We start from the raw sequence: 72,089 nt of genomic DNA, 5'->3' as shown, positions 1-72,089 counted from the left end.
GGGAAAAATGAGGCATGACTGTATTCCAACGACGTAAAAACTAAAGTTTCTACTTAACAAAGCATAGTTCTAGTACACTAAAATCCTGATTTCCAGTATTTTAAGAAAGTTGTTTGTCAAGAAAAGGCAGTTTTCTTCATGCTTTAGAAGAGAAAGAAACATGGATCTTTGATTGCTGATTTTTCCTTAATAATTTTCTGTAACTTAAAAACTGGTAGAAATCTGATCTACTAACTCTGTGTTCAGTGGGTTTTTGTTTGTTTTGGTTTTTTGTTGTTCTTTTTGTTTGGGTTTTTGTTTTGTTTCAAGGAGAAGGTTACATTTAACCACAAGGAGACATAGTACAGCTTCTCTCTCCTTTTCTTCATCCCATAAAGCTTCTAAAAGAAGGGGTTTCAAAGTTCAGCATTAAGAAGTAAAGTTCCCCTTTTCAGTTTAAGTTTTAGAAGTTATACCCAGCTTATGGATTTCTGTTCTAATTTGATGCAAGAAACAGAGAACCAAACTAAAAATGCATGACTAGCTATTTAAGATATTTGAACCTCACTACAAGAGCATTCAAGTACCAGATCTACTGGAGTTCCATTAAACCCACTGAAATATGGAAGTTCTGCTACTCCCTACCTTATGACTGCAGCAGTAGCAAAGAAGGACTAAAGAGAAAAACCCAAAACAATCAAACCAAAAAACCCTCCTACTAACTTGTGTGACTGTATTTTAGAAACTTGTTTCCTATGTTTTCAAATGGTTAACTCTTTTGAAGGTTAATTGTTCAGAATTTTCTGAAAGGTTACTTTCAAGTATCTCAGTAAAACATTCAAAACTTCAGTGTCCATGCTGATCATTTTAGTAAGCAAAGATTCCAGGCCAAAGTCTTCTTGCAGAAAATTTGTTCTGACTGAAAGTAAACCCATTTGCTCCAGTGTTTTTATTATTGTTCATTTATTAGCACATCCCTTTTTAACTGGGAATAATTTCCATACTTTCAAAAAAGTATTTCAATAAAAATTTCACCCTTAATAGTACACATTAGAAGGAGGATACTATTTGAATATCATACTTAGAATTACAATGCTAAGGGATCACTTGAACAAGAATTTGCAAAGCTTACAAGTTTACATGTTTACAACACCCCAATCCTTTATTGGAAGAAGATCTCAGTGACCTTTAACTGTTATTATACACAATTTGTCTTCCCTGTGCATTTTGTTTTCTAAGTATTACCCCACAAATTATTATAAACTAATCCACAAAATCTGCTATGTATTTATAAATGAGTTGAGAGGAATGCATCTATACTATTTAGATGATGGCCTGCTATACAAAATTAAAATATTATAAAGCATGTAAGTTAGTACCTTTCTGCACAGGACAGAACTTTAAAGGTAAACAGTCAAAATACTGAATTTAAAAAGAAATACCCCCAAACAGATCCCAGACATATATTAACTTTTCTGAAAAGAACTTCCATCAGTTCACACTGCATTGCAGAAATTTAACAAAATAATCTAAGCCATTACAGATTCGGTTGTGGTTAATTTTATGTTCTATTTTAAGAGTTTCAGAATTTATACTATGTTTATGTATAAAATTGTCTGAGCACAAGGTATAACAAAAACATTATACTGTCTCATTCCAAGACTTACTGGCTTTTAGGTCACTTTTCCTCATCCTTATTCAAAACCAAAATACTAATGACAACTGTAGCAAACAATGACCTGGAAGATGGCCAGACTTCTGGATCTATTTCTGTAAAGCAGAGGCTTGCTATAGACTGACATGTTCAGTATTAATCCTTGTAACAAACTGCCGCCACTAGAAAGCGAGAGTCCTCCAGTGTCCTCCATTTCAGTTAACATACAATCAAATTAGACAATAGAACTTACTCATTCTTAATTCTCCATGTTGAAAAATTTAAGGGCTTCTGTACAGGAAAACAGCAGACAGGTTCAGTTACATATGCACTGTCTCTTGAATAGAAAAGCATGTAACTGAGAAAGGTTAAGTGGAAAACCTCGGGAACCAACTGCTGGCTCTGGCATAGTTAACACTGTCAAAGTGAAAGAGCCCTGATAACAGACCACAAATGCAAATTCATTAAACAAAGCCTTCACATTTGCAGTAACTGTAAGTGTTTCAGATCTAAATAACAGCTATTTACCAAAAACAATTTTTTTAAAAAAGGTAATTTTGTCAAAGAAAATATTCTTGAGGTTTTTGGTACTGAAAAAGGAACAGACAAAGCAATCTTCTAGTGGACTTCTATTTTGCATCAGACAAGTCTAAACTCCCAATCATCACCATTTTTTAGATAAAAACACACCCACACAAAAATCACAAATAAGCAGGTTAACAGCACCAATGAACATCACCTACATATGAACTGTTACACCAGTGCTTTATAGGATTGAGCAGAAGCAGCTGCCAGCTTTCCAAGCTAATTCTCTCAGGGTGCTTGCAGCCTCCAGAAGAGTTACACTAGTAAACTTTTAGGAAATACTTCCATAACAATTCACACGTGTTCCACAACTTAAGCCGTTATTTAAGCAACCTCAAACACTTCCATAGTAATGTACTTATTTTCATTCCAAATTGCCACAAGCCAAACCCACACAAACCTTTTCCTTCACAACCAAGTGGTCAGAGCTTCCCCTTTGTCTACCCTGGGGCTTTGATCTGGCTCCAGCCCTTACTCTTGCAACTCAGCAGCCCTGGCCACTGCTGCACTCTGCAAGTCGAGTGCAACATTAGCCAAAAAACTAAAGCAAAGCAAATCTTCCCCCTCTGCTCCTGATCAAAACATAATTGGTTCAGGGCTAAGTCAAGGCTGACAAAACATGAAGTCTAATTTCTTAAACTGCATGCAACCTACATCCAGATCCACAAGTTACAGCAGTGACATTGTCCTTTGACTTAGATTTACCAGGAAAGAAAAAGAAAAACAAACAAGAAAAAGAACCAAAACCAAACTCCTACAACTATTTCAAAAAATAATACAGCTTTGCACATCCACAGAAACTTCTGGAATAGTTCTCTCCAAGAAAACTCCAGGCAGCTAGTTTTGTTGTAGCTTCTCATTTGCTCTCACTTTAACAACCATTAAACATTTTTCATTTATGACTGATGTTGATAGTGTGCAACACCAATGAATGCCATCCAGTTGAAGCATTAGGGCCAACTGTCAGTGAAACAGATTTCTTAAATTAAAATCCCTGTAGACAAATGCAATCTCTGTTTAAGTATATTATTTAATATTAAACAATACATCACAATGGATATATTGGGTCCAACACAGCCCATTTCATTCTGTCCAGTACAGCTTGACTTTTCCCCTTCAGAGATTGCTTACATGAGATGTAAAGCACTAACCAACCATCAGGCATATAAAAACCAAAATAATTTAAAAAAATCCCACACTTTAGATACTCAGGTCTTTTAGTGTTCCATTTTACAAGTATTCTCTCCATGGTTCCAGAGATAAAAGCAGTATAGTTTTGAGATATCAGATACAAATAAAACAATTTACAAGAAGTAGTATATTTCCTTTTTTCTTTGCTCTGGATTAACAGATTACAGGCCTGTAATTTCTCCTCTACAAAATGTAAAAAGGGGGGGGACCCAACCCAACAAGAAAATAATTATCTTAAGAATTCAGTTGTATAAGTAAATTTTAAACCAAGTAAATTCATTTGACTTACTTGCACACAGTAAGATTACATAGCAATCAGTAAATATTCAGAGGTTTAAGCTTTTTTTTTTAAATACATATATTTACACATTCTGACAAATTCAACAGGTAGCACCAACATATTTGATATCAAAACAAAAAGTCAATATTATTAAGGTAAGATCTTATGAAAGGGTCACATATCTACTTGCCTTAATTATTTACAGAATGCTCACAGCAGTGTTTTAACAAAAGGACATATCAACTAAGATTTGATGCTTGAAAGATTACTAGAACAAACTTTTATAAAGTACCATTTTAAAACAATAAAATTTTAGTTTGATATTGAAGTCTGATTAAACACTGCCACATTATAAGAACAATGCGATATTATTTTCATGTTATTTCTTTTTAATAATCCCCAAAATTGCAATTAGCTGCTAATTGACTGGGGACTGCTAAAAATATATATATTTTCTGGAAAATAACAGGTTTATTCTGCAGGCAATACCTTATTTCATAAAGTGTACAATGTGCCTCCCCTTTCATCTGCAGAAGAATTCTCAGTGATCACCTGCACTAACAGCAGCTTGCAGCCTTATGGCAAGGCCTCCCTTCTGACAAGGCTGAGCCCCTGCCACACAGACTGAGGGAAATCCGTCTGACATTCCCGTTCAGGGTCTATACACTCTAACTACCACAGGCACAAACAGTAAACACAACTGTTACAGCATTTCCACCATACAGAAACAAGACAGTTGCACAATTTGATTAAGAAGTCACACACTGACCAAGTCAGCATCATAAAACTGTATGAGATTCAAAGCTACTCCTCAGATGTGAGAAGAAAAAAACCAAAAGGAGTGGGGTGGGGTAAGCACTTCCCTATGGGAGGAAACTAATACATCTCAAAAGAATAAAATCTATTAAAGCAGATAGTTCCAGTTGTTCCAAGAAACATACTGCAGCAGGATAACAATGAAAAGCAGATTACCTTCATTCACAGACTGCTAAATCCCAATCTCTTTCCAATTTTTCTTAGTGTTTCTTAGCAATAATAATATTACTTGAAGGTCTCTTAAAGGCTTTAACCTCTACTAAAAAAACCTTACACCTGTGACATGCATAAATTTGTCACATGCTATATTTGTTTTAACAAATCATTTAATTAATTCTGAATTAGTCCCCTGAATTTCACAGAATTTTCTTTGGTTCCTGAATTACAAAAAAAGATGAACAGAGTCAAATTAGAGCAGATCAGAGAACCAAACAGAAACAGGACACTGAAGTGGCAAAGAGCAGTTATCTACAAAATAGTTTCAGGGAGGAAAAAAAAAGAAAAAAAACCAAAACCAAACCACAACAAATGCATTTTCCCCCAGTATGCCTGATTAGTAGCCTAGCACTCAAGAGCTTCCCAAGACAAAAATATTTTACTGTAACTCATAATTTCAAATTCAGTTTTCCTAGTTTTTTCATATGTGTTTACATCTTTTTCACTATCTATCCCTACAGAAAGGGATTTTAAAACTTTCAATATCTTTCCACATTAAAGTTTTACTCTTATCTGAGTCAGTCATTCTCATACCTAAATCTTCCATACACTGACTGTAGCAAGAAGACTCCTAAAGCTACAATTGTATTTCCTATAATGGTACATCACTGCTTTATGAAGACACAAAATTTTCTATATATCCTTATGCAGGCTAATTTGCATCTTCTACAAAATTTAAAACCAAGTTGTCACCAATGACAGGATACCTTTTTCTAGAGGAATACAACTCACTGCATGCTAAGCTATCTTGTAAAAGATGAAATATAAAAAAATCCATTTAATGTACACTACTTTTAATTTGTTAAAAATAAACGTCACAGCCTTTGTGCTATCTATTCACTTAGCTTTATATTAGGTACTTTGATATTGTTCAGTCTCTTCTGGTCCTTACTAACAACGACATCATACTATCGTAAATATTTTTATACATTTCCTGACTAGCACTATTGCCTTGCACGACGCGACTCTCAATCTTTTACCATAACTAAATATTTTAGATTTCTCCTCTTTGGCTAATAGATAGCCAGCAGTCTATAATTTAAAGTACTCACCTCTTTTCATGACTATTCCATTATTTTGGCTTAGCTGAGAACTGCTGCTTTGGATGTCTTGATAAAATAGAGGTAAAATGAACTAATACTCCCTTTCCTCCCCTCAAGTCTTAACCATGAATCCAAGGCCATGCCTGTTTATTGTTGCTGAACCAAGGACTAAAGAGTGCAGAAAAAAAAAAAAAGAACTCTGGTCTGATACACCTTGCAGGTCTACTGAAAGGACTGTAAGTTAAAGAACAAGAGAAAATTCTCTCCTTCTCCTGGATGTGAAACTGCAGAAAATTCTCCTCTGGACAGTCTTTTAGTCTCCAGTGTGCAGGGGCTAACAGAGATAAACAAAAATTATTTTTTATTGATGAAGGTGCTGAACTGAGATTTCCTCCCTCACCCCCTCAGATAGTCTGTTGCCAATAGTAACTTGGCTCCCCTTAATACATGGAAACATGGCAATTAGTATGGTGGGGGAGTTGTCACTGAGGAAAAAATGACACACAGCACTATGCTGCTCAAGCTGCAGGACGGTGCCTGTATAAGAAGCCACCTCAGGCAGAAGTTCTATCTTATAAAAACACTTCAATTTTTTTAATCTGGTCCTGTAGATTAGTCAAGGAAACAATTGGAGAAGAAAGGGCACAGAGCTTATGTTTTGGAAGCCACTTTAGGCAGTAGCGAAATTCAAGGAAAAAAGCAAGGAGGTGATCACAGCAAAGACAAACTTCAAATAATCTGCTGTACACTTGTCTTGCACTACAGTAGGAATGTGCATAGAAATACCTTACTCCCCTGCCCTAAAAACGACCTTGTTTTGTACCTCATGCACCCAAGAATATCTGCATAATGACAAAATCTTGTAGATGTATCCAAACCAAACAAACTAAGAGTACTGTTACACTTTTCCCTACTTACACAGTCACATGCTGTGATCTCCCAAACTTGGAGAAAGGATAGTGTGGGAGCTGTGCTTCAACAGATGAGATATACACATGGAGGGTGGGGTATCATATCAGAATATCCCCAGCAGATTTAGTCTGTCTTACAGGCAGTAAACAGAAACCTTAGATTAAATAAGAATGTCTGCTTGACACCAAGTTCATGGCTTTCATCTTACAGAATGTATCCAGTTATTAAGAAAGCTGAAGAAAAAACGTAAAAATAAATTGCAAGCAACAGAAATATCAAATCTAGAACAGATCAGATCAAAATCGCTCAGAGTCTTTTGTAGACTAAAGCAAAACTAGAAATATTCAATGTACTTTAGCCAGGAAACCTAAATTCAGAGAGGTACTTAGTTTCTTCAGAATGCTTTTTTCTCTTAAATTTCAACTGACAAAGCAGCTAAAATCAACACAGAGCAAGCCATCACTGGCTCAGTACAGCTTGTTAGGAAGAGTGGTACATTTAAGGGAGGCTAGAGGAGATATCTGACTACCCAAGCTCTCAGATAACTAGCTACACAACTATTCTCCATTTCAAGTCTAGATAATTACTATGTTGCAGAAAATAACTCATGCAGCAGCAGATGGTGCAACATGGGAACACCTGTTCCTTCAAACACCAATATAAAAAAAGGGAGCAATAGCCATTTTCCTTTGAAAGGAAAGAATCCAGCTTCAGAGAACAAGGTACATAAATACCACCAAACTGTGGACAGAACCCAAAATAATCCATTCAGCATTCTGCACTAAACACAGAATGCAATGCAGCTGCCCTAGACCCAGCCCTGCACATGTGTTGTTAAACTGTCAGAAGAAACGCAGGGATTTACAGAACTGAAGGGCCCAAAAGACACTACGGAGCAAACTTCTTTTTTCAAGGATAGCTTGATGACAATTACTTAGATTTTTACAAACATATGCAACTAAGAGATATTTTGGACTGGTTAACTTTAGGGGGGGTTTTCCACAAATTTTTTAGGAAATTATTCCATATAATTACAATTTCCAGTTCACTGGCCAGGTTCACTGGCTGTTCCCATGGAACCGCAGAGGCACTTAAGGGTTTGCTTGCCCTCCTTGACCAGCTGTGTTTTGAGACTGCCTGTATGGATGCTCCTCCACATCAATTCGAGTGAGCACTTACTCCTGTAGGTCTTACCTTGAAAACGTACACAAACATAAATTGTTACTGTAAGAACGCAGGGGAAATGGATTAAGGAGTCACAGCACCAGCCACTTCTATTCATGCGCACCAGCAGTTATGTATTCTAGAGAATAATTCACAGTGTAAGCACAGCAGTTTTTCGCCTCCTTCCACAGTCGCCGAAGGAATTTCACCTTCAGACGCGGTGGAAATGTCCGTATCTCGGTGGAAAAGGGGGAGCAGAGCATCCCGGGGCCCCGGTACATTGCTGCGGCCCCGCCGTGCCGGCGTGGGGTCTGCACCCGGCCGCCGGGTGGGGTCTCTGGCCGGAGCGGAGCCCCGGGCCCGCCTCTGGTCCCTGCATGTTCCCGGTCCTCCCTGCGCCGGGACCCGCGGCCCCCGCTGACCCGCTCCCTTCCCCCCCTCCCGGCCGCCTCACCGATGAGGACACGCAAGTGCTTGAGCCGGGTGAGCGGGTCCTTGCGGGTGTCCAGCACCTTCTGCGTGGATTTCCGCACGTCCCCGTGCGGCTTCTTGGAGAACATCCCGCCGGGCCCGAGCCCGAGCCCGGCCCCGGCCCCGCGCTCCAGAGGCAGACAGCGGCCTCCGGATCCGCCCGCTCCAGGGCCCCTACATATCCAGCGGCGGCAGCGCCGCCTCCTCCTTCAGACTCCGGCTGCGGCGCGGCGAGGGCGGAGGGCGCGGCGCGGAGCCAAGTCCCGGGGCCGGGCCGGGCCTGCGCTGCCCCTGCTTCCTCCCCTCGCCCTCCGCCCGCTGCTTCACGACAGCCGTCAGGTGCGACCCCATGCGTCCCCATGGCAACCGCGCCCTGACGTCATGGCGGCGCTGCCCCGCGCACCTCCGAGGCGCGGCGGGCTGGGCCGCGGCTCCCGCCGGCCGGGACGGGGAGCAGGAGCCGGAGCGGGACATCGAGGGGCTCGGTGCAGGGTCCTCTGCGCACCTCGGCAACAGTAACTGGTGTAGGAAAATTTACTTCAGCTGTTTATTAGTAAAATGTGAAGTTATCCCATCACATAGCTGCTCTGGCTGGCAGAGACGCTGCAGTGTAGGGGGGGAATCCTGTGGGCAATAAGGAAATGAAATTCAGGTGGGGACCGTATTCACCACGGCAGCGACTCCAAACCTTTACTCAAGTCTCAGTTGTGCAACCGGCAATTATCTGTCTCATAGTTCCTCTTTCCACACTGGTCCTCGAAGTGCTGCAACTTCTCCCCCTGAGCTCCTGCCCAGAGTTGCTTCTCACTGCCTACGCCTTTGGCTGTAGCACTGGCATCAAGACTGAACCATCAGGAGCAGCTGGGTCCAGCACGACAATCTGCAGCATCCTCATTTCTTCTGCGCTCCGCAGGATGGTCATGCCCACGCTGTTCCTACAGCAAAGCCAGAAATGGGCTCAAGAGACAACATTTGTCCCAGTCCCAATCACAGCCTCACCAGTGAGGTCTGCAACAACAGCCAGGGAAATGTATGAGGTGCCTTATCAACTCTGCTGCTGAGGGCTGAATTATAAACATTCAAAAAGCCCAAAGTTTCTCCTAAAAGTCCAACATTGGTTTGCAATCATGAGGTAGAGAATTCTTGGACTTTCCAATAGACCTGCTTTATTTATTTAAGACTCATGATTTCCAGTATCTCTTTGCTTGGACATTTTTAAACAGTCCCTAGTGCTCAGTTTTGCATTGAGGAAATCCACTTCCATGAGCTAAGAGTCTGATTGCAGCAGCTGGAGTTTTTAATACTGGCAATATTTGACTATTTAAGACTTTTTATAAAATGGTAAGAGTTGTCACCACCTACATACCTGTTACATAAATAACATAACCCAAGTGTTTAAATGCATGACTAGTTAATGTTAGAAGCACAAGGGCAGTGTGATTTAGTCGGCAGGGCATCAGTGAGGGAGTCAGTGTCACCTGCCTGCCTATGTGGTCTGCCCCAAAGCATCTCATATTCCACCATCTCTGTAAATGAGATCTGAAGATTAGCAATGTTAGGTAATAGCTAATATTACATTTATTTACTTTATTATAGCAGAGTACATTTTCGCTCTCTAAAAATCTGACAGTGATACATTTATTTATGTGCTTTGTTTTCTAAGTTTCATTCATTTTAAGCACATTTCTGCATTTTGGCAATCTTTAAAAGATATCTTTTCTTTGGAGAATTTGCTTGCTTTCCTGATAATTTTTAGATCTTTAACTGAAGACAGAGCTTAAAAACAATAAACAGAGTAAGACATCACTAAAATATTAAATGACAGGAGGGAGTGGTGTTAATTAAGATAATAATGGCTTCTGCAGAGAACCTCCTTGTGCAGATCACACCGGGCAGGAAGGGCATGTTCTGTGCACAGGAAAAACCATGATCTTGAAAAGGCTTGACTTTGAAGCATGTGACTTCGGTGCCTTTGAATATGCATGAAGGACAAGGTCAGAAAACAGCAGAATTAGTTAGGGAGAGGTTAGGTTCTGCTGCATTCCAGGCTGCTATTACTGTACCCAATTCTTCACATTTAAAGAAAGAGCTTTCAAAACACTTTTGTCCAGATGTGAGGAGACCATCATAACTAAGTTTAACTGAAGTTTTGCAGTAGTGTAGAGAATTAAGTGCTGCAGAACTTTTCCCCCCCTTCTTGTTACTATCTCTACAAGGCCCATGGGATACTCAAAGTAGTGGGGGTAACTGGATCACATTCATACCATCAATTAACTTCTCATAATTTATTTATGATTTCCAAATATTTCAGCTGTTGCCACATACTTAAAAAAACATATGAGTGTTTTTTTGCTATATCAAAGAGTGCACAAACTCTTCAGTTCTAGCCTGATTCAACAGTTCACATTTCAAATGGATAGATTGTGCTTTGAATTCCTGCCTACACCCACAGATATCCAAGCTTCTGGAACTTTTGCTTTACTAATATTTACACCACATTAAGGTACATGATTAAAAGTGAGTTAAAATTACTTAGAATTTCACTAAGGATTTTGCAGCTTTAGGTAGCTAGCATGAATCTTAAACCTAACCCCTCTGAGGTGCATGTAGTGAAGAGCTATTTGCCCACATGGTCCTTCAAAGGGAAACAAGATATTTAAAAGGATGTTTTAGAAGTGTTTCACTGCTTCTGATCTTTTCATATTTAGCTTCACAGTTTCCTTCCTAAGGGGTTTGTCTTGCTTTTGAGAAAGAAGCCTCTCTAAATTGCACCCTGGCCAATTGGAATGGTCTGCTGTAATCCTCTGGGTATACGGCTTTGCCTGTGCAACAGTATTCCTGTTCATCTTGAGTAACAAATTTTTAGTTAACTTAATTGCAACACTTTAATTTGTGAAAAAGACACTCAAACTTAGATATTTAAGGTTTGAAAAGTCAAACCCATGATTCTGTGCATTTTAGTAGCCTAGTGTAATATATTGATATTAGACATGTTGGCCTCTTTCACCTAAGGAGTCAAATATCAGGATGCTGTAATGTATTTCTAGTATAAGAATAATGGAACACCTAGCTGTTCCTTCAACAAAATCCTGTTCCTGAGAAAAAACCCAACATGATTTCCCATCTCATTTGCACAAGTCCATATCTCACAGATGAAATCTGGAATCTTATGCTTCTGTGTTTAAGGGAAAGAGCTTATACACTGCTTTTTTTGTTAAGCACTGTATCAGCATTAATACCTTTGTGTGAGCATCGTGTAGGAAGTCAGAACACTGCAGTGTTTCCAACCACCAAAGATCCCAAGTTTGAATAAATTTTTCCAAGAGCTACAGGATTCATGAAGCCAGATTTCCTCTGAATTTGTACGCTAGCCACTGCATGCCATGAGTCACCTTCTTTCACAACCATAAGCCTTCCTTTGTTTAGTCCTTCCCTACCTATTTGAGATGGGCAAGAGGCTGGGCTACAGTTAAGTCTTAATTACACGTGTACATGTTGGCAAGCTGCCTGTTGTCCCTTAGAAGGGTAAAAGCAAAGTGAACACATTTCCCCCTCTGGGACATTAATAGTGGTTACTTTTTCCAGATACTCTTTCACAAAACACTCAGAACTTGGTATCTTTAATACTTGTGCTCTCATGTAATATTAGATCTAAATTAGATAATAGCTTTTAAAGTAGCAGGAAGACTGCAGTTGGAAAAATAAAAACCAACAAAAAACCCAGAACCTCCCCCCCAAATAACAACCCAACAATCATTACCTAAATTTTGTTTTCTTAAAACGCTAGGACCATGCTTAAAAGACAGGAGGGGTATATCCTTTCATACAGTTGGAAGTTATTTTCAACTGATGTAATCATCACTAATTCCTGCCCAGCAGCACCAGAGAATTTATACTTTACCTATGCAAAGTCACCTCTAACTCACAATGTTTGAATTCTAATGTAAGCACTAGCACCCACATCTGATATGAAAGAGCTTTTGAAATGTGAATAGACCAATACAATAGCAGTTGCAACAACTTTTTTTTTTTAACCTGAAGTACTCACACACTTTTAATCACTGAGATGCTTTATTTTTCTTCCCCAGCTTATGAAATAGTTTTGCAATATTGACAAACTCACAAAAGAAACTGCACGTCTGCCAGCTTCTATGGGAGGGACAATTTTGTAAAGACTATTTCCTTTCTATCAGAGGAAATATTTTGCTCCGATCTCTTCCGTTATCTCACCTGCAGGAGTGAACAGGATATTTTGGAAATAGGTCATCTCTATTTGTATTTATTTTGGTTGGTAGTTTCAAGCTTACTTTACACCATTTTCAGCATATATCAGACTATCTTGCCTAGATAATACGTGAGCTGAGGAAGGGATGTGATCCAATAGCCTTCAAACATATCTCACAGCTTGCACTCTGTGCCTGCTACTTTAACTTGCTGCTGACTCTGACCTGCAGGGAAAACAGTCTTTTTAATATTCTTGTGACCCACCTCCTAATATTGCACTTTGAAATTCAGGGTGAAGGATCAGATTTAATTTGACAAAGTATCCAGTGTATCATTTCTTAGTGATAAAACATGGCATAATTTGGTTTGCTAGAGTTCACAAACACCCCAGTGGTTTCTTTCTGGCTAATATGTTGATGTCCTGTTCCCTTTGGAGGACCTCACCCTCCCACAACCAAACTTGTGACATAATACATCTTCAAACTGGGAGAGACTCCTAATGAAAAGATATTTCAAAACTCATTAGGATGTGCATTATATTGCACACATGGTAAAAGCTCTTTCATCTCTGCTTTTCCTTGAGTGTTTCATCATACCTGCATCCTAATGACTCACATTATATATCTTTGGCTTCTCTCTTTACAAACTTCTTCTTATCTGAAATATTGAGTTACTATGCAGCTACTCACTACAACAAAAGCTGGCAATAAGGTTGGTAATCAGAAAGTTAGTAACTGCTTTTCAGATTCTAAAGTGATACGTTTCCACTCACTGCCTCCATTCAACAAATTAGGTGTAAAATTACACTCTGCTTCCTAGCTTTTTCTAAAGATGTCCCAAACTGGGAAAGGTGATATCACCATCTGTGCTAGCCCATCTTATTTATAATTGTTACTACATCCAAATTTTTTCAATACCTGCTTTCAACAGAATTTCCAGTTTTCAATTTTTACATTGTTGCCAACTGTCCCTGTTAACAGCCGGTGTATTTTTTAATTGTTAAAAAATACCACAAAAAATACCAGCTGTTAATCCCCACTTCCCCATTAAATGTGGAGCTGAGCAAATGAGGATGATGACAATCACCTTCTTAATGGCCATCTTACTCTGATGAAGGGTATGAGTCCTGACCCAGGGGAAAAAAATCATACCTTTGTAGGCACCTAATGTTTCCTTTCACTTATCTTGATGGTCAGTCTGCAGACTGGTCCTCTGGTAGCTGACTGGATTCATAGCTGGTATGTACACACAGTAAGACACAAATCTTTGCAAGTCCTCTAGTAAGCTAGACAGAATTTCTTCTTTCCCCACTCCTAGCACTTGCCCCTAGAAAGCTGATTAAAGATAGGTGTTGCCACTTTATATGTTAAGGACTTATAGATGATCTGATAAATTAACTTTATATTTCTGGAAATAAATTATAAGCTGCCACAAGCACTGTGCCACCATGGAAGTACCCTTTACTTTTAGCTTTTCTAGCTCTCCATTTGGACAGCCAGGTTAACTTCAACCAGTACCTTTTTTTCTCCTCAAGATAATAAATGTTTGTATTGCTTTAGCTGGGTAATTCCCCCCTCCCCCATCTCCCCCCCTGGCTAGAAACATGTAAAATTGTGTATTATTGAAAAAAGTTTCTGGCTCAACTCCCCATCATGTTTGCTGATTTCCACCAGAGCATGGGAACTTTATTTCTTTCTGGAGTTTATTTTTAGCTCCTTTAGACATAGTTCCAACTGTTTGAATAGGAAATTACAATCAAGCCAAAGGTTTCCTGTTTTCCTGTGATTCCTCTCCTTGTAACTTTCCAGTAGTTTTTTTTCTAGTCCAGAGCCTTTGATTTCTAATCTTTTTATCTTGTTAATCCAAAAGGCAAGACTTGAATTGGGGATTGTTAGGCTTTTTTTTTTTTTTCCCCTGAATCCCTATGGATATCTTAAGAGAAATTTCAAATCCAGATTGTGAAATTCCCTGTTTTTCTTTTGGTATGTCTCCTGCTCCTTTTTCAGGCTGTCTCCAACCTCATTTCAGCCATTTGAGTGTCAGTCGTCACTAAAAACCACTTTTACCAAGTTACCTCAAAAGAATACCAGCTTAAAAAAAAAAAAAAATTCCTTGGTAGCCGCCTCTGTCAGTTTTTAAAGCTACATGAGCCAGCACTTGGCCAGGCTTCGGAGTCCCATAAGTTCCTTGGGAAATACGTGGGGACAACGACACACCCCAGCCCAGCTGAGCTCCCTCACGCCGTGGGCCCGCCCGGTGGCCTGCGCATGCGCGGCCCCTCGGCCCGCCCGACCCCCCCCAGCGGGCTCCGCGAGGGACAGGCGGGACCCCCGGGAGAGGCTCCGGGGCCCTTCGGGACAGTGGAGGCAGCGGAGAGAAAGGTCTTCGGCACCTGCAGCTTCCCACTGGTGCGGGTCTAGGAAGAGACTCAGGATTTCCCTGTGCGCTACAGTTCTTTTAGGAATCGTAGGTTTAGATTAGGTATTAGGAACAAATTCTTTACTGTGAAGGTGGTGAGGCGCTGGAACAGGTTGTCCGGAGGAGTTGTGGATGCCCTATTCCTGAAAGTGTTCAAGGCCAGGTTTGATATGGCTTTAAACAACCTGGACAAGTTGAAGGTGTCCCTGCCCACGGCAGGGGGCTTGGAAGTAGATGCTCTTTAAGGTCCTTTACAACCAAAACATCCTATGGTTCTATGAAAAAATAACGAAAATTATGATGAGTGTGGAGAAAACATGCCAGGTTTTGCTGGGTCCCCAGCTGGTTACAAAGTCAGAGACAACAGAAACAGGAGGGACAGAATTTGCACACTGAAGGATGAGAGGTGGCTAATTTTGTCTAATATTTGTCTCGGTGTTCTTGAGAAGAGGTGGCACACCTACATACACTTCTCTTGTGGGAGAAATTATATGCATTGGATATACAGAGACATGGGAGAAAAGAAGTGACTAACGTGCAGCAATGGTTATTGTGGTCACAGTGGGCAGCTGTTGCAATGGGGGTGGAAGTCCATGGGGAAACTCAGAAGTTATTAGCTGCCTCACAATATAGCTTCCATACATCCAGCCAGAGTGCAGAGAGGGACTAAATCTTGATTTCAGTATGAAGAACTGCTACTGCCAGGCACATACAACCTTAATTTCACTGGAGCAGTACATCACATCACTGAGACACACAGTGCATCTCTACTTCTCCTTCAGTTGGAGTTCAAGAGTGAGCCTGTGCAGTACAAGCGAGCTCACTTTAGCCCCGAAGATACCACCCACACCAACCTGCAGGCCACAACCAGCTCTGTATTTCAGGACTCTTGAGGAGCTCTGCCAGACTTCCTCGTACATGCATGTGTCCTGAGGTGAAGCTAATCATTCCTTCAGAGCAAGGGGACAGGTTGTTCCAGTAAGCATCACTTGTATTCAGTACCTCTTACATAGCACAATTAACAGCAATGGGTCAATGAACAGAAAACCAAAAAAAACTATCCCAACCCTGCACAAATTGCAGCGTATCTGTCCCTTCTCACGTCCACTCTCTTTGGACAGGTGTCAGCTTTAGGGGACCAAGTTAAGTCTGATTTAATTTAAAGCATAACACAGAACATGATGATGCCTTAAGCCCCTAATAGGTTTTTTATTTTTCTAATACTTCTAATACTTGTAAGTTTTATAAGTAGATTCTAAAAGCAGCATCCCTTACATCCCTTTCCCTGTAGCACCCTTGTTTACACATTCCTTAACCCTCTTACCCCATTCTATGCTCCCTATATCACTCCTACCCCCGAATCCAGTAGAAATGTTTAGTCTTTTGTCAAGGGAAGGCCTAGATTGTTTGGAGAACAGCATATCAGGGCCTGAACAACAAAAAGAAGTCAAGAATTAGGTGACTATGTACCCTTTGTGCTCTGAAGAAGATGAAGATAGGATGAAGAGAGGGTCCCAAAATACACCCCAGACCCACTTCTCAGGGGTGGACCCAGGGCGGTCCAGAGTAAAGGCCACAGGGTGGACACATTTGGGATTGGATGGATGGTATTATAAAATGTAACCTCTCAGGCACAGGGGCGCACGTCGTAACATCTTTGCCTTGGCAAAATAAACCCTTTCTTATCTCACCCCTAATTAACTGCTCCGGAGAATTTTTTCAGCACCATAAATCCCACGGCATCAATGACACCGGGGAAGAAACAAGCTCTGGTGGGGAGGCCACTATTCATAGAATCACAGAATAGTTTGGGTTGGAAGGCACCTTAAAGATCCTCTAGTTCCAACCCACTGCCATGGGCGGGGACACCTTCCACTAGTTCAGGTTGCTCAAAGCCCATCCAACCTGGCCTTGAACACTTCCAGAGTTGAGCCATCCACTAGTTCTCTGGGCGACCTGTTCCAATACCTCACCATCCTCACAGTAAAGAATTTCCCCCTAATAATGGGGAAGGGAGGTACCTCTCTCCTCTGAGGTGCGAGGGGGAAGGTTATAAGGAGGTGGTGAGCCACAAAGGACACCTTGCCAGGATGCAGCGCTCCTGGGCAGGAGCGCGGGTGCCAGGCGGGTGGTGTGGGGAGACGTGAGGCCTCACGTCTTCCCTTCGCTGCCCCGGCCACGCGCGCACTCCTGGCCCCGCAGGCCCCTGGCCCCGCCCGGCCGCCTGCGGGAGACGCGGGCAGGTGCAAAGCGCTCCGAACTCTGCCCGGCCGCGATGGAGCCTCTCTCGGTGACGAGAAATCCCTTGAGCGCCCCGGGACGGGGAAGGGGCGCGGGAGGCCCTCGCTCCCCGCCCGGCCCCTAACGGCGCCCCGCAACCGCGGAGCGCTCCCTCCATCCCGCGCTCCCGGCCGTCCCTCGGCCGCTCCATCCCTCGGCCGCTCCGTCCCTCGCCTCTCCGGACGGACCACAATTCCCAGAGCGCCGCGCGCGCGCTGACGTCAGACGCCGTCGGGGCTCGACCAATGGGCGGGCGCGCCGGCGCCGGGCGGGGCGGAGCGGCCGGTGGCGGTGGCGGAGCGGCGGCGGGAAGGGCGGGCGCGGGGTCTGCAGCAGCAGTAGCGGCGGCGACGACGACGATGCCGGTCCATTCCCGGGAGAAGAAGGAGAATAATCACGATGAGATGGAGGTGGACTACGGAGAGAACGAGGGCAGCAGCTCGGAGGAGGAGGAGACCGAGAGCTCATCAGTCTCCGAGGAGGGGGATAGCTCAGGTACCGCGGCCGCTTAAGGGGTACTGCTGCCGTTCCCGCAGCGCCCAGCTCTGCCCCAGGGACACACCGGTCCTGTTCCCCGGCTCCGGTAGCTGCTGGTGCCCACCCCCACCGTGACCCCGCCCCTCCGGCCCGGCCCAGCCCTAGCTTCGGCCCCGCGGCTCCTCCTCGGGCCGCCGCGCCGGGCGGGACGCAGTAACGTGGTGGGGCGCAGGGGCGCGGAGCCCCGTTTCGCCCCGAGCCGCCGGCTCTGGAGCCAGTTGGCACCTGGCCTGGGGCCGGGGCGCGCTGCCCCGCTCTGTGGAAGTGCTGTGGGCTGTACCCTGCGGGGCTTGGGAGCGTGCCCGCTGAGCGGGGTCCTCGCTGGGGTCTGCACTTAAGGGCTTGGCACGCATACATACATATACATACACATATACACACGTGTGCATACGTATGTATTTCTTCGTATGCAAACAATTAGGTGTTTTCAGACCTGTCTTTGAGGGGATATTGGAAGCCCTTGGCAATACCATTGGCCTTCTTTGCTAATCGTTTCAGTCTCTGTTGAAGGTCCTTTCTTTTTTCCGTAGCTTCCTTCTGGGCTGTAGATTTGGAATTACATTAGTAGGTGAAATCTAGCTTTAAAAAATTACTTTTTCTATGCTCAATTTATAGTGTGTTATAGAAAGGTTATGATCTGTTCAAGCTTTCCTTGTAATTGCTTCTTTCTGTTTTTGATCTTAACACATCTTTCCAGGTGATTCCCAGTAAAAGTTTATGGTGCCTTATTGGACTAGTGCTGAAATGGAAGACTGTGGGTGGAAAGGAAGATGGCCAGAGTTAGTGAACTGTGAGAAGTCCTGACATGGACGTGGACCAGGGCCGGTCCTGGTCCTGACATGTGTTTTCTGGCAGCTTAAGTGATTTAGAGTGGTCTGCTGGGATCCTGTCCCATGCCTACACTAGCATATTGACTTGTGGCCTGAGTGCTGGAAGAAGTGGGATGCCATGAACCAGACAAATTAGGCAGCTGTGAAATTTTTACATCTGTTAGTCTTGTGATTGATTTATTTGTGTGCTAAAGTCTTCAGTGTACAGTTATTTCTTAATTTTTGGTGTTGAACGATCTGGGAGATCTTGAAAGTTAAATTCTAAGGCTTTTATATTCACAGTGACTGATGCAGTTCAGGAAAAGCCCTGCTATGGTGGTGCTGTGTGGACTCATGGAGCTTGTCCTCATCTGCCTGTGCATGGGCTAGCAAGGTGCTGAAGCCCCACAGGTGTGGTACAGACACAGCCAAGCTCACTCTGCAGAAGCAGAATGAAGACTCTTCCAGTGCTGAGAAAGTGTGGCTACAGTACTGGGAGAGGGCACAGTCGTTCCCTTAGACCTTGATCTGAGTTAATTCTCACTCTGCACCAAAGTTGATCCCCCAGTAGAGGCCTTGGTTAATCCACAGATCCAGATAATCTGCCCATGGTTTATGCAGAGCTTCCTATTAATTTTTTTCCTTTGTCCCTTCTTCTTCCCCATCCCCCTATATCTTTGAGCTGGCAAGTATTGCTGCTAGAACCCCATTTTACAAGTTAGGCTGCTGGTCTGTGGTGTCCACCTGGATCAAAATGCTGACTGCTACCTTTCATCCTTACCCACCCCTCCTGGTACTCTGTGCCTTCCTGTACCCTTTCTTGCTTGTATGCTGAAGTGTCAGAAAAATAACTTGTTGAAAAGGTAGGTAGTGAAAACATCTCAGTGAAGAGCCTGATATCTAAATGGGAGGCACTGGAGACTATGTAAACCAGTGGCTAGATAGACTGCAGCTCATTAGCAGCAGAAGGAATAAGTGGCAGTTTTGTGAAAATATGTAAATATGTCCAACTTAAATCAGTTAACTGGATGCCTACATGTTTTTGTGAATTTGGGACTAATGATTTGCATGTGTTTAGTCTGGAGCAGGTGATTTTTAGTTCTGGGCTGTTCTCTAATCTGAGGAAGATCTTGCATCTTGTCTAACGCAATGCTACACAGGAGATGTCTTCACTCAGTGAACTGTGAACCATATCCAGATATGGGCTTGAAAGAGTCAGCAAAGTTAGTATAATGTAGTGATTTTATTTCTGTCTGTATTAGCTACTGATTTGGCCAAATAAGAAAAGAGAATAAGTAGTTCTGAGTAGATAGTGCTGAGGCCCCTTATCTGCAAATTAAAACCTTAGAATATCCTGAGTTGGAAGGGACTCAGAGGAATCATTGAGTCTAGCTCCTGACCCTGCACACGACAGCCCTAAGAATCACACCGTGTGCCTGAGAGCATTGTCCACATGCTTCTTGAACTCAGTCAGGCTGGGTGCTGTGACTACTTACTTCCCCTGGAAGCCTGTTCCAGTGCCCAGGTACCCTGTGGGTGAAGAACCTTTTCCTGATATCCAACCTAAACCTCCACTGATGCAATTACAGATCTACTGCTGGGGAAGACTGATCAGTTTTTCCTTACCCCCGTTCTCTCAAAATGATTCTGTTGAAAAACAGGGCCAGAAAAATGTGCTTGGGTTGTTTTGGTGAAACCTAAGCTAGGCAGCATTTGTGTGTGCTAGTGGTTATGCTGGAATAAAAGTGAACTTGAGTTCACTTTTGGGTACCGGGACAAGCGACTGGAAGTGATCTGTTGGCAAAGCATACCTGATGCTGTGCTATTTGCACAGCAACCTTCTCCTTTCCTTTCAGTTGTGACTTATGAAAGCATGGTTCAGTTCTATTATTATCACAATTGTACATGAACTCAAAAGGGAATACTGTATTTTGGATAAGAAATTCATGGAGATAGCTTTTCAAGAAGTTCTGATACACGAAGTTTGTTACATTTTTCAGGAGAGGGCAGAGAGAGGATAAAGCAGGAATATCCAAGCATATTGGGCAGTAGGCGGGTGAGGCACAGAGTTGTTAAGGTCTCCTTGATGAGGTCCAGGAGCAGCACTGCAACAAAATCCACTACTTACTTTGCCCATCTTAACCTTCCAGTTTGTCTTGTAGCTAGATGCCATCTGGGAATGCCCTTTCTTTATCTCTTATTCTAGCTAATCTTTATGTCTGAGAAAATGTAATTTTCTGTGGGAGAGTTTGGTATAATGTGTAAACTTAGCTTTTTCTCTCCCAACTTCCTGGCTGTAGTGAGAGAATCGGCTCTGTTAGTTTCAGCTTTGAAGTTAGCTCTTTTTCAAAATTTGCCTGGTTTCCTCTTTGTAGTTCTGTTATTTGGTATTTCTAATGAAAACTTTGAAGTTTACATGTCCTCTAAGACACTTTGGCTGATTTTTATTGAAGGCAAATATTTCTGTTGTTTTGTCCTTATCTTGCTTTCTTCTGGGATTAGGAAGGAGTAATTGTGTTTTAGTGAATGTAATCTGTGAGTGTTTCTTTAAAACAACACAAGAAGCTCTCCAGATAATTTCTGTTGCATTCCACAGAGAAATGCTTTTAAGGGAGCACTTTAAATGTGATGATTACAGGAAATTACATGCTTGTCTTAGTGTCTTGACAAATATGAACATACTGCATGGCAGCATATTGCTCCTACGGACATAAGATAATTAGCACCACAAGAAACAAGTCTTAATTGAAATTAGTAATGTTTTTTTTTTTGTTAAATTTGTCTTCTGCTTTACTTGCATTCAGCCTTTTTTTTTTCCCCTCCAGTAGATGCTTGGCAATACAAAAGGTGCTGTTAAAAGAAGCATGAGTTGTCCTATCTTGTTCTTTTTGACATTATGTATTTAGTAAAGGTTTTTTATTGACTGGGATTTAGAATAGCATATTAGAGATGAATAAAAAAGCCACAAGTTATGATTACCATCCTAGAGGAGAATTTGGCCATTTTTAAGCACTTTATGTAGGCCAAGGCTTATTAAAAAAAGCTATTTTAGGTGCTGTTACATTTTAAGTACTATGTGGGGATTTTTATCTTTAAACCAGGCTGCCCTAATTACCACGCTGGACTGCTTGAACATAGTAGGAAAAAAGTGACTGTGATTTTGGAAGTGTTTAAAAGTACCTTAAATACTTAGTGCAGTATGAAAGTGTGTGGGAAATCTGATGTGTTGAGACAGGATGGGCCTATCAGCAAATGTTTTAATATGAAATGAGCATCCCACCTCCAGTGTTGTAAATTTTTGACTGGAAAGCTGTGAGATTTGATCCTAAAACCTTTTACTTTTTCAGCACTGCATATTCTCTAGTCAGTATGTTGTTTAAGGCCATGGGGAAGAAATTCCATAAATTATATCCATTAACGATATTTCAGGACTCTAAAAATCTTCATCATTTTGTGAATCTTACTGGAGGCAGAATAAAGATGAAACAATTTAAGAGTGAATGTGCATTAGCATGTGAATTGACATTCAGTGTGAATGATAGGTAGAATGTAGACTTCTAGACAGAAAGTCAGCTGAGGGGAGACTGGAGAGTTATGTGTTATTTCAGTATCTACAGAGAGTCAGCTGTGCCCTCAGATGCCAGTGCATAACAATTTCCTTGCAACACAAGTTTAAAATGTAAAATGCAGTCCCCTTCCCCTCCAACAGTACCTGTGCACTGACCCTCAGCCAAGGTTACAGTTCTAATAGTTTTCTCTGCTTTATAGTCCTTAAACATATACAAACAATAAAATTCATATTAACTTAAGAAAAGCTTCTGAGTGAATTCCTTACTAAAACATACCTAGAACAAAAGGCATGTTTGAGAGTAAAGTGGGAAAACTACTGGTATCCCAGTGCTTGTTGCTGTTTGGTTTCACAGGGAGGTGCCTTCAAATTTTAAAGAAGCTTTATTTTTATAGCACATAAATGCTTTAGACAACTCTTTGAGTAATATGATTGCCACATTCCTTAAATCTGACCAAGCCGAAAGTTGATGGAGCAACTTTGCTTGGGTATTGCATTGGACAGCCAAATAAAACTTTGTTCTTTAATCTAATTTCCATCCTTATTCTGGGATTCTGGTTCTGCCTTATTTTTGAGAACAATATTTGATATAAAGTAGTATCTCTTAACAGCCTGATACGTTCTTCTTCCACCCTCCCCGTTTAATGTATTTAAGTTCTGTCTTTAAATTTTCTTGCTCTGCTTTCAAATACTATAGGTTATATTTTGTTTTAAAACTTTATACGCACTTTTTTGATTGTACTAACTGTAGTACGACAGGCCACACTAGGTCTTTAACTTGGAGTCATAGATGCCATTGTAATACACATTGGTATGCTCTGCTGCCTGCTGGTTTTCATATCCAGGTAGAGAGGGCTAGTGTAGTTTTTAGTCCTAAAAGCTTGTGATGATTTCAGAAACAAGTTAAGTGCAGAAATTGTCACACATTGAGAGGTCTGAGTAGACATCTGAGTTAATCAGATCCTTCCAAGTAGCAGTGGCCCTGAAGCTACTCCTTTCACCTCATCACCTTTACAAATTGCCATACTCTTTTGGAAAACAATGAAAATGGAGACTTGCATGCGGGCGTTCTGTAGTTTGTGTAGGAGACAGCATAAAGAAGTTAAACATGTTTATTGGAAAAATGGGACGAAGAAACAAAAAGCTCAGAGTTCTTTATGGTCCAGAGGAGTGAGTCCAGGCTACTGCTTTCAGGATTCCACTTTGCCCTTCTGTCAGGAGGTAGGATACTTTTTGCCAGAGTAAATGCTTACATAGATATGGCCTCCTTAGGACAGTGCCTTCTCTTAAACACCTGACCTGTTTGCACCCCTTCAGCCCCAGTTCCTGACTGCATGGCTATCCCTTCTGAATGCTTCCTACAGCTTGATAACGGGTCAATTGTACTGTAACTGTTGAGAGCTAATTCCTGCAGATACTGCTGCTATAAAGCAGTTTCACATATCTGATTTTTAATATGGGTTAACAAAGCCTTTTTTTTTTTTTTTCTTCTGGGAAGGGTGGGAAACAGTCAAGAATTTTGTATTTTAGTTTTTCAGCTTTCTAGTCTAAGAAATGGCAGTGGAGATAACTGATGTTTAGTAAACTGATGTTTAGTAACATCAGTTGTCTCAACAGAGTGGCAAAATTTTTGGCAAAAAAGTCAGTATTTATTATACTTTATCTTCCCAAGCTAAATTAAAAAAAAATCAGGAATATAAATTAAATCAAAAACCATGGAAAGAGTTTAATGTTAATTACTCTTGCTGCATAAAAGCATATAAAGTCAAGTTTCTGCGAAGTTCTAGACTTTTCAGGTTAAGAAATATTTCTTTAGAAATGCAACCATTTCAAAATGGTCATTACAATGAACTACAGATATTTTTACAATTATATTTCATCTTCAAAAATCTCTTCAAATTGCACAGGATGAAACCTGTTTCAAAACCATGTGTTATTTTTCTTTAAAGAATTTTAATAAAACAAACCTTGAATTTTATATGGCAAATGTAATGTTGCTTGCATTCCAGGGATGGCTTTTGTTTATACTGACTCAGGATACACTTGAATTTGCAGTGGTGCCTAATAATTTCTCGTGTTTAATGGTATCTTTCATCTGGTATGATATAGAATGGTTAGTTTTTCTGTTTCATGCGTTCTTATGTACACTTTGTATTATCAGTTTTGAAATTTAACCTCTTGAGGTCTTACAGTGCTGTTGTTTCCTGTTTTGAGAAAAAAGAATTACTGTTTATGGAGTTTATTATAAAATTAGGTCTAAGTTTCTTACTTTGTAGCTATATGACAAGTGATTTCTCATATTCTGCTCTACGTGAATAATAATATAAGGGGATAAACTGCTCATGGCTAGCTATAATTCAGGCTTTCATATTCACTAGAAATAAAATATCCAGTTTATTTGGTTATATATTACATTGTTCAAAATTATTCTTTTTATTCTTAGAAATGGATGATGAGGACTGTGAAAGAAGAAGAATGGAGTGTTTAGATGAAATGTCCAATCTCGAAAAGCAATTTACAGACCTTAAAGATCAGTAAGTATTTTAATGTTTTAAGTGCTTCATTTGGCAGTGCATTCCATGAAGATATTGTGTGCAGCTGGTGTTTTTTTCATGTATGTGAATGCTACTTTTGGAGGAGAATATGGATTGGGGGTTCTGAAATTATTTTCAGGCAGTTGCTTTAGAATAATTTTATGTATTTATATTTTCTTTTTTTTTTTCTGTAGGGGTAGTTTTGAAATGTTTTTGTTGTGAAGGGCTGGTGTGGGTCTATTGCATCAAACTCCTTAGTAGAACTAAGGAGTTGTGATTTTAGGGGAATGTATTTATTTATTTACTCAATGTCTTATTGTTTTATGTATGTGGGACAGACTTAAGTACTGTTTTTGCTAAGTAAGAAATTAGATTTGGGTTTTAGTTTTTTTTTACAGGATAGTGCAGTGGGTTTTGTAGTTGGTACCAATGAAAGTTTCTTGTGGTTGCTGCAAACCAGATACCAGTACTAAATAAAATGAAAATACTGTTACCTCTCTGTAGTTTGCCATAATACCTACATAAATAGTAAAAACCTGCTAAGTAGAAGAGATGAAATTAATAGCCACAGTTATCAAAAGTGATTGTCATTTGTATTACAGCCAGATGTTTGTATCGTAGAATCATTAAAGTTGGAAGAGACCTCTGAAATCATAAGAGTCCAACCACTGACCTAACAATGCCAGGTCCACCACGAAACCATGTCTCTCTAAGCACTATATCTACACATTTTTCTGAACACTTTCAGAGACAGTGATTCCACCACTTCCCTAGGCAGCCTGTTCCAATGCTTGATCACCCTTTCAGTGAAGAAATTTTTTCTAATATCCAGTCTCAACCTCCCCTGGTGCAGCTTGGGACTATCTCCTCTAGTCCTGTCTCTTTTTACCTGGGAGAACAGGCTGATGCCCACCTCACTACAACCTGCTTTCAGGTAGCTGTAGAAAGCAATAACATCTCCCAACAGCCACTTTTTCTCCAGGCTAAACAACCCCAGCTCCCTCAGCTGCTGCTCACAGGACTTGTGCTCCAGACCCTTCACCATCTTCATTGTCCTTCTTTGGACAAGCTCCAGCAATGTATGTAAAGTTAAATTTGTTTTTACATGTGCCCAGACAAGCTAGATGCATCTGTTCCAGTTTAAATTTGTGGTGATTTGGCAACTAACTTAAGGTACCTGGTGAGTGAAACTTCAACAAGACCCGGTCTATTCATGGGCATATCCTTGAATTGAAAACCTAGTCAGTTGTCATGCTTTAGATGCGCCTTTATGTTGTGAGATATTTCTTTCTGCTACAGAACTGAGACATACAACTTGCTTTGTGTAACAGGACACTGTGAGGTCTGGAAACAATAGGGTCTGGAAAGAATTGCCTAACAAGAAATTCTTTGCTGCAGTGCCTAGAGAAGATTGTTTGTACTGCTATTTATTTGGCTGTGCATGAAGAAACCTGGGAAATGGAACCAACTGATGAGTACTGAAGCAAGTCAGTACTGACTGGTTTGGCATTTGGAAAACTGTTAGCTTTTGAGGTCAGCCCTACTCTTCCATCTGTTCAACAACTTGGATGACTGAAAACAGTTTGTGGAAACAAACCTTTAAGGAGTGAATATGAAAGAGAGTGGTATTCAAAGGAAGGAAACAAATATTTTGGGGGGTTTAGGTGTTTGAGGAGTGGTAAAACTATGGTATATGGAAGAAGGCATTGCATAGACACATTGGCTAGTTGAGAGATAGAGGTATTTATATGGGCTAGAAGAACAGTGGTGGTGGGAATAATAGAAAAGGACCATTAGAATGATGGAAGAAGGATTATAGGGAGAAGTGGCTGTGAGTAGGGAGATGATGAAGTTGGGAAAGAAGAAAAAGATGCATAAACAATGGGATTTTTAGTCACAACCAACAGCAGAGATGATGTAATGATTGGGTCTGCCTCCTCATCCTTTCTGGGAAAACTGCATTTGGATGCTATAAGTAGAATTTGCAGTGGTTGGTAGCATTTATCCATTTTAGGCAAATCACTGTTTGAAAGTACTGGATAAATAGTTATAGTTCTTCAACTGCTGCATGGTACCAAGTGCACCCAGTCTATAAGTGCTTGCTCTTATGTAGCTGGTACTTGGTGCTGTATAGTCAAATGTTAGTGACTGACCCAGTGCACTTGCATCCAGGCTTATGTTCTAGCTAAATCATTCTGCTGTAGCTCTCTGTTAACCACCAGGTGCATAGCATGCTCATCGGGGATTGAGCCCAGCAAATGGGGTTTGATCAGCTGCAGGCTGTGTCAGTTGACTGCAGGACAGATTGTGTGTATCGTACTCGTAACAGGTAAGAGGTAGCAGAGTGATCACTGATGACAACTCTGTAGTTCAAGCATGTGTACTTAAGCTAGCAATAGTCAAAGTAAGATGATGAGCAAGCTGCTGGCAGATGAACAGGCAGTTATTTCTCAAGGGGGTCTTGGTGTAATAGTAAACTTAAACTTTATTTTTTCTAGTTACTTAACTCGTGCACTTTAAATAAGTTAAAAAGCAGCATCCTTGGCCCAAGGACATCTGTTGTATCTGTGTAAACAGATAACATCTGATGTGTTCTTAACACTTAGAGAGTTTGTGCATGTTTACTTTAATTTTACAGCTTTTGATTGTGCAGTGCAAGGTAAAAAATGAGATAAGGAGAAGTCAGTTATATTGATGTTTCTAACATTGAACATTATATTTATCAGTTACAGTAGGTGGGGCTGTATTGAGATTGAAATGTTTGTAATTGATATTACATAAAATTCTACAAAAAGTGCAAGTAGGTTGCTTCATTGTGTGCCAGTAAATATCAGCTTTTATAGGAGGACTGAATTTCAGGTAGAATAAAAATGCTTTAAATACACTTCTTTTTGGCAGAAATGGAAGATATCAGTTAGAAATCATACTGTGATATTTGTGATAATATGCAATATGTGGATTTTCACAGGAGATGAAATGAGTGTTACTTCAGTAAGAGCCTGCCCATGTTTTATGGTAGCTTGGGAGCAGATATGTGAACACAAAAGTGAATGGTTGTTTCTATCCACAAAATGTCTGTCTTTCTCTCTCATGACATAAACCAATTTGTTGTAATGTATTGTAGAGGACAGCTTTACACATCCTCTTCCATGTTGATTCACATCCTACTGCATTTCAGTCCTATAAACAGACATGCAGTTTTTTTTTCTTCTTCCTTAGAGATGGAGATACATACACTTCTAATTGTTTACACTCGGTTTCCAGAAAGGCTTAATAGACATGAATAGAATATTTAAAAAAAAAAATATATCTTGAAAAATTCAAATGCTAAAAAATCTTCACTTTGCTTCAGTGTTCCATAGCATTAAGAAAGGAACAACAAAAGAACAGCTATGTTAAAAATATTTCTTCCACCTTGCGTTTTCTTCTAAATAAAATACATATGAATACATACTTTTAAATAAAATACATATTTTCATTTCTATTTTTTTAAGACTCTACAAAGAAAGATTAAGCCAAGTGGATGCAAAACTACAAGAGGTCATAGCTGGAAAAGCACCTGAATATTTAGAACCACTGGCAGCTTTACAAGAAAATATGCAAATCCGAACCAAGGTGGCAGGTAGGCATGTAAAATGAGTATTGCTGTTTTAAAGTATAAACTTCCTATGCAATTTAAGGCCAATCTTCTCTTTTCTTTAGAATTGTTAAAGGAGCGTGTTTTAAAGTTAGAAATACTGTGGCATGATTTTAAATGTAAAGTAGTTTCCAAGTAAAAATGAGTAAGTTGCTTACCTCTTTACATAGGTTGCCTGATAACATCAAATTAAAAATATGGCTTTTTTATGTTTCATTTACTAGCTGCCTGTCTTTGGGTAGTAAGTACAAAATTACTGATTTGAAAAGTAATAATTTTTGTTAGTCGGAAGATTTGGGATCAAGTCTACACAGTGGTCACTGTTGAAGAGACATGTAGGTTCTGTCTCATGAAGTGCTTGCCAGATCATCTTAGATGATCATGTTTTTTCCTGCTCTTCTAGTCTATGTCTCTTCTGCTTCTCTGCTCTCATCTTCCTGTTCCATCTAGGGAAGAAGAAAAACCCTGTCCTTGACAGCTTTGATCTAAGCTGAATTTTAATTATTAAAACTAATGTTTAGGTAGGCTTTTATGCTCATAGAAGAAGGCGGCAAGAACTTTGATCTTCTTCCACTATGCAACCATATATAATCATATGGAATAATGGTATTATGGAAAGACAAAGTTCTGTACTTCTCTACTGTAAATTTGTTTCATGTTACAGATGACTCCTTTAGGAGTAATTCTGCTGTCCAAGGGTTATGTAATACAGACTGTCAGAGATCCAAAAGGCAGACAGTCATGATCTCTCTAGCCAGAGAAGCTATACCACTGTCTCTTCTAAGAAACTTAGCAGAAACATTGTGCAGCCAAACTGAAAATGGCAAGCCTTATACTTTTCATAATACTGTTTCAGTGCTACTCAGTATGTCTTATTGGTACTTTTAACTTTGAGAATTTGAAATCTTTTGATCAATTGCATTTCTCTCCTTCCAGCTCTTTTCTGTAATGCTTTTCCTCAGCTGCTGACTCAGAATTTCTGGGTTTTAAGTTCTTAACCCAAATTTATGTGACTAGTCCTAAGTAGCCCACTTCAGCTTTGCAGAAGGATTGTGGGTGAACTTGCAGAAGGTTTGATATAAAACCAGTGATAATCCAGGCTTTCGATTTTCAATTTTAAATGTGATTGTCCATCTGTGCTTTCATGTAGGTGGCTATGGATATGCATTTTACATTTTCTCCTGATTGGTCTTCAGCAGCACTGAAAGTCCATGTTCCAATGTAAAAAAAGCCCAGCATAAAAACTGCAGTTTCCTTGAGGCTGAGAATAGAAAACAGGTTTTTTTTAACTTTTTGTCCCCAAGTAAATGAATTTGATAAAATTATTCTGGAGAAAGCAAGAAACTGCGAAATAGGCTTATTTGCTCTTACTATTTGAGAGCCTTGACTGTTACCTGAGAGAGGGGAGAAAAAGGTGAAAAATCCCCAGACTAAACTATGTTTAGCTAAACTTTGAATATAATTGCATCTGTGGTAGAAAAAAAACTTGCGTTTTGCTGCTCTCTAAGGCACTATTTGAACAAAATATGGATCTTGACTATTTCAGCAAGTCAGAAATACAATAGAACTGTTCATAATTGTGTTGTTCATTTTCAGGCAAATAAACAGTGACTTAGGTATGCCAGTCAGCCATAAATATAAAAACAATCCAGCATAACATAGCAATGTAAGAAAAGAACATTTCGAATTCTAGATCAAAAATGACTTCACAGCAGAAAGATGATTGGCTTAGTACTTGGAGGTTTATTTTTCAGCGGAATTGCTGGTAGTAGTGTTGTTCCTCTTGTGCTGTGTTCATTTATTGTCAGTTGAATTCTAAGGGAAGTTGGTTTTGGAAGTTGTTCTGTTGCAAGATACCACCAGTGTGTGTGCAAACTTAACTCCTCGAGTTTCTAATCTGAAATTGAATGCATTGAATATATTACATCAAGTTCTGTCTCTGCTTACCAGATACTTACATTTCAGATAACTCAGATTTTTTCAGCTGTCTGTTTAGTGGGCATATTTTCAGAAATGTGTAAGAAATGCTCCTAATACTTAGAAGCAGTATGCTTTGTATCACAAAATGACTATTTCTAAGAATGGAACAGTCTTGTTAATTAATTTAATTTATTAAGGTCATGTATTATAAAGTAATAATATTAATTTGTTTGATTTATTAATTTATTTAGCTTATTCATTTATTGAATTAATTTATTTTAATTAATTAAATTAATTCCCAAATATTAATTTGGAAATCAATCAGTTTTCTAGCTATCTTAAAACCCTAAGACATTACTTTAATTAGAAAATAGAAGAGGCCATTTAGTATTTGATTTCGAAAACTGCTGATATCCAGGATAACTTGATCAGATATATGAAATAGACCTATTTTGTAAAGTTAGCATGACCACTGGTGTAATTTGTCGACTGAAAGGGGAAGGAGTTAAAATAGGATTTATTTTTTCTCACATCTTCAGAATTAAGGATTTACTTGTTCTTATTTTTACTCTTTAAAAAAGCCAAGCACTGTAAGTGCCTAATATAATATATCTGTATTTTCCACTATGTGCATTTTTTGGGATTTGCAGGCAGTCTTAAAAGGGAGTTCTGAAATTGGATAGTTGCTAAAGAAAGTAATATCGCTATAATTTGTGTGATTACAGGTATCTATAGAGAGCTTTGTCTGGAATCTGTGAAGAACAAGTACGAATGTGAAATTCAAGCCTCTCGACAGCACTGTGAGGTTGTGCCAGATATTTCACATTGATAGCTAACCTCATCTAACTTTACTGTCTGTCCTGCTTTTCAGATTCAGTGCATGTTTTTATTATTGCAATTATTTGCTATTTGAATGCAATGCCATGTGATATTTAAGTCCAGGTAAGAGGTTATTCAAAGCATCTAAAATTAGAATCACAGAATATGCTGAGTTGGATGGGGACCCTCCTGACTCTGCACAGGACACCCCAGAAATCACACCATGTGCCTGAGATCATTGTCCAAACGCTTCTTGAACTCTGTCAGGCTTGGTCCTGTGACCACTTCTCTAGGAAGCCTGTTCCACTGCCCAACCACCCTCTGGGTGAAGAATCTCTTTTAATATCTGACCTAACCTCCCCTGACACAACTTCAGGCCATTCCCTCAGGTCCTGTCACTGGTCACCACAGAGGAGAGATCATTGCCTGCCCCTCCTCTTTCTCTCATTGAGGAAGTTGTAGACTGTGATGAGGTCTCCCCTCAGTGCCCTCCAGGCTGAACAGACCAAGTGACCTCAGCCACTCCTCAAGGCCCTTCACCATCTTCATTGCCCTCCTTTGAGTGTTCTCCAATAGCTTAATATCTTTCTTATATTGGGGTGCCCAAAACTGCACGCAATACTCAAGGTGAGGCTGCACCAGTGCAGAGCAGGACAATCACCTCCCTTGATCGGCTGGCAATGCTTTGCCTGATGCCCCCCAGGACACGGTTGGCCCTCCTGGCTGCCAGGGCACTGCTGACTCATATTCAACTTGCCATCGACCAGGACTCCCAGGTCCCTCTCTGCAGCACTTCTCTCCAGTCTCTTGTTCCCTGGTCTATACACACATCCATGTTGCCCCATCCCAGTTGCAGAATCCAGCACTTTCCCTTGTTGAACTTCACATGGTTGGTGATTGCCCAGTCCTCTAATTTGTTGAGGTCTCTCTACAGGGCCTCTCTGCCTTCGAGGGAGCCAACAGCTCCTCCCAGCTTACTTTCGTTGGCAAACTTACTTAGTATTCCTTTGAATCCTGTGTCCAAGTCATTAATGAAGATGTTGAAGGGCTTTTTATAAGTTTGGCTTTGCATATATATAGCTAAGTCTTCTTATTTTTCATTATCAGGTTCTTATTAATAGATTCCCACGTGAATTTTTTAGCTGTGTTATAAAAAGATTACCAAGAAAGTAACTAAAATATCTGACATAATTTTAGCAAAAAAACACCTTACATTTTAATAACAAAAACGTCTTTTTAAGATGCCTTGGACAGCTACTGATGGAACTGTCATTTCAAAAGCAGTTACAAGAAAAATATATTACTCTCCTTAAACATAAACATTCCATTTTAAGCATCTAAATACTGGATACTGTAGTCTAAGCACACAAGAACATGTATGTCCAGTGCTGTACATAGCTGCTTAGATCCTGAGGTTTTCATCATAGTACTCCTCAGCCCCCCTTAGAGTTGCTTAAAGGTGTTTTCTTCTGAGTGGTTCATGGTATTCCTGAAGTCTGTGGTTCCTACTATACCAATAAAGCAAGAATGTGCATGTGTAGTTTTAAAAAGCTTTCCATTTTTCTTGATACCTTGGGAAAGAATTAGGTATAATGAAGGACTACTCGTTACTGACTGTCTTTGCTCCTGTGAATACTCCTGAGGTTGAACAGAATCCTCTAAGACTTTAGTCTGTGATTGAATGATTTTTTTTGGCTATGTATTATTCCTCTTTAATATTGTCCTTGTCCCTTGTTTTCCTATTATGTCTACTATGAAACCTTAAGAATTTAAATATTCGCCATCCAATAAGGGTCTCTTGGGGTAAAAGCTCTTTAAGTCAGCAATGCTTCTTATAGAATACATATTGCACTAGAATATAACTGTTCAGCAAGAATGCCTCTGATGCCTGTAATAGCTTTTCACACCTTATTTGTCATCAAGTACTTGAAGCAGAACACATCTAAACACAAACACTATTTAATTTTAAAATGGATTTTTAAAATCTTCTCAGAACAAGTAGCACTCATTTGGCACTTCGGGTATATATTTAAATTCCTCTTGGAAATGGTTTTTTTATAATTAGGGGTTGAAAAATATATGAAAAGAGGTCTTTCCAATTTGAATACTTTTAACTTGAAGGGAATGATAAACATGGCAGTCATTTAGTAGAGCAGGGTTCTTTGGTTTTGTCTATTGCTCATTTGTTTTGCTTTGCTCCAGCACAGCATCTTGAGCATTAATAAAGGTAAATTTCTGTTGGTATGCTGTGCTGTGGGCAGGAGCAGTTGAGATGCAGACATCTGCTCATTTGGCTGTAGGGAACTGCAGCTTCTGACAGAGACATGGTAGCAAATAGCTACATGCAGTAACCTGTGCTGCTTACGCTGTTTTTTCAATAAGTCCAAGCTCTCTGTTTTCCAGAGCTGTTAAAGGCACTGCTTGGTGAAAACAAATGTTAAAATCTAACAGTCAACTACATTTCCTGCTCATTCACTTTTGAAACGGTGCAAGCTTATGAAAGAGCAGTAAACCCTTACTGCCTTATTTCCTGGAGGCTTGGAACTCAGCTTGTTTCCAAGTTACTGTTTTAGAGAATTTAGTGGTGTTTTTGATGGTGCCTTTAAGTGAGTAACTGATCTATATAGATGCTGTGTCATTTTAGTATATCGGTCCTATGGAGTGGATTATAATGAGAGCAGTTTGCCACAAAGTTGATTTTCTCGTTCTGAAACACTTTGAGGTGGAAGAGGGTGCAGATCACACAAGATACTGTAGAAAGTTCATATCAGAGTATGGGTTTGTTTGTCTTTTTAGATACAAAGTGCTAATGATACACCTAACATGGCAGGCAATAGATTAATCTAATTGGATCAGAAAGGGCCTTTTAAATGGACCAACGAGCTAACTTCTCTAAAGTAGTGCTTTAGAAATGTTTCTCCCAGCTTTAAGGTAGACAATTTTGCTTTCACAGCTATCTAGATTATGTCATGTGCTCAAAATTCTGCCGTGGGAAGGTAATTTTCAGATCTATGAAAATCAACAATTATAGATACTGTGGGCATAGATGATAATTCTCTATAAATGACTGCAGACTTGTTAATATAGGAGGCACCTTAATAAAAAGCTTTCCAAGAAAACATTAGCTTTTGTGATTTTGTAATGAAAGGTGGCATAGAGATCACTACTTTACTGTTACTCACTGTGAATAAATCTTTGCTATCCCGAAGGAAAATACTGTGTCATAATGCAAACAGTTATTCTGGAGAGCTAGCTGCATGCTCTTATATACTTAATTATTCTTGCTACTGATATTTGATAAATATATAACTATATTTTCACTTACACTAAGTGAGTGTGCTGTCTTTAATGAGATAGGATCTCACACTAAGGGAGATGTCATATGCTTTATGGCCTCTGAAAAATTTTCCCCTGAAGCTACTTTTACCTTCTGATGCTACCTCTTAATGCTGATGCTTTAAATTGTCATGTATATTTAGATGATAGAACTTAAGTGATGTAAAAAATGTGTAATCTTGCTTTTTTAGAGTGAGAAGCTTCTCTTGTATGATACCGTACAAAGTGAACTAGAAGAGAAGATTAGAAGACTTGAAGAAGACAGACATAGCATTGACATTACCTCAGGTGGATGGAAATTCAGAGTTTGGGGTTTTTTTGTGGGTTTTTTTTGTGTTTTTTTTTTTTTTATCTTTTGGTGGCTACTGATTAATTGACTGTACACAAAGTATATCTGGTGAGTTTCAGGTTATCCATTAAGATGCTATCCAGCTGTAGACTTTGGGCAGGGGGTTGAATTTAAACTTAAACTTTGGTTTAGAAATTGTCAGCATCCCTTGAGTGTTTTGAGAATATTAATTTATGTCTGCACAATCATTTTAACAGCTTCATGCTGTTCAGACACAGCATCTCACCAGAAAATGTGTTATTTTTAATTTTTGGACAATGTTTTCTGCTGTAAAAAGAGTTAAACATGTAAATGTTTCTGATTCATAGCACGTTCTTATTATATCTTTTCAGAATTATGGAATGATGAGCTCCAGTCCAGGAAGAAAAGGAAGGATCCGTTTAGTCCAGATAAGAAGAAACCTGTTGTTGTATCAGATATCCTTTTAGTGAAATTGTTATTCTTCCTAGTAGTGTTTGCAGTGTTATAGCTACTTTTATTACATCTCATTAGTAACAAGTTGAAGTGATAATGCATTATCAAAACTGATCTTTGCATGACAGATGTTACTTAAATTAGAAAAACCGTGTTGACGCATTCCATTATGAAAATTGAAATTGAGATTTTTCTCATCTAACTACTAGTTTTATGTAGAGAATGTTTCTAAAAATTGATTTTTCTAAATCTTAAAGAAATAGAGCTACGAGGCAGAAGCAAGTTAGGCATTGTGTTTGCAAAAGATAACCTGACTTGAATAAGGTGTAGCTTTGCTTCTCATACTGGAACATCTTTACCACAATGTATTACTTCTTAACAACTCCATAGACTTTAAAACCCTCTTTGATTAAGTGTTTAAAATTCAAAGAATTGAGATGGTTGGCAGAGAGGGTGTTTTTGGGGTTTGGGTTCCTGTTGAGTGAGTATAGTATTTAAGAATTTTACATTGATGACTTCATGCTGCTGACAGCATGCAGTGCAGCTGAAACTTTTTAAATTTTAACACCTAAGAGACAGTATCCTTCTCCAGAGAAAGACAGAGATGCCTTTACAAACTGAGTGTTCTCTCTACTTATAGTCCCTGCCTAACATTTTTATAGGACAGAGATGTGGACTCTTAGAAGTTACCAGAATCATAGAATCATATTGTAGAATGGTTGGAGTTGAAAGGGACTTAGGCGGGGACACCTTCCACTAGTCTAGGTTATTTAAAGCCCCAGCCTAACCTTGAACACTTTCAGAGATGGAGCATCCACAATTTCTCTGGGCAACCTGTTGCAGTGCCTCACTACCCTGTGAGTAAAGAATTTCTTCCTAACATCTAACCTAAATCTCTGCTCGTTTAGTTTAAAACTGTTCTCCTAGTCCTACCACTGTCTGCCAATGCAAAAAGTTACTCTCCTTCGTTTTTATAAGCCCCTTGTAGGTACTTGGAAGGTTCCAATGAGGTCTCCCTAGAGCCTTCTCTTTTCCAGGTTGAACAATCCCAACTCCCTGTCCATCCTCACAAGAGAGGTGCTCCAGCTGCCTGGTCATCTTCATGGCCTCTGCTGAACCTGCTGCAACAAGTCCACATCTTTCTTGTGCTGAGGACTCCAGAGCTGCATGCGGCGCTCCAACTGGGGTCTCGCAAGAGCGGAGTAGAAGGGGAGAATGCCCTCCCTTGAGCTGCTGGCCACTCCGCTTTTGATGGAACCCAGGATACAGTTGGCTGTCTGGGCTGCAAGCACACACAGTTGACTCATGTCCAGAATCATTGGACTGTCTAAAATAGACCAACTCCTAAGTATTGACATTGTACAGTATAAAGGCCAATTTTTTATTATTAAGTTGCTACAAAAAATCTTACTCCTTTCACAAGGTTTTGTAATGTTAAGAGAAGGTGGGAAGGAAGGAGTTTCTGAAAAATGTGTCATCACTGGGACACTCTCCTTCAGCATGGTTGATTTACTGGAGCACATCCCAGATGGATGATTTGTCCTAATTACGACTGTTCTTCCATTGGGTTGTGTCACAAATTTAGTTTAGTAGAGAGACTTTTTTAACTAGTGCTTAAAAGCCAAGTGGTATTAATCAACAGTTACAAGTGACTTCATTAGTTTCTTAGTTCCTTTAGCAGTTTCGGTTCCAGGTTGTGTGAAAGTGTATTTTTTTGGCTCTCAGTCATTGTTGTCTTGAGGATGTCCATATAAATAGCATTGGATTCTGTGAATTATGAGCTACCTTGCCATTTTAGCATATATTCCAAAACAAAAATACTAACATAGTATTAGGTCTAAAATCTCAGCAGTTTCAGGCAGTTCATAAAGCTGAAAATTCTTTCAGTTATGAAGTAAATTAATTTGCTGGTTTTGGTTATAGTTTTTAAATAGTTGTGAACTTGTCAGTTTGTACAGACCCATGTAAAGCAAATGGAATTTTAAGCTTGCATATTCCATTTTAGGAAATTTATTTTTTAAACATCCATAGCACCTTTTCTCTAAACTTGTTTTTCAGAGATGAAATGGGGAGAAACAAAGTAAAAAGTGAAGACTGTTGTGAAGGAAGAGCTGTGCTATACAGAATGTTGTTTTGAAGTTCATGTATTGTTCTAATACACACTTTTTACTTTGCAGCTGATAGGTTAAGGAAGGGGCTTTTGCCTTTCTACTTCCTGTTTTTTGAATATTTGTTATTCTTACATGTGGTGCTGACTATACTTTTCTCTCAAAGATATATGATGCAGAATGCTGTAAAAATAATTATTTTATTGAAGCTAATGCTAATGTAGGTGCTGATTTGCACCTTGAAATTGCAGGGAATTTTAATTGTAACTTGAATTATTGCAAATAAGAATGATTTCTTGCAACTGCCAGGAATGAAATGTTTGTATATCAGTTGTTTATCTAATCCTCACGTTGAACTCCAGTAGTCTAAATGTCTACATTCTATTACTTACCTCTTTTAATAATTTTTAAAGTTTACTTCTAGGTTGCATAATTGAAAGATATTTGTGTTTGTGTGAGCTTTTACTTCATGTAGGTATTCTTTGTGTGAAAGTTTGGAAGAACAGAGATATTAATATGTTTCTACAAACAGAGTAATTTTATTATTTCTGTTTAAAAGAGTTTTCCCTAACTTTTCCACGCCCCTATATAGTTTATATGCTACAAGACCTTGATATACTTGAAGACTGGACAACAATAAGGAAGGTAAGATGAAAGGATGAATGCCAGTGACTATGGGTTTAGTTTGGGTTTGCATCTAGTACTTTTGCTACTTGAAAATATGAAACTGTGTTTCTTACACAATCAAAACACAAAATAGATTGTTTTTTCAGTAGTCAGCTAATCCTTTCAGTTCAAGCTATGTTACTGTTATTTTTTCTGATTCTACCCAAGTAATTCAGAGGAATCTAATAAAGTGGTGTAAGAGGTTATCTCTAAAATGGGGAGTCCATAATCTTCCATGAAAAAGCGAGTCTAAAGCCTGTATTGAGTGGATCTGCTTTGTCATAGTCCAACACAATTGAGTAGAAACTACGACAGGATAGTCTGATAGGATTAGACTTCTTCTTTAAATGAAGATGTTTAAAATGTATATCACATATGGCATGTTTCTACATAGTAAATTTTTTTTATTCTATGAAGATTTCTATGCTTTGACCTCTCTGTATACTTTTTTTATATAAAGTGAAAAGCTGTGTTTTTCCCAGATTACAAGAGAATCCTGGTTTACAGGAAGAGAAATTTGTTAGATGAATTGATGTATTTGCTGCATAATGCCTTTTTCAGATCTCTGTAAGACTGTTGAAGGAACTTGATGTAATGAAATGCTATCCTTGCCTTGCACTTGCAGTCAGAAAGCTTCCCCTAGTACCCTCATGCTTCCCAACTTACGGAATAGCAAACTACTTACGTGGATTCAAAAACTTAGTGGGAAATGTCTCCCATTTTGTTTCCATCTGCTTTCTTGTACAGATTTCCTAAACAAGAAGTAAAATGTGACCTTTCTGTGTGAACTTGTCTGACTTTTCTGTTTTTATCGCATCAGAGGAAAAGACACAACATATCTTTCCCTTGAGTTCTTTTCTGTAGTTTTACATGATTTTTCTGGAAATAATTTAAAAAACCACCAGAAAACAAAAAACCAAATGAACGCTAAAAAACTCTTGAGTGCTTCTTTTTTTAATCCTACTCTAGTACTGCGTGCCATCTGGAGTTTGTATGAAGGGAAATTTCTAAGCTAATAATGTATAAATCAAAAGAATAGATTGTTCATATAGCATTTTGTTTTTCAGAATGAGTTAATGTAATTTTGTGTTTTTTTGACAATTACATAACATCAATGTTGAGGATTTAATTAGAAAACCTTCAGAGTTATTTGGAATCAAAACTTACCAAAGAAGGTGGGTTTTTCACCCTCAAAATGCTTTTTTATGTAGTTACTAAATCACCATTGAACACACTTTTTTTTACATTTCTTCTCATTGTGGTTTTTGCATGTAAAAGGAAGTATCCTGAGCTACACTGCATGTAACTTCACAGTTAAAGCTGGCAGTTCAGAAAAAAAGACTATACTTGCTGACTGACTTTATTTTCTTTTGTGTTTCAAGGCAATGGCTACACTGGGGCCACATAGAGTAAAGCCAGAACGTAAGTAAACATTGTCTGGTTTCACAAGACAGAACTTGCTGTGTACAATGGTGCAAACTGCATCTAGGCAGGTTGTATTTATTTTAGCCCTGGTATACTGATGGAGGATGGGGTGAGGTAGCTGGAAGGTGTGGCTTTCATCTTTCCCCTGTGTCAGATGCGGATACTATTAGCTTGACTCCTGTTGTTTCTGTTAACACAAATTCTAGAAATTATCAACAAAAATTGAAACTTCTAAAAGTGGTTTACACCACCTAATATTAGCAAGATATGCTAGTGTTTGCACAAAATGAGGCAGAAAACTGAGAGCATCTGGACCTTATGGGTGTATTCTAAAGGATTCTCACCATCACTGCAAACTACAACCCCAAAAAAGTAGAGCCATGGGAAAGGAACTCATATTGGGCACTGAGATGAGAAGTATGTTAATGCTAGGTAAAATCAAATATTTGGAGATGAGGAGGAAAAGGGATAGAAGGCAAGCGAGTCATAGCTTCTATTTGAAAACAAAAATATTACTTTTATCTGACTGAAAATAAAAAGGTATCTTGCTTCCAATTTTCATGCAATTATTAAGAAAGAGGCTACCTTTGGAAAAAGTTGTGTATTCTGTGTAAATCATTTGATGAAAGTGTATTTAAACATCCAACTGATTTCTGTGAAGTCAATATTAAATTACTTTTATTAATCATTTTAGCACCTGTCAAATTAGAAAAGCATCTACATAGTGCTAGATCTGAAGAGGGAAGACTCTACTACGATGGAGAGTGGTACGGACGAGGACAGACGATATGCATTGATAAGAAAGATGAATGTCCTACAAGGTAAAGATTATTTAGTTTATGCAGCTCTGTATGTTCATGTTATGCAGTAGCTAGGATGATGGTATCAAAGAATAAGGCCTAGTTGGAAATACTGCCACATCATTAACATTTAGTAGTTCACCTTGGAAGACAGGCATTACCAAAGAAGGTTGAGTGCTGGACTGGTGAGAGATGCTAGTAAAGGTTGGAATTCACTGAAGGTTTGTCAGGTTAAGATCTCACAAAAAATGTCAGCTCTTACTAGTTTCCGTATAGCCTTTGAGTAATTTTTTATTTTTTTTTTAGTATCTTGGGAATCTTGCTTTGAGAATTTGATCTGTTGGCCCACCCCAAAATAATTAATTATGGAAAACCACTTTATACTGTTGAAGATAAGCTTTGTTTTCAGTTGATCGGTGTTCTGAAAGAAAAGCGTTGGAACTTTTTTACAATATTTCCTTCTCTTAACAAAGGTTCTACCTGGGAACAGACTAAATATTACAGTGCAAATGTGATTGAATGTTCAAGATGTGTAAATGTATTTTCTCTGTATGGATAACATTTGTAAATTTTAGAAGTGTGAACGTATTTAAAATCAAATGTATATTTTACCTTTTACTGAATGGAACAAATCAGTCTAAGCCCAGTGTTGATTAAATATGCACCTCTACCTTGGAAAATTGACTTTAATTTCATATAGCAGTAGTTTCCTGTAAAACTGACTATTTTTTTTCTTCCCTGTATATGGTGAAGGGGAACAAATTTTGGTTGTTTGGTGATTTTGGTGTTTGTTCAGGGCTGAAACAGGAACATATTTTAGTAAACTATATATTCTGTCTGAATTAATTTAGCAGAACATAGCAGTTGTACTGGGCCAAATAAAGATCTTAGTATCTAGTGTCTGACGAAAGCCAAAAGCTGATGCTTAACAGGCAACTTCTAAGGTTAAAGAGTTTCCTAGTGGGAGTTTTGTCACACTCATTATGCACTTTATTCTATTAACTGTTTTAATCTCTGTGTTTTTGCTTTTTTTCCCTCCCCATCAATCTACTTGAAATTATTTTTCTCCTGGGGAGGAAGTTTTGTTCACTCTTTGTATTAGAGGTTACCACAAGGAGCATAAAAGCAGGGCTCTTGTAACAGTGATTCACTAAATCAGCTTTGACTTTATTTCATATGGTCTTGGTATAATGATTAACAGTTAAATACGTTTTGTGCTTTAAATCATGGCTTCAGGCTGTTTAACTTTTTTCCAAATACTTAATATTCAATGTAATTTCAGGTATGGTTTTTTTTACCATGGGTAGTTTAGTGTTGTGTTTTCTATGTGTGACTATTGCTCTTTTAAAATATTTGTATACATTAAGGGTTTTCTCATAAGGAAATAAAAGAGATGGATGGCTGAAACATTAACTAACTTCACTAAAGACACATGCAATTGTCAAAGAATTCTGTTGAAACTATCCTTTAAGTGGAGCCAGTATCTTTTGGGCCCAGCATGTACAGCTAATGGATAATTTCATTTACTGTATAGAAATACAGCTGAAGTTTTGAGGTTATTTTTAGCTTATAAGATTTCTAAATTCTTCTTGGTTTTCTTCCCCTGGCCTTCCTTCCCTTGTTTTCTCTAGTGCCATAATTACAACAATTAACCATGATGAAGTTTGGTTTAAAAGACCGGATGGAAGCAAGTCCAAGCTGTATATTTCTCAACTACAGAAAGGAAAATATTCAATAAAGCATAACCACAACTGACCTAACTGCTAACTGGATATGAAACAAGTGGTATTGCCATGCTTGATGTGCCATGGGGTGAAAGTTGTATTTAATAGTGTTTTGTATTCCTTATACATTTACAGCAGTATCTAATGTGTATTGGTTGTGCTGTATGTAAACTTCATATGAACGGCCTTCAGAAACCTGAGGGGAAGGTAAATCATGTTGACAGACATTTTGCCTCTGGATTGGGTCCTAAGGTGCATAAGGTACGAAGTATTCTCTTCAAATATAACGCTTCAGAACTTCTCATATTTGTAAAATGAAAAAAAAACCCTCTGGGTTTTTTTCCATTAGTGACCAGTTGGTGTGCAAAAAATGATAACAATAATTACCAGCAACTCATTTTGTTTTCAGTGACTGTGTCTTGTGGATGTAAATTTAGCCTGCTCAGCTGTTGCTTTTGAATAGATTGTAACATGCACAAGCATTCTTTTATCCAAAGTGGACTGATTTATTAAAACTATTGTCCTCAACAGTTCTGCTAGTACTGACTGTGTTATATTTTGTAAGGTTTACTATATTGCTTGTAATGAGACAAAGCCAATATTTTGAGGTATGTTTTTTGAAGAGCACTTTTCTAGTGTCAGACCCTATTCTACAGTAACGAATCATTGGTGGTTTCTTTTTTCTTGATTGCCAGGAAAATTTATGCATAAGGTAGACAGTGTTGCTCCAACCTGTGTTATGTGTAGCCCACAAAGAACAACTGCGAGGATGGTTATGTAAATGCTGTTGCATGGTCTGCATGTTTGGTCCACAGTTGTATGAAATTCTATTATTCTATGAAATACGATGAATTTTTTTTTCAAAAGGAAAATATTTCCCCAGAAATCATATATTAGGGAGAATTTACACTGACTTTTTTTCACCAAAAGCTATTTTCCAAATTTCTGTACCCCATTTCATCTTATTGTACACCAGAAGTATTTCATGCAGCTTAGGAAGCTGAATTTCATTTAACGTCTTTAAGCCACAGAGAAAAGTCCTAAATCCTTGATGTTACTGTGATGTGCTTCGAGCATCTAGAATGATAGATGGGATTGTTGAAGAATTATTAATGCGTTGGTTATGTGCACTTTAATCTCCACTTATGATGATTCTTCTTGGAGAAAGAAAGCATCCATTTGCTTTAAATGATCACAGCAAATGAGAATTTTTATTGTAACATGTAAATTAATTGTCTCTTCTAGTGCAGGATGGTGACTACTTTCCAAATGCCAAATCAGTTTCTGCTGAGTGATGCTTTTCTACAATTGTATGACATTAATCAAATGTACATAAAGTATCAATTGATATGTTGGCTTTTAACAATATGAACTGTATGTATACAGTTGTTTGATAAACTTTTTGTAATAAAATATTTGCATTTTTTAACTTAGTATATAAATAAATGATCTGTGGTAGTGGACATCTTCTATGTTGTTTTGCTTTTTGATTTTCAGTCTTGTTGGAATTGCTGGTATACCAAATGCTAAAGGGAAATATTTTTAAATTTTCAGAAGGCCTAAAGCTTTTAAAGACCTTTGACTTGTACTTTTTTCTTTTGAATTTTGAGAGTTTGTATGTATAGATTGATTGTTTTTACAATATTTAAAAAACATATCATGAAGCTTTATTCTGGGCTGTTTATAAATCAGATGTAAGCACTGTTAAGAACCTCTTAGCTGTTGATGTGCTTGAAATCATTTGCATTTAGGCCATACTGGGCACCCTGAACTGTTTTTGTGATTCACCCCTTTCCTCTTTCCTCTCCTGTATTCTGCATCTCTCTAACTGCAATTGGTTGTTTCTACAGCTGTTTCTAATCTGATCTCCTTGTACAAAGCAGAACTTTGTACTGACACTTGGTGAGTGTGGCTTCTTAATTCAGAATAAACATTCATATCAACATAACAGATAATAATTGTTGCAGCATGGATTATATTATTGATAAACAGCAACTGGGATCTACCTGCTCCTTTTCTAGAAGTACAAGAAAATGAGCTATGGCTTTCCTTTTTACATGTAATCACTTTTGTGTATGTGATTGGTCTTTTTTATAATTGGTTAATTGTTTCATGCTTAGGCGAATCATATTTGGTACATGCTATGTATCTTTTTCATATTTGAACAGGTAATGGTTTGCTTGCTCCAACATAAAATGTAAGAGGTGTCTTCAACAGATTTTGGTCCTTTGAAGTACACACATTGTTAGCCTGTTATCCATCTGTTTTATCTTTCACACCACTCCATTAAAGCTTTTCAAGCCTTGGTAGTGTTGTTTTAACTTACGAATAGGATTAAGATCTGTAAAGTGCTGAAAGGAAAAAGGTGTTTGGTATGTGACTTATTCTGTGAGATACAGAATAAGTGTGAAAAGGGAAGTAAATGAAGAGTAAGAGGCACTGAGTGACAAAAATAACTTTCTGTACATGTGTAGAAAAGGTTTCTGTATCAGTAAGTATATTTCAGATAAGATACAATTTGGCTTTCGGCAAACATGCAAATCAACCTGATCTGTTCATCTTTCCCACAATGAAGTATCTGGTATATTTAGTTGAAATGCAGTTGATTTAACTTGACAACACAGTGCATAAATATCATGTGAACTTTAACTTAGGTATCTTGTAATAAGCATCTGTTAAACTTTTCAAGTGCACCTGGATTTTGGCACTTTGTTATACTGTGTTTGTTTTAAAACTATAAAAATTGATTATTTATAACCCATGGAACATGTTGTTTTATATTTGTAAGCCAAGGCCTGCGTGACTAACTCACTACCCCCATCAAGTGGTAAGAGAGGATTAAAAAGTAAAATTTTCTCTCATTTTTAAAACCTATACTGTCTTCCACCAATAGGTTCAATTTGTTCTGGGTGGGTTTTTTTGTTTTATTTTTTTTCTTTGAAATGGAAAGAAAAAAAAAGGTTTTGGCTTTTATCAAAAGGGAGAAGTACTAATACAGCTTCCTGTCTCCTGGAGAAATTCTTCAATTATTACTGTGGAAAGAACTGCTTTTTTTTTTTTTTTTTCTTCTTTAGAGGACAAGGTGAAGAGGTAGGGAGAAAGCATGTGTTCAATAGACCTTGCATTTAAATAGCTAAAATCTTCAGTTCTTTTATCCATATGAGGTTTTGAGCAACCTGGTCTAGTGGAAGGTGTCCCTTCTCACAGTACAGGAAATAGAACTTAGTTGATCTTTAAAGTCCATTCCAACCCAAATATTCTGTGATTCTGTGATAACAGATTTGTTGGAGCCTTTCACTGTTCCTCGTTAGCTAAATGCCATGTGCTTTCTTCTGTTTCTGCATGTGACAGCCCTGTCCAAACACCCTTTTACAAGTGGCAAAGTAAGCTCTGTTCTAAGGGCACATGATCATTCCTAAGAAAGTTCTTTACGCTCTTCTCAGGCAGGGGCACAATTATTGTTGGAATTAAGACCAGGCAGATAATATTTTAGCTGTGGTACCTGAGGTACCTCAGAGTCCTGACAGGGTGCTCTGAGTGATGTATACTTCCAGGTAGCACTGTTGGTACTTGCTCGGTGTCTAGACGTGATTTAGTGTTTCTGCAGCATATGTGTAGGTCAACTGCATGGTACATCTGCAGTAAATCAGCATGGAATTTGCAGTCTTCAATTTAATCAAAAGTGCAATATGTATTGAGTAAGCCTGATACTTCCTGGAAATGCCAGCCTAAATGTACTTGCATGTCATTATGTATGCTTTTCTTTCTCCGTATGGAAAATCTGGTCTTGATGCATCAGATGCGACCTCCAACATTTAAGACTTGATTCTGTTTTTTTCTGAAGCTACCAGCCTGTAAAGCTGAAAAGTGATGTGTTGAGCTGACTCCTGTTTCAGTGTGCTGGCATTCCTGCAGACCTCACTTCTAGAAATTTAACTTTTCTAGATGTTGCATGATGGGTGTGAATGCTGAAGGTGAGCTGAGAGATTTGCTAGCAGGCAGAGGACTTGAGGTTAGGTGCAGTGCTGTACACACAATGTTGAAAGAAATTCCTACTGCAGTATAAAGATTGAAGTGGTAAATGGATAAATGAAGGGATGAAGTGTGTGTCAAACACCAACATTTAAAAAATAATGGTAAGATGAGTAATTTAGCCCTAGTTACACTGGGCACTGGCTGAGACAATTTCCGATAGGAAAAAATACTGCATGATTTTGTAAATAACAATTGTTTCACATAGTAATGAGTTCAAAAAAGACTTTGTAGGTAAACGTTATGTTTGATATTCGCAAGCTTACAAGTGTCATTGTTACTCTTTTGGTATGGTTTGTCTGTATGAAAGAATATAAATGTATAGGACTCAGGCCATTTAGTAATGCAGTAATCTCAAAGTTTTCCTAAAACAGTGTTTTCAGATGTTTTAACTACAGACATGATTTTTACTGTGTTGACTTGCTAGATTTTTTAAAGATTATGTTTTTGAACATAGTAATTTCTTTGAATAATAGAAATTATTCAAAGGGGGTAGTGAGTTAGTGATAGAAAAATACATGAAGCACACTGTTTAAGAGGTGGCTAGCAGCACTACAACTTGTGTCCCTTATTAGCATGTCAGTTCCGTAGGAAAATCTTCAGACATCACCACTGTCTTCACAAATAGAAGCTAGCTAGACCAGAGTAACAGAAATTTAAAAAGTGGCATTATTTCATTAAGCAGCACAACGTTAGCAGGTCCTTTTGCTATAATAACATCAACCTGAATCAGTTGGCCCAAGTAGGAACATCAAATTTGCTTTTCCTCCGTGGCCGTGGGGTGTGTGGTGGGGGTACCTTTGCTCCCGTGCTCTCATGATGGTGCTCATGATGGTGAAAGCCTGCAGGTGGCAGTAAATTTATGCTGAAGTTACTTAATGGTAGTTTTAGAATTTTCTGTCTAAATCCTGTTAAATTTTTTTTTTTACATGGTTTCTTTTAGTTGTAGCACAACTACAACTGGTTTTAATCCTAATGCATACTAATTAAGGGATATTGGAAAGAATAGATAGTACTCAGAGTTCTAAAGAAGGATTATCTCTCGCTACTGTATCATGAAAGAAAATTGCTATGTAAAGGCTTAGGAAGGAACAAGAACAGATTAGGTACTGTCTAGTTGCTATAGAAACAAAATATGCAATTAAACAAAATGAAATATATTACATATCTTACACTGATGAAAGTACTTAGGAAAGGTGGGACAATGAGTTTTTTAAATTGCAACACCAAACCCAGAAATAAACAGAGGGTTCAGGTTTATTTTTCTAACACAATTTTCACCTATTACACTTTTTGTGCTTGGTTAACTAAAACAAAAAATATTTTGTTTCCTAGGGTGAATCTTATAAAAAGGAATGTCAATAATAAGCAGTAAGTAATGCAGTAAGGATTTGCATCAATACTGTTGCAAATTAATAACAATAATATTATGTGATACTAATAATACAATTAAATAAATACAAAACTTAAGCATATGCTGTTCTGGGAGAAAAACCCAAACAGTATGAACTGTTTAATGACACTTTAAAATAACTTTTAACAGACCACTTCCATGTTTATTATTGTATAAAGTATCTGAACAGTTTCACACCCTTACTGTATAGCTAATAAAGACAATTTCTTAACAAAAAATGTGTGTCAAAAGAACTGTCTTGTAACTGGGTTGTAAGCGCTGCAGGTTTTGGATGTTTCAGAACGCACAGTTATTGCCAGATGCCAGAAGAGGGCACTTTGAGGTTCCTCATGAAACACAACTTGCTTTTAAAGTTTAACTCGAATTTTCAGAATTTTCTTTTTTGTTCCTCTGTCATAAAATTCCACTTTTAAAGTTCAGAAATGTAGCAGTGATTATTACTTCTCTTTGCTAGCATAACTCTGAAAGTGACCGAATTCTGGTACTTATAAATTGAGGAGGCTTATTGCTGTGCTAGGGTCACTTATTTAGTACATCTCAATGTGTGGCCCTGGGTGGTGGATGGAAATTGGTTGGCTTTGTATTTTACACCTCTATCACCATCTCTCAAAAAAAAAATTACATACATAGAGCGAATTATGGTATATAATTCTTATCTTTATTGGTCATAGTGAAGGAAAAAGAGGAAGAGTAAAAGAAATCCTGCACTCAGTTCAATGTACAATTTCAAGTTCAGGTGTTTACGCTAAAACATGGCTAAAATATCAGAATCTACCTTATGCTGACAATGTTGACCTTCAAAGTACTTTTTGTGGCACATCTGCACTTGCTTTCTAGGCTTCTATGGGAGTGAATCTTATCCTTTCTTACAACCCTGCTGAGGACATTACCTGCCTTAATTTAGCACACCTGTTCCCAAGGCTTTCCACCTTTGGGTGGAAACAAAGAGGAGGAAATGTTGAAAGGGCACAGAGAACCAGCTCTGCTGCAGAGGTAAAGTGTATCCAGGATCCCTGCTCACTCAAGACCAAAAGGGAAATAGAGAAAAAGAAAAGTGAGAAAAAGACTGAGTTCTTTGAATTCAGTAGGAATTGATTTGAGATCTGCCTGCCTTTTATTCCTGAAGTTGCTTCATCTTGGGTGTGTGTGTTCTGTTGTGTTTGGCTATATTTACACTGATTTCTAAAGCATTAGTCCAACTAAATGACCCTATCAGTAGAAGTATCTTTAACCCCTCCCAAAAAAACACTTTAGAAAAGTGTATTGATTTACTCCTTTTGGTTTTTTTTCTCTTTTTTGGAGGGGGGAGGAGGTGGAGGTGTTTAAACACATTTAAGTTCTCAATATTTTAGGATACCTGCCACTGCTAAGACTTCTACATGCAAAATTTTGCATTTTTTCTTCAGACAAAGTTGCTTGGAGTCTTTCGTAACTACAAAGTAAGCCTACTGTAATTGATGAACTGGTTTTTGGGTTTGTTGGGGGTTTTTAAAAATGTTTTCAGAGTTTTTTAGATACTAATAACTTAAATAAACATACATTTTACAATCAAGACCCAGAATTTCACTGAAGTGGATAAATCAATGTCACTGCAGCTTGAAATGTAACTAACCACGAATCTTGCAAAAATGTTTAAAAGTGAGGAGAGAGACACTCAAAAATGGGGTGGAGATGACCAGAAAACTTGGACAGGTATACTTTAAATGTGTTTTAGTGAAAACTTTGATTAATTATTAAGAAACAAGGTTCCAGTTTTCGATATTATGAACGCTTCTTTATAGGCATTTGAAGACTCTGAAGTGAAAATGTATGTTTTATTAGTACTATTCATAGAAATCACCTTTACGTCTAATAAAACATTTTGAACTTTTTTTCCTGAACCTAAATGGGATTTTCAATTTCCGTCTTTTTGTGCGGTCCATACTTGTCTTCTGTGGAAGACTCTGACATTTTCTAGAGAAATAACACCTGCAAAACTAAAAATACTAAAATGAGACTGTCACTGAGGTACCACGAAGTCTTTGCTTAGATTATGGATTGAGTGGATTGCATTTCCAGTGGTGCACGTATGTTACAAGATTCTTGTCATCAATTGAGATTGAGATGGCAGCCATGTGGGGAATATACTTCAGCTAAAGTTATTAGGTCCAGTGGGAGCAGAGGAACAAAACAACTGGAGTTATAAAACTCACTAAAAGACTCAAAAAAAATCTTTCTGGGTATCTGAATCCTTTAATCTTCTGTGGATTCTCTGGATTGCTTATCCTGTCTCCTTGCTGGTCTGTTTTGGCATACTTACCTTAAGGCTTTGTAAGACATTCTTGCAAATTCCATGATTATTGCCTTCAGAATCCCACCACTTCTATCTGAATTACTTGAAATGCCTACAATGAATTATCTGGCTACTGCTTTCTCTTTTTTGCTGTAGGACTGCAGAACCCTGGGCTAGTACAATACCCTGGTGATAGGTAAGGAGAAATACTTCACCGCAGGCAATGTATTTAAGTGTCATCACTAGAAATTTTATATTGTCTCACAATAATGCAAAATTTGACACAATTTACCTCTCCTCTTAAATTATTAATACCATGCTATGCTCCAACAGTGTGTTCAGTATCTGTAAAATATCAAATTCTTAATTTTCAGTGGCTAACACTACCCTGATATGCATACTAATGTTATTACAAATTGGCTCTTAAGCCATCTACGACTTCTTAAAGGCTGAGACAATTCACTGTTATTTTCATCCCTGACTTTCTTAACCAACCAAATTTCCAGCCTTTCTTATCTTGGTAAAATGAGAGGTAGCAAAGGGCTTGAGGGGCATGCCCAAAACCCTGGGGGACCAAAGTTAAACGTCCTGTTTCAAACCTCTTGTGGGCAGAACCCCGAGGTGCAGTTACGCAGCTGAACCTGTTCTCAGTGCAACTGCTACCCTGCTATTGCCTGAATATTGTAGTGCCCTAGAAATGGGAAATTCAGTGCAAGCCCAACCCCTGAAACACTCTGGAGTTTGATTTTTTTGTTTATTTTCTTCCTAACCCCGCACTGCTTGTTTCTTACCTCTGTTGCCAGCCTTTCTGGAGCTGAAAGCAACCTGCTTTTGCCTGTCTAGTAGCAAAAGCAGTTGATCAATATGCAAAAGACCTACATGGTTGTGGTAACCAGGTACTAAAGTGTTTCCAATAAACATTAATTGCAAATATGCAATAGCTTCAACAAAGTGAAAGTGCCAGTCCCTGAGATTTGGTGCTGATGACGTTCCCTGAAGATCTGGGATACACAGCTTCGCCTCTTCAGTACCTGTGTTTGATGTGTTTGAATCAGAGATGTTGTAGCCACCTGCAGACGATGACTCCACCTGTGTGCTCACTCTCACCTCAAAATCATAGAAGGCTTTGCTACTTGATTCCTAGGTACTATGGGGAATTTGGCTTGCAGTCTCTGCATGTGCCTGTCCCCACTTGTAAAAGAGGACTTCCTTGGGGGGAAGCCATGAGATTTAACATGTTTGACATTGATTTATCAGATTATTTGATTGTGGGAACCCTAGGACTAACAAAAGTAGCCAGTTATATTACACAGCATATATTTTGAGCCCAACACAATAAAAAAGTAGTTTTATATTTAAAACTATGAAGCAGGATCCAGTTCTTAATCATACAAGAGTTCCATGGTATATAACCAATAGCTGACCCTTATCAATTTTTTTACTATTTTAACAGCAGAAATCAAATCACAAATCAGTTTTGTGAGTGTATAATTTCTGTTTCAAGAACTCATTTGTGCTGAACGACCTAAAACTCAGCACCTGTGGAAAAAGTTGTGAATCGTGATAAACTGTATTATTAGTTGCAGAACAGTTACTAAATTCTCATCTTTGTCCAGGTTCTTTCATTCTCTGATTGTGTGTTTTTGCTGCTTTTATGACTGGAGTATTCATTACAACTTGAAATAGAAAGCAAAGGAAAGCTTTTTGGGTTGAAATGCATTTTTTATTTTTTTTTTTTAATTCTTCCAGTGTTTCCATTTTAAGTAGTTTGAGACGCATATAAATATTCCTAATGATCAGGCAGTAGTCAGCCAACAAATGAACATTTTTACATTTGCCTACAAATGAACATTTTTAATCAGGCTTCATCTGAATGGGAATTTATCATAAAAATTTCACATGCAACTTGGAGAAAGCTGTTTCTCATTTTAAGTAATGCTAGCTCTTTGTAAGTTTCTGTTTGGTTGGTTGGTTTGTTGTTGGTAGTGTTTGGCTTTTCCCCCTCCTTGGATATAAATAGCCCAGTATTGTTTTTTTTTTCGTCACTATGTAGAATTCAGGGTATGTGTTACTTTATTGTTCTACTTTATAATACAAGAAAGATTTTTGTTACGGAGGACTAACCATGTTTTATTTTGTGAAGCAGGCTATCACAGCAAGGACTATCTCTTTGTACCTAATATCAGACTGATCTCATTATCTCCAATTTAAACTTTAGAAACATATGTAACCAGACTGTTAGCAATCACATTTGGTGATAATAATTTGGAAAAATTTTCAGCATCATCAGCTTTTGGCATTTGGAATCCCTCCCTTGGAAGAAGCAATTCTAATATGAGTAGTAAGCCACTTCCCTGGCCTTGAGGTTACAACCCTCCAATGAGGATTGAGTAGCAGAAATACTCCCAATGCTTTAAAGACAAGAAGTGGAAGCTGTTGTAGCTGGTGGAAGAGGAATGACCTTAACCTCGGACTTCTGGTCTCCTCTGCCTCCCTCCAAAGGGAACAGCAATGTATTGTCTCTCGCCCACAACTTCTCATACACTGTAGCAAAATGCTTTCTCTGAATCCTCCCACTGCCTTGTCTGATGTAATTAAACCTGATGAAGTTCTGAAATTTTTAGAGTAGAAAGACTGATGCACAAATGGGTGGTATAGTCGAATAAGTCTCATTTTCTTAGAAAACTAAGCTAGATATGTGCATTTAATATCAAAAATAGTGAGCAAGCAAACCAAAGCCAGAAATAGTGTTTTGTTTCTTTTGCATTTTTTTCATAACTGTTATAATACTTTATTCATTAAAGTTAATCCCAAATACTCATACCAGCGCCTGCTATTTTTTTGGTATCCTGTGGCCTGAAATTTCCCACAAAATATGTAAATTCTTTTCTAAACTGCTAGGAAGTTATTTAATATAATTGCAAAAAGAGTATCATGGCCATATTTTAGGTTTTTCTATGCATATCAACATGTTTAGAAATTTTATTTTTATGGTTGGTGCAACAGGTTTAAATATATGTAATAGGTATTGATTTTCTTTGGGAGTTTTTTTCAGTGCTGTTAGGAATTCTTTAATAAAGGAAAAAAATAAACAGGATTTAGGGATTTGCAGCTTGACCAAGTGACACGAATTTACCTGAGGAGCTGCATGCCTGTGCTGCACTTTTTTAGCAACTTATGTATTGCATTTATGGCTTTACTTTCAGGCCTGTGCTGAGCTGCATATACACCTTGACCACAGGATACATGTTGCCAGTGAACTGTGATGATGGAGTGTGCAGGCAGCTCCCCATCGGTACCAGTGATCACACCACCCCAGTGTTCATGTCTTTTTCTGAAAATGTGTCAACAAGTTCTCCTGTGAATGTCTTTTTTGTTCAAAAGTAGAAATTAATAGAAATGTTTGAAGAAAATGCATAAAAACTTAAAAGCCCCAAATGGAGTACGGATCAGCGCAGCATGCTGTGCGCTGATTGGATCCCCATCTGATGCCATGCAGCTCAGGATCCCCAGTATCTGAAGAGATGTAAAATCATCTATACTATCCTCGGCTTTTTATAGTATTAGCTCCACTGAATGATATTCTAAGTGATACTTCAGAGTGTCTGAGTGCCTTTCTTATTTGGATCTTAAGAAAGCAGGACCTCTTGGTGCAGAGCAACGGCAGACTAATTTTGAGGGAGAAATGTAAAATCAAAGGATACTAGGTTGTGTTGCTGGTATGACTTACAGAAAGTAAATGTACAGAGGAGAGTACTATTCTAGTTGTTCTGAATGCCAGATGTTTAGCTTTTTTTTTTTTTATGCTGTAGATAAGTCTGATGATGTTGGTTTAGCTCTGCACGTGGTACGTACTCTCAAAATAGGAGGCCTGGTCCTGTACCTGAGAATACTCTGGATGAACAGCATTCCTGCTGCAATATCTGTTCCAAGGCTTTTGAACTAAAATGGCAGTCTAGTTGAAACTTTCTCAGCCAGTGGTCTTTTTATTTGTGTCTTCAGTAGTCATACAATGGACCTGTGATGTTGTATCAATAAGTATGCTTCTCAAAAGCAAGTCTTCAGAGGGTAAAAACGCAGTATTAAATGGCATGTTCTTTTTTTGTGATTGCCCAAAAGACCTAAAATTTCTCCCTACAGCAGTGTGGTGGTTTAAGCATTCTCTTTCTGTTTGTCTCTTCTGAGAATAGAAGAAAGTATCTTGCTAGAAAGTAGGGTTTTTCTGTTTAGTTGATTGGTTTTTATGTCTTTGATATGCTATAATTAGGAATAAAACTGATAGAAGGTAAAATAAAATGAAAAATCTTTTCTTGCTCAAGTCCCTTTATAAGACTTACCAAATATATTACTGTGTTTTCAGGGTCATGTTGACCTCTATTTTTTCCATGCAATTTGCACAGAAAATGAACATATGCTAATTATGTAAGTTAACGATTAAATCCAAGGATTTCTATTATTCTGAGAAGAAAGGACTGCAGAAGCTTGATTCCTGGAAGGAAGGGAGCCTCTGCCAGTCGGGGTAGCTTGGATGTGGTCAGGTCGAGTTGGGCTTGCTGGTGAGCATTTTGCATGTGAATTGCTCTCTCTCTTTTGTATACTTTTATTAATATTGTTGCTGTTTCTATGCATTTTCTTATCTCATTACTATTCCAGTAAATTTTGCTTATTATTACCATTATCTTTACCTTTTGTGCCTCCAGTTCTCCTCCCCATCCCGCCACAGGGGAGAAAAGGGGTGAGGGGGGGAGAGGGGGAGGAGAGATAGGGAGCAAGCAGCGATGTGGAGAGTCTCAGTGGGAGCACTAAATTGGGAAGTACCATTCCTAACTAACCATGACATTTCTGTCTCCAAAGATTAATTTTTTTTCTTTATTTATTTTCTTCCAGGCTTCAGGGTGGAAAGTTTGAGTTCTGCTCCATGCGGATAAAAAATAAAAAAATTCTTGCAGTGTTGCAGTTTGCATGATGAAGGGAACAGTTTGTATTCGTTAGGAAAACTGTGAGCCTAATGTATAACTTGCATAATCTGCTGTATTCAACTGCTACAAATATAAAAGCCCCAACTGTTGTTAACCAAGTAGATATTTTCTGCCTCAAATTACTTTATAAACTCGGCTTCACATCTCCTTGTGGAAGACAGGCCAAAAATAATATTATGGCAAAACTATATTAGGGAAGCACAAGTCTAGCATTCCAGCATAATTTACACTGAGGTTACAACACACCCATGCATATTTATATACACATGTAAATTTACACGTACATTTATCTACAGATAAAGACCAGTCGCATCAAAGGGAGATTTACCAACTGACTGTGCTACATCTAATGCACTTAACTCACCCCTTTAACTGTTTATTTACTCAGATTTACCACAGCTCAGAAGTAATCTTATTTCAAGAAATGAAGTATCTTTTCTGTGGCTGCGTGATGATTTAGTACACTATCATCAAGCCTGTTTTGTAAGCGGAATTACTTGTGCAGGATGTGCTCGCCTGTAGGACCACAAGTTTGGATGTTTCTTGGTGACCCCGTAGCAAACTCTGAGATCTCTTCCCACAGGTACCTCATGGTGCTTGGCCTTTCAGTCAGGCCTTTGCTGAGACATGACCTCCCACCTTGAGATACAGGCAATGGGAATAGTGAACTTCATGCTGTTGTCTGAATTTGGCACAAACCTGCTAGTGGATGTTGTGACAGAAGTGGAGCAGCACGGTGCCTGACTCCAATGGGCAGCAGATCTCTGCCCTGGCTAATGACTGTGGCAGGAGCACAGGAGCCTGCTGGTGGCATACTACTCTCACATGAATCCCCACTAGATGTGCCACTATTGTACCAGGCTGCTTGTGCACAGTAAACATGCTGCTCACAAATCTAGATCTAGTGAAGGAGGTAACCCTGAGCCAGACACAGTCATAGCCATCCTTGCCTGGCTCTGGACTCACAGGCAAAGGTTCAGGCTGTGTCAGGGACTGTTTTCAACACATGCTGAATGATACATTGCAGTACAATGAGGTAAGGGGTGTTTAGGTATGTTGAGTTGATCTCACTTTTTTGTTCTTTCTTGCCTTAAGCCAGTTTCAACATAGCCCATACTCCCTCCTTTGCCTTCCCTATACAAGCTAAAGATATAGCCTATATATAACTGTATCTGAAATTTGCTCATCATCTGTTGGCAGCAAAGGCCATGTGTTCTGTGAACATCCCACTCCTGGGTGCAGCAGACCAATTTAGCATAGAAAAAATCCACATACATAAGAATTACATTGGTAATTTATAGTTTAGAACAATGGTCTGTGGCAACTTCCTGTTAGAAAACATGAAGAAATAAAATATGCATCGTAAAGCTCCGTATGTGTTGATTTGCCTTGCTTTTAAACACATAGTTTTCCTTTTAAAAGTTTTCATTTTAACAGCTAGTGGATGTGCTGCTGCCCAGCTAAAAGCACTTGAAAAAAGTTTTGTGACACAGTCATTCTACTAGCTGACTTTTGCTATTTTTTATTTATTGGATGGTGTATTTTCATTTGTATTTTCAGTACAGATTTGTATTACAATGGTTGCATTTTTCTATGAAGGACAACTAATGTACTAAGCAGTCCAAACCAGGGCAGTAATTAGTCTGGGAGAGATCAAAGGGTACTCTTCTAAATCCCAACAATTTGATGGTGGTGAGCAAAACCAATAGCCTTTCTCTTGCCTTGGTCTCCTATTAATTTTCACTCGTTTGCTGCAGAGCAGCTGCTTTCTTGTCAATCCAGTACGCTGTTTGAAAAAAATCCATTGTAACAAATGCAATTTCAATGGGGTTAGTAAAACATCTACTCTTTCACTTAACCTTTCTCTTCTGCGAGTGACTTGCAGGAAGAAGAAATTCATTCAGCAGTGGTGTCTCCAAAACCCATCAAAACGCATCACAGGGGGAAAGTGTGTCTGAAACCAGTGACGTGTTCTGAGATGTGAATTAGTCTGTATCTTTGCCAAGTGACAGCACAAACCATGTGTGTAAAGGGGAGAAAAGAAAAAGAGTGAATATGAAGAGCCAAATACTCTGAAGAGAAGTTGCAGGTCTGGAATGGTAGTATTAACAGCCTACCATTAGTATTGTCAGCAGAGAGATTTCTTCCTTAATGCACCCTGCTGAGCTAGATGATCTCTTGAAATCTATTTCAGCCTAGCACTTTCATGATTTCATGATAGTATCTCAGTATTTTGGCTAGTACTCAAAGTCTTGTTCTCTCTCCTTATTCTGCTCTATACTGTCAAGTGGGTAGGGCAAAAAAGAGGTTTGTTTCAAGTTCTTTGCTCTTAAAAGCAGAGGCTACTGCTGTACTCTGCAAGAAGAGAGATGATAGGAGCACATCTGTGTTCTTGTCTGGTGTGGATGGAGATTGAGGCGAGAGGAAAGGAGATCCTTGCTGAAGAAGGAGGAAAAGGTAACATCACCACCCTACTGCCCCACTGAACACTATAGGAATCATAGAATCAGCTGGGTTGGAAAGGACCTCCAAGATCATCAAGTCCAACCCTTGATCCACTACCACTGTGGTTACTAGACCATGGCACCAAGTGCCACATCCAGTCTCATCTTAAAAACCTCCAGGGATGAAGAATCCACCACTTCCCTGGGCAGCCCATTCTGATGCCTGATTACCCTCTCTGTAAAGAATTTCTTCCTAATATCCAAACTAAACCTCCCCTGGCAGAGCTTAAGATCATACCCTCTTGTCTTACTGAGAGCTGGCTGGGAGAAGAGACCAACTCCCACCTGGCTACAACCTCCTTTCAGGTAGGAAGAAATGATGGAGGAAATTTTGCATGCTGCAGCAAAAGATAGATAGAAGTTGCAGAATGCCTTAGGATGAAGGGGAATAAAAGAAAAGAGCATCACACTGCAAAAAGCCACAGTGTTTCCTTCCTTTTACTGGTTGTCTCTCTGCTTGTCTAGTGAAGAATATTTTGATAGCCCCTTGCACGTGAGTGGGAGAAAGAGTTTGGGACAGCTTCTCTATCGGTTTAATCAAGTACCTCTGGTACTATGTGCTGATCTGAATTTTGATTCCTGTGGGGTTCTCCCACTCTCTGGTTTTATATGAACACTTGGTAGATTACAGAGGCAGTGAAAGGCTTTCCCCTTGCCTGGCTGGGAACTGGGCCAATGGTTTACTAAACTAAGGCAGCACTTGCTTCCTTTTAGTACCGGTGGAAGAACTGCTACTCAGTCTCAGATTTAATTCTTGCAGGACAGAGTAGCTGGAGTCAGATACTTCTGTCTGTCACAGTTCACACTGAAATTATATCCTGAAAATGCTAACAGTTCGCAGTTAGCTAAATGAACGGAAAAGCCCTCTGGCCATCACATCTTCCCCATAGAGATTTGTGACCATTTAAAAGTCTGCCCATTTTCTTAAGTATTTCTTATGAATGATAGAAATCCACATATGTTTTTCCCACAAATTATCTGTAGACATTCTTTTGCAACAGGGTTTTTTTTTTTGTTATTGTTCATATCTTTGTATTATAGAATGGTGAAGGATGTGCTTAGACCTGATTTGATTGGAGAGGTGCCCTGTTCTCTACTAATGAGAGAACTGCAACATATTTGTACCCAGCAAGGCCAAAAACTTCTGTGTTCCAGACACTGTCAAGTTGGATACAATTGTTTTACAGTTGGAGTGGGGGTTAGTTTGTTTGTTTTGTTTTACTTTAGTTTTTTTTCTCATTGAATGAAGACATTACTGTAAAATGGGATCATTGCATTGTCAGATACTGGGGCATTGTCTCACTCAGCACCCATAAATCGTGGGCTAACTGAATCCTAACATCATGTAGACTGCCTGCAAATACAGCCGAATGGAAATGAACTCTGTCACCGCAATTGTTTTAATGTAGGTTGTTTCAGTGGGGATACTAGTTATTGTTTTCAACTCATGAGCAATCTCTTCGAGTTTAATTTTAAATTCTCGTCCAATTGTAAAGATGTTTCATTCAGGTAGCCATAATGAAACTTTTTTAATGTGATATGAAGGCTTTTAAAAACACTTCTTTAAAAAGGAGCCCATTTGCATTAAAGAGAACCTTTTCTCTTACTGCTTCTTTTCTCTTACTACTTCTGTTCTGAACTCCTTTGAAGTGACAACATCTGAGATCTATGTAAAGCTCAAGTGCTGTGTATGATTGCGTGAATGATGTGATATTAAGTGGTTGACCTACCTATTGTAGACTTTGTAAGGCACAGAAATTTTTATTACACAGTGATAAATATCACACTATGGAGAACTGAAGCTGTTGCTTCCCATTTGAAATGGAAACATTTTTAAATCAGTTGTAATATTTTAAACACAGATATTCTTTGCTTTTTCATTAAAATAGAGATAAATAAATCTTGATCTTCTTTTTTTCTCATCTCCTAAAGGTACCAACTAGTATTGCTGAAAATGATCCTGCTCTATATTTGGATAAATTAAAAAATGTAAGAAAAATTATTTAGCCAAAGCTTGCTTTAGTTAAATGAATTATTTCTCCTAGTGTAAACAGGCACTGTTAAACATGTTTGTAGGACCTTCCAGTCCTCACTATATGTTCTGTTACCAGACAACATAGCAAGAAAGCCTGGGTGAAATAGAATTTTGAAAAACCAGTAGGAGCTATTAGCTGTGAGTTACAGGAAGATTTTTAAAAAATAAATTAAGAAAATAAATATTGTCCCATAAAACACTTTGGCATATACACTAAGATCAAAATTGTATAAAAAGAGCCATTGTACCAGCTGGGTGCTGAAGACTCCTGCTCATTCCTCTGGGAGAGGCATCAGGTTCTTCAGTTTGCTGGCTATGAGGGGCAGCAATGAGAAAGAGAAATTTTTGTAAGTGGGGAATTGGAGACACGGAAGGAGAAGGCCAGCTGTGAAATTATAGCAGTCCGTGAATTTGTGCATGCTTATAAAGGCATCGACGTCTAAGTCGTGCAAAACAGCAGGAGTTCCTTTCCCGCTTTGCGATTTAAAGTTCCACAGAGATCTGCTGAGCCTTTACAGTCACAGGCATGCAGAGTAAAAAAAGGAGTAAATAACAAAAAGCAGGTGATTCTGCCCTGAGTGAAAACAGTTTTCCTCAGGGAAAATTAGTTTGAAAAATTTTCCTGTTGTGTTATTCTGGTAGAATCTTTTATGACATCCCTTTCAAATTGTATAGCAGTATTTAAGGTCAAAACACGGAAAAAAATGTTATATATTTTTTTTTCTGGACAGCAAATATCTTAAAAGTTCCAACTGTAGTGGAAGTTATTACAAAGTGTGTTATGTAGATGAACACAGCTTAAAGGGTTCCTGCAGGTTAGACATCTTCATAGACGAAATTTCTGCTAAATTTTCTGGAACTTCTTTATGCTGGATGTGAAGTGGAAAACAAGTATTAACAATTAGCAAACAGCTGAGTACTAGGGAAAACCTTTCATTATTCAGGATATCTTTTTCATTTCCTTCCCATCTTTCAAAAGCTCAGAGAAAGAAAACAAACATGCATAAATGTTCATGGAAAGGACTGTAGAAAACCTGATGTAAATGGATAGGTGTCTATATGTGTCTTACGGTAATTTCTCTCTACATTTATAGAATTTAAAGCAAAATCTCCTTTTATTCTATCCTATTGCTTTCAATAAGTAATCATATATCCCACAGTCAGGTTGATTGAATTATTATTTGAAAATGTTACCACTCTGTATCACAATTTTTAATGTTACCAGCCTGAATTTGTAATACGTTAATTATGCATAAGTGAAAACACATTGGTAAGTAATGCAAATCATACCCAGACCATTAAACATAGAAGTAAACTAAAATATTATTTTAGTGTTTGTATTGATATAATGAATTCTTTATTTGCAATAATAGATTTTGAAAAAAGCTACAGCAGCTTGGGAAAAAACCTCAACTTTTAACGGTAAATCTATGTACCAGTTAACAGGATGCCAATGGGAAAACACCACCTGCATCTCATTAATCTTAGGACTCTGTCAGTTCTGTCATATAGTGGATTTTCTTTGCATTTAAGTGGAGAAATGCTGAACCTGTTGCATGTGCAGGACTGACTACTGCCTAGTTCATGTTTCTGGCCCACAGGTCCTCATCTGTCTATATAGAGTAGAAGGTGTCCCCTGCTGGTAAATGGGGGATTTGAAAAAGAGCCAAAGTCCAAATGAGAGGTTTTTATCAACGAGGTTGGACTCCTGGGGAATTTTTCCTCTCACCTTTGTAGTGCTGTGCTTAATTCTTTTCCTACAGTCATCTGGGAATTGTATTTAACCAATTCACTGTAGAATAAAGACCTAAAACACTGGTGTGGTTTCTTCTGTTTCTTCATGTTAGTTGGAGTCGTAGGTTTTGGTTTTTGGTTAGTTATAGAGTGGAAGAAAGCTTTCTGGTGAGTGGTCTACATCCATGACCTGTGGCCTGTCCTGACTGATTGCCTGTAATTGTGGGAACCCCTTTTGGAATGAATCCTATCTCAGACTCTTTGAGTGATGGAATTTCCCCAGGCAGAGGAATTTTCTTTAGTGTTTTTGTTTTCTCCCCTTCTGTCTCATATGAAGGATTTGAAAATGAATGCAAGTCTTTAGGCCTAAGCAAGGAAGGTGTCTGTCTTGTTCAGAAGTAATGTGTTTTGTGGGGATGTTTACTTCCTTTCTGCTGCACATTTACCACCTACTATGAGCGGCAGCAATGGAAATTCATAGACAAAGTTATGAGCTGTTAATTAGAACAGAAACTGTGGCAGTTCTTTTGCCTTGGATGTGCTTTGCAAATTCACTTTGTATAGATGTCACATTCAGAATTGTTAGGAGCCCTGTTTTTATTGTGTTCTATTTTGTCTCTGAAACATTAGAGGTGAACATTGTACTTAGCTGAGAAAAAAAGATGTTCATGTTCATAGTGGATGTGAGTTCAACTGTATTTTGATTTAATTTCATTTTTTAAAATAAATCAAAAGAACAATGTGCCCTCTAAGAGTTAATGAAATGGTGTAATAATGTATCCTGTACCATTGTGGAATTCACAGTTTCCATTCTTGCTTGCAAGGTCCAATCATGCAGCTCAGAAAAAGTAAAGGAATTTATTTATGTGTACCTTAAAAACCAAGTTTTTTGCTTCCCACAAAACGAGACTTTAACATTGCCTACAGTTGGTGTGAATAGTAAAAGGAACAGGAAACAAAAAAATCCTTTGGAGCTCGGTTCAAGGGGGTCTGACACACTACAAGAGATCCACATGACATCTGCACATTTTTCTGTATGTTAGCACTGGAAAGAGGATAGAATTACCAGGAAATGTTGCCCTGTGGTTTCTGTATTGAAGTGGCTCCATCTGTGCCACCTGTGGATGACATGATTGGAGCATTAGTTCTTGCTCTGCCTTAGCACTATTGATAACTCTGCTTAACATCGCCACAGGGGAGGCTTTGTTGGAGGCTGCAGTCACTTTGCCTGAGCAATGGTGTACATTGGCTCCTTCATTCAACTCTTTTTTCTGACATTATCGCATTTCAATGGGCCACCAGTGAAGCCATTCAGTGAGAACATGCAGCGGGGCTCCTGGGTGGCCTGGGACTGAGCCCAGCACCCCCTTTAATGGACTGCCGTCCGCAGCCCATTGAGCTCCATGAACTCCCTGACCAAAGAGAAGTGAGACAAAGATGTCCCTCAGTGCAATGTGTAGGTCAGGGCTTGACAAAGGCAGATAGTGATAATCAAACCTGTTTGATTGCCCCAGTGAAAGGGGATGACTACCACCATGGACCACCGTTCCTGCTGGGGTTGTGCCCTGCGCTCTGCTCCGCCCATCACCTGGGCCTGGGGGCTGCAGCTCTGAGCACTTAGCTGAGTTCTTGTTCTGTTCACAGAGGGCTTTGCATTCCCTTTATGCTTGCAATAGGTGTAAGAATCACTGCAGTTTGCTTATAAACATGCATATAACCCTCTTGTTTCCTGTTCACCTATACAGCATGCACACACTTGTATGGGTGTAAAATGTCAGAAGCAGAGGAATGAGTTAAGTGCAGAATGAAATTTCTCTCATCTGGCTACTTGTGCCTATGATTTTGATACAAGTAACAATCTTTTTCAAATGTTGACCCAAGATTGGTAAATTCAGATGGAAAATGCCAGATACTTCGTTGTGCCACTCCCTTAAATAACAAATATGCTCAATATAAAAATCCCTTCTGTTGGAAGAGGGTGTTCGTTGTTTTTTGCCAGCGATTACAAATTTTTTTTTATTATTTTTGTTGTTGTCGTTGTTGTTTTGCTTCTAGCTTACATCTGCTGGAACTTGCAATTTTTAAAACTACTCTGTTAAGTTAGCTGGACAACAGTTGGTAGTGATAGCTTTATTTCTAACAGTCAAGGAAAAAAGGTGGAGGTGGGAGTTGGCAGCTCTGAGGTCTGTACTGGCCTACATCTAGGATGGTCTGATTTGGATCAGTGTCTTGGGAGCTGTTTCTTTGCTTGGAATACGGATAGTGTGAAAGACTACACCTGTCTTTACATCTCTGTGTTCTCTCCCTCAAGTCCTTTAGACAAGGAGTTATGGTTTTCCATGAAGATTAACAGAACCATGTTAGAGCAGTTAACAGAGCTGTGAGAAACACCCTGAACCTCAGGTAGAGGTTGTGAGCTCAGTTGTCAAATTTGCTCATTTGATGAACTGTTTGGTGATACATCTCTGCTATTTGTCTGTGTGGATCTTTGCTTTCAACATTGTGAAAATATCCACTCAAAAATTTGCATGGGTGATAAATGCCCTGCTGCTAAGGGGAACCACATATATGCCACTTTATGTTATGTATCTTGCACCTCATTTCCTGCTTTCTTCAGGAAATACCCTTGGGACTGAGTGATTTGATACCCAGATTATGTGTACTTGCTCTGTGATCCATCTTCCACAGAACTAACCTTACCTTTTCTAAATCACTTCTCCTGTCTTCGCTGTGCATGTGAGTTTTTCTGCAGCAGCAGACCATACGATAAACTCTTAGCGTCTTGTAAATATCAGATTTCCATTTTGATTGAAGATGAAGGACAGGAAAGAAATTAGTCATTTTCTTTCCTTGAGATTATAGAGCCTTATAGCAAATATTCTCTACTAAGGCTTTTTCAATTTTGTTTTTTTACCAAAATTAAGACAAAATGAACTGAGCCTAAAAAACCTCAGGGAGAAAATGGGAGGCATGTGCATGTAGAGGCAGGAAGAGGATGCTAAAGTAGCAAAAATTAGTTGAAAAACACGGTGAGCATCTCAACTCCGTACTTCAATTATTTTGAATATTTTGGTTTCAGGGCTGTGAAACATACAGTTGAAATCAACAATATGAGAAGAAGGTTCTACAAAGAAAAGACATGAATTGGAAAGAAGTCCTTTCAGAATGCTCAGGTTGGTTAAAAAGACAAGGGGAAAAGGGTGCCAAAATAAAGAGAGGGAGCCAGGTGAAAGAATGGACCATGAAGGAGATACTTGAGACTGATTTTCTCAGAGGGGATTAGAGAGATCTAATTAAAACCCCCAAATATATCTAGAGTGACAGGAATGACTGAGCCAGTGTGTCAGCCGTGAGTGTTTGAACCCAGGGGTCTTACTTCCTAGTCCTGTTTTTTTAGTGATAAAACTATTTCCTACATTACATAAACATCCATGACTTTGTATACCTTTCGGCGCCATTGCAGTTGTGCTAATTTACTGCTTTTTCAGGACCAAACAAGAACTCAAACAGCTAGAGAAGCTTTGGAAGAATGAGTGGGAAGACTTCCTTACCTTAACGCATTTTGATGATTGCTAAGCAGGTAAGATAAGGTGCCATAAAATCTCTCATGTTATTTTCTTAAAACACAAACACAAAGAAGCAGTATGTGAAGCATGTGATTCTGTATGAGAAAACAATAAATGCCAAAATTTATTTTTATAACTGCAGGTAAATTGGTAACTTCAGACACAGAATAACAAAAAGCATATGTCACCCATTGCCTTTAGAATGAGATTTCAGCACCATCAGTAAAGAAAATTATTCTTTTTTCTCAAATGGCTAGTGAAGCCTACAACAGCTCAGAACTGACTAGATCAGAGCTGTTTGGACCTAGGGCAAAGCAAGGACACAAGATTTTGCTACCACTATTAAACAAGTCATTGTTAAGAGAAGCAATCAATGCAGTCTCTGGGGGGCAGCACACTACCACCTCCCGTGCCTGGATCTAACAGCCACTTCAACTTCACACATGATCTTAGAAGAAAAATTGCTTCTATTGCTAAGTCTTCAGAAAACTTGGATTTATTTCACCAGGCTTCCTACAGTGAGTACCTTGCATTTAGTTTTATACATTGATTATAGGACTATGTTACTTAACATGTGGTGACTTTGCAAATATTACCAGTTTTATGTGTGCTCAGTAGTATCGGTTTACTTCTTCTGTTGTGCCCTTGTCTCCTGTAACCCCTCTGGTATAAAATTACCTTGATGAAAAATGGTTCTGGACATTTTTTCCCTGCTTCCTTCCACGTTGTTTCCATCACTGTAAAGGGTCCTGATTCATGAAAAAGCAGTGCTTTAGAAAGGATGCTTTTTTATATTGCTTCTTGCCAAGTTGTTTCTGTATTGGGTGCTATGGGATCTCTTCTGCACACACTACTGGGATCCCAGAGGGGCAGCTTATCTGCTTGACATTCCATAAACCTAGTTAGAATAAAATGGGCCTATGGGATTCCAAGCATATAGTTGTTCCTATGATGTTATCAGTAATCTAAAACTGTGCAATGAATAATGAAGAGCCCAGGGGCTGATTTGTCCGAATTTTTTTTTTGGTTATTAACTGTATTTGAACATGTGTGCTACAATTGAAAAGAATAGGAGAGTAAGGAGCAGAATTTCTCTTCATTCTTCAGTAGTTTCTTCAGTAAAATATCCTACTATAAAAGTAGTAAGTAGAACTCTCTTTGTACCTAGAAGATGTTTCTTCAGTTACTAGCCATGTTTCTCAAAACTGAAAATGAACACATAAGAATGGTTTCTCTAATTTGATTGATAATTTATATGGCCAATAGGACAGTTTTTTCAGTAGAAAGTTTCAAGAGAAAGGAAAAACTTTTTACAGTCCAGTGAAATTTTATCCATTGGCTGTGGTTGAATACAAATTTTAGGGTTTTAGGGACCATTCACAAGAAGAGCAAGGAAAAACCTCCTAAAACTATAATCAGTAACAAAGACTCCACTGAGATTGTATAAACCTACATTCGGATCTCCATGTTGTTTGATTTAGGAAAAAAGTTGCAAACCAGGTCTCCTGCACTGGAAGCCTGTATAAAATTCTCTCTTGCTTATATGAAAGGTACAGGGATTTTCTTCAGAAAATGTGATGGACTCAGAATTGTTCTTTTCTTTAAAAAAATATTGCATTTCAATATGCAAATTAATTTAAAATAATTAAAAATTGTCCTGTATAAAACTTTCTGCATCTCTTCTTTTGCTGTGAATGATTGTAAGAACACCCCTTCTGTTGTGAGATCAAGGAAACATAAGAAATAATTTGTGCTTTAAAAAGTGGACTTCATCTGCATGTACAGGCACTAAAATCCCCCATCATCTATGAACCCCTTTTCAGCTGTGGAGATTTTTCGTTTTCTCACGATCTACCATAGCATCAATTATTATACTTTTAAGAACAAATTATCAAAAGGCTATGCTAAAGTTCTAATCTTCAATATTACTTCATGGAACAGCTGCAGGTCTCTTAACTTGGCCTTGACAACCATATTTGCCGAATCAGAATCTCATGATTATTAGCTCATGTTATTTCAGAACCTTCAATATGAAAAAAAAAAAAGCTTATAACAATACCCTAGATATCTTCACATATTTGGAGTTATTTCAAATGTTACTTACCCTGATTTTGCAAGGGTTTATAAAGCCTGATTTTTAGAATGGTTACAATTCAGCCCTGTAATGATTTTATCCCAAGCCACTGCTGCAGGCGTCTTAACTTCAGCTCTATCTTTCTGTAGTTTTTATGAAATCCTGTGTTTGAATGAAGCAAAGAAGTGAGGACCAACAGAATAATTATAAGGCTTTTATAAATCTAGACCATGACACCTCTTTGTCGCTCATCATCAATCTTGACTATAGAACTGTTTATATCCAGGAGTAGTTTTTCCATATATGTTCTATGGTTATAAGCCAAGACTTCAACTTTAAGAGCATGTGAGGGGATTTAGCATTGTGAGAACAGACATATGGTAAAGAAGTTTGTAGAGTGTGTCAGAGAAGAGAAGAAGGATGTATAAGGGTCAAAAGTTAGACTGGTAGTGTGAGAAAAGCATGAAAACAGGACTAGAGAGGGTTTGAGAAGAAGGACAGGCAGTAATCATTATTGCAGGTAATTTGTGGGGGATAGATAGGTATTTATACTGGGAAAGAGATTATGATACCAGGATTTACAGTCAACTTGGATTCTGACTTCTGTATCCCCGTACTAACAGTCTCTGACCCACTCACTGGTGCTGCTTGGGCATGAAGACAGCAGCATGGAGCTGTCCCAGGGAGTACAAGAGGGTTTGCTCTCCTGACTCTCCTGGTTTCTATAGGCAATGAGGTCATGGCCTAAAAACTTTTTCTGTGGACCATTTTTGGTGGGGGGACAGACTCGCACACAGCACTCTTACACATGTCCAGCAAGGAATTTCTAGCAAGCTTTGCAGCATTTTCTTTATTTAGGAAACAAAAAAGTTAACACACTTTTTCTTACAAAATGTTCTGTGATAGTCTAGAAAATGAGAGTTGATGTTAGTGGCACTCTTGTAGTTTTTTTTTGTGGTAACATTTCCTCATGTGCCTGACTGTTGGTGTAAACGAGGACAAAGATCAGTGCTTCCCCGGGAACCTGAGTTCAGAGCTCTCCTGTCCCTCTCAGAACCTCTTTTGGAAAGTGATGGCTGAAATGTGCTGGTAGACTGTGGCAATCCAACCTGTCCCTATTGGCAGCTTCTTAAGTTTCCAAGGGGTTTTTCCAAACTGTAAAATAAAAGTGTAAAACCAGGAAGAACAGAACTGTTGTAAAAAGTTGGGAAAAGCTCAAGCAACCTAGCTCTTTCTTGGGATAAAGGAGCCACTATAACCAAATTCAGTGGTTCCGAATTTGTAGAGGAAAAAAATAAAGTGCCAAAGCTCTTCTGGGACAAAGTTCTTGGGTGGATTTGATATGTCACTGCCTCGCTGTGGTGTGCAGGACTGATGCGAAAGGTGAGTTGGCAGAGCAGCACTGCAGACCGGGTCCTCAGCAGAAGGACCAGGTCCAGCAGACCAGGTTCTCAGAAAGAACATGGGATCAGGAGCACTTGGAGGAGGACAGGGTCACGGAAATTGCTAGAAGCTCTGTTGGGACAGTGATGTTGCTTGTTGTGAATGATTGGTATATGTTTTTCTTTTTCTTTTTAAATTTTGCTTCCAATTAAACAAAGTCTGTTTAAGTCTGCACATCCCACTCTCTGCTTGATAGCGGATAGTGGATTGTCCAGAACTCAAATGGGCCATATCAGGATGATATTTGATGAATATTCCCTTGTTTCCTGTGTTACAGTCTGCTCTGCGGTGGTTTTAGCATGCGTTTCTAAATTTTGTGAGATTTGGAAACTAAAATAGATGTTTTGAGCTGCAGGATAGCTATTTTCTTGAGCTCAATCCTGCCTGGCCCCAGCAGAGTGCCCCAGTGTCATTGCAGGGGAGGAGCGGGCTGGGGTGAGCCTGCAAGGCACAGGACGGGCTCCATGTGGCACTGTTGCTATCTCTCTGGCGGTGGCCTTCCTGTGCCAGGTTTCTGGGGAAAACAGGGTGAGATGGGCTTATTTTAAGTATTTCAGTGATTTAGGAATCGAGCCTGGCCCACACGGCTGCGAGGCAGCAGTGTCAGAACGATTACACAGAAAACTGAATCGCTCTGTTGAAAGACCTCCTTAAACGGTTTCGTTCCTCCCGTCAGTGCAGGGGGAGCAAGGCAGTGAGTATCGACTGTAAACTCAGCATGGGAGGTACTTGTTCCACCTGCACTGCACTTTGAGGGTGGAAAAGTTTGGCTTTCCTCTCTAATTTACTGCTCTGTAGTAGTGAAGGGAGATGTTTTGCCCATGTTACCCTCTTCGATCTATTCTGAGTAATTTGCTGCTCTCTGCTGAATCACGAGTATAAATTTCTTTTTTATGACTGTAACCCTAATTTTTTCCATCTAACTCTTTATTTGATTTAACTTGTTGAACCATTATTGAATTTGTACTATGTAAACATCTATCTGTGGAACTCAAATCTGACAGAAGAGAAATCAATTAGGGTAGGAAAAAACTGTACTTGAGGAGTCTTGAAGGACACTCAGCTATATTTAATATCCACTGTGGGCAGGGAAGCTTCTATAAGGTGCCTATTCCCTGACATTGGAAGTGTATTTACCATTAAATCATAATTGGAATATGAGATTGTGTTTTATTATCCAGAACCGTTAAAATGTAGAAAGATTTTATTTCTACTGCAGGTCAAAAAGGTGTAACAGGAGGTCATACATATTTGAACATTTATATCTTGAAAAGTGTAGATAGCAAATATTTTTAAATACTTTTCTTTCATATAATATATTGAAGACAAACAACATTATACTAGGTTCATCTGTATTCACAAAAGGGGCTGTATGTTTACTTGAAGCTTTGAATTTGCATGGCATATATCCTATGCAGCCTTATAGAAGAAATATTTCCATTTTAGAATTCAACTTTTGTAACCTTTGGCAACATGTAGTATCAATGGCTCTTTGTTGCTTAAAAAAAGTGAAACTGTAAGCTATCCACAAGGATATGCAGGGCATTGCTATAGCAACACAGCCTCCTTCCCAGCACTAAGAGAGAAGTCATGAATAAAAGATGGGGTTCTAAAGACAACAAAATAGAAAAGGTTGTTTCAACCCTTCTAATACCTGACATTTGCAGTTATTTTGTTAAATGCAAACCAAAAAAAAAAAAAATGTTGGGAAAGGGCATGCTTTTGTTGAAAATATGCGTTTATATATTGGGAATGTCACCAAGTAGATATACACTTTTTGCATACATCAGCTTAGAGAAAGGAGGAGAAATCAGTAGCTGAAACTGACAGCACGCAATTTCTTAAAATTTACATTAAAAAATAAGTGTCTTAAGTATCTATCTGAATTGAAAAACAGTGTTTACTTTCTATCTGAATTAACATAATGAAAATATAATGTTGGAAAACATCACTCATTTTCTGGCCAGTACCTGATTTTTTTTTTTAAATTGAAATGGAAATTGTGCTTCAGAAAAGGAAAAATTCTCAGTCTCAACAAAGTTGTATTTTTCTTTAGCTGAATAGATATTATAATGAAAGTAAAGCTCAATCTCATTTTTCTCTGTTCCCTACTCCACTTTCTGGCCCTTAGTATTTTTCATGGAAATTATTAATGAATTAACTGTGAGGCATAAGGACAGCTGTATGGTTTGAAAGAGTCTTTTTAAAAATGCATGTTATTTGTTACTGCATTTCAATTCAGATTAAGTCCAAGAGGGACAACAAGACCATTTCCTGAATATGGTCTTGTTTACTAAAATATTCTCATAAAAAATACCCTTGCTTTAGAGAAAAAATATATTACTCATAAAGCACTTTATTTGAAAAGTAGAGGAACATTTATATATTATAGTATTGTTTTATTTACTCTTTGGAATAATTTGCGGTGTGTATCTGCACTTGGATTTATTTTATTTGAAATGATATCATAGTGAGAGATGACTGTTGGTTATGCTGGCAAATTTTCACTGAGTAATTGTAAATGCAATGGAGGAAGCAATGTGATCCAGTAGTGGTGTTAAAACCCCCTCATCTCTCAGTCCCATATCTTGACTTCAAAGTGGGTAAACTCACTTCCTTCAGCGCTTTTGTTTGCTTTGGAGGTACACTTTGCTTAAAATTATGTCTTTCCACTGTGCAATACAAACATGAAAAAATATACAGAATAACATTGCTCCTCACTATTAGAAAACCCAACTGTTTGTTCCCTGCCCCATCCCCATTCCAATCCAGTCACTTTTCTGCCCTTTGATATAGAGCAAACAGACGAGACATCATCCCAGAGGATCCTGAGAAATGCTTTGAGCAATTCTATAGCCTTTAAATACAGCATGAATAATCTTTGGGCTTGCCAAAAAAAAAAAGCTTCTGCAGGGAGCTTGTTACTTTGGTGTTACTTTGCATTTGTGCTGCTGCAGAGCTGCTGGTTGTTGCCATTGCTCCAAATCCTCTTTGTTCTGCTGGTGGTTCTGCGATGTGTCACATGTCGCACTGAAAGCCTTCCCTTGGCAAGACTTGCGACTCTTTCACAGCCCTGGACACAATCTTCCGTCTCCCTGCGGAATTCTGGTTTGGTTCAAGAGATGTGCTGTAAGACAAACCGGAATGGAAAAAGGATATATTGACATTTAATAATTTTGGAAATATTCAGCCAGTAAATTTGTTTCAGTTTGGACATCTCAGGACATTTCCTATGATCACAAAGCCTGTAAAAAATGTGCTTTTCCAAAGAAATATCTCACCATCTTCTGTCACAGATAGCCTTCACTTACACTGTTGAAGTTTTTCTAAATGAAAAGAGGCACCTCCCATCCAACTCTGTTCAGCAATACTGTTATGTGACAGTATTACCTTGCAAGATGAGGTGAGGGGGAAAGGCAAAATATCACTGACAGTATTTTGGGGGGAGTTAAAATTTGCAGGTGTTAACATACTATGATTCTGATCAGCAAAACTGTTAAGTGCCACTGCCACAAACAGTTACCAATATGATCCCGTACCAAGTTGTTAAGGGTATTTTAGTACCATTTTTAGTGCAATTCTATAATGATTCCTTTCTCCAGCCCTTCAGGTGACGGGTATGCTTGGACAAAGAGGAATCATTTCATGTTCTCTTTGCCACTTTGAACAAATCTGTAGTTACCTAATCCCACCATGCCATGATAGAATGCTTTGATTTTTGGACAGCAACTTTAAATTTCCAAGATAATTCCTTGCTATGAATGTCAAAATTAGCCTGTTTTGACTATCCTGTCAAGATTTAACTTTGTTTTGAGCAGATGTCTGTCTAATGCACACTAAAAGTGATCTGTTAGTTTATTTTTTCCTCTAGAGATGAGAATGTTTTTGTGTTTGTCTTCTACTGTTCTATTAAAACTGCAACTAAAGTTGCCCATACCTATTTTGTGACTTTTTATAGAAAAGATACATGTTTTTCACTTGCTGTGTCCTCTTTTTCTGGCCTGTCTGCCTACACAGGGTCTCTTCAGCACTGAGAATGGTCACTGCTGTGATCCCACTGTCTATGTACCTGAACACTAGGAAAAGACAAACTACCTGTAAGCATTGAAGTGGAAGAACAGATTCCTTCTCATATTGGCAATTGCTGCACAAATGGA

General features: G+C 38.7%; 2 protein-coding genes across 17 annotated transcripts in view; one reads left to right on the top strand and one right to left on the bottom strand.

Moving 5' to 3' along the window:
• RALGAPA1 (Ral GTPase activating protein catalytic alpha subunit 1) overlaps positions 1 to 8,615 on the bottom strand; it is a 142,695-nt gene extending 134,080 nt beyond the window's left edge. For 7 of the 16 annotated variants that reach the window (XM_027638309.1, XM_027638305.1, XM_027638308.1 and 4 more), the window contains exon 1: positions 8,295 to 8,614. In XM_027638309.1, the coding sequence (XP_027494110.1) occupies positions 8,295 to 8,400 (106 nt within the window). In that variant the 5' untranslated portion in view covers positions 8,401 to 8,614. Of the gene's footprint in view, positions 1 to 5,773; positions 5,966 to 8,294 lie in introns of those variants that run through there. The other 9 variants (XM_027638313.1, XM_027638317.1, XM_027638319.1 and 6 more) reach the window with 4 other exon arrangements.
• Positions 8,616 to 17,505: 8,890 nt separating this feature from the next.
• On the top strand, positions 17,506 to 43,348 carry BRMS1L (BRMS1 like transcriptional repressor). Its single transcript, XM_027638167.1, has 10 exons — positions 17,506 to 17,728; positions 24,591 to 24,681; positions 28,176 to 28,303; positions 30,964 to 31,043; positions 34,585 to 34,681; positions 35,075 to 35,158; positions 37,845 to 37,909; positions 39,313 to 39,352; positions 40,050 to 40,176; positions 41,787 to 43,348. Exons 1-10 carry the CDS (start codon positions 17,593 to 17,595, stop codon positions 41,908 to 41,910), a joined length of 972 nt encoding a protein of 323 aa, XP_027493968.1. The 5' UTR covers positions 17,506 to 17,592; the 3' UTR covers positions 41,911 to 43,348.
• The last annotated feature ends 28,741 nt before the right edge of the window (positions 43,349 to 72,089 follow it).

This window comes from Corapipo altera, unplaced genomic scaffold, assembly GCF_003945725.1.
Source record: "Corapipo altera isolate COAL_440 unplaced genomic scaffold, ASM394572v1 23, whole genome shotgun sequence".
In the NCBI taxonomy this organism is placed as follows: domain Eukaryota; kingdom Metazoa; phylum Chordata; class Aves; order Passeriformes; family Pipridae; genus Corapipo; species Corapipo altera.
This window is presented reverse-complemented; position numbering and strand designations above follow the sequence as displayed.

Coding starts and splice junctions, on each gene's coding strand:
- BRMS1L (XM_027638167.1), top strand. CDS start 17,593: ATGCCGGTCCATTCCCGGGAGAAGAAGGAGAATAATCACGATGAGATG. Junction 34,682..35,074: donor TAGCATTGACATTACCTCAG/GTGGATGGAAAT, acceptor ATATCTTTTCAG/AATTATGGAATGATGAGCTC. Junction 37,910..39,312: donor ACTGGACAACAATAAGGAAG/GTAAGATGAAAG, acceptor TTGTGTTTCAAG/GCAATGGCTACACTGGGGCC.